Source organism: Mercenaria mercenaria, chromosome 8 (assembly GCF_021730395.1).
Source record: "Mercenaria mercenaria strain notata chromosome 8, MADL_Memer_1, whole genome shotgun sequence".
In the NCBI taxonomy this organism is placed as follows: Eukaryota; Metazoa; Mollusca; class Bivalvia; order Venerida; family Veneridae; genus Mercenaria; species Mercenaria mercenaria.
Window position 1 is genome coordinate 66,275,347 of NC_069368.1, and position 72,089 is coordinate 66,347,435.

The 72,089-nt window shown below is 33.3% G+C and overlaps 1 protein-coding gene and 1 long non-coding RNA gene across 2 annotated transcripts; both read right to left on the bottom strand.

The window, feature by feature from the left end:
• Positions 1-12,966: 12,966 nt before the first annotated feature.
• Positions 12,967-51,707, bottom strand: LOC128559080 (uncharacterized). Its single transcript, XR_008372131.1, has 3 exons — positions 51,468-51,707; positions 50,771-50,865; positions 12,967-17,716 (listed from the first exon to the last, which is right to left on the bottom strand). It is a non-coding gene; the product is annotated as an uncharacterized LOC128559080 (long non-coding RNA).
• Positions 20,592-39,049, bottom strand: LOC123566176 (uncharacterized). Its single transcript, XM_053550094.1, has 2 exons — positions 38,591-39,049; positions 20,592-33,838 (listed from the first exon to the last, which is right to left on the bottom strand). The coding sequence occupies exon 2, from the start codon at positions 24,277-24,279 to the stop codon at positions 22,741-22,743; it is 1,539 nt and encodes a 512-aa protein (XP_053406069.1). The 5' UTR covers positions 24,280-33,838; positions 38,591-39,049; the 3' UTR covers positions 20,592-22,740.
• Positions 51,708-72,089: the final 20,382 nt, after the last annotated feature.

Sequence of the window (72,089 nt, forward strand, 5' to 3'; positions counted from 1 at the left end):
CATTTTGGTTGATCAGCATATTATTGGGGGCCAATGTTGACACTTGTTGGCCCCTTAAAAATGGTTCTTTGGCTGCTGGCCTACTAACGGAAAGTAGTGGATCGTCCGTGTTTTCAACGTTTCCACAATAAACAGGAGTGACTTAACCGTAGGACTTACACACGACATGCTTAAAGTATGTTTTATGTGACACACGGCAGTATGTAATAGATACCGTATCAAGATAGGCGAAACAATACCAATTAATACGTATAAAAAAGGCAGTCAAATGGCATCAAATCTCTCATTGGATAAAAAATCTCTATACTAGTGGAGACTTTCTCTACTGAACCCGGACTAATTGTTTAAGTCATATCTACGTAATCCCGGTTTTAAATCCGAAACTATAACGGTGTAGCCTAAGCTTCCGTTGACTTTCAGTGCACCAATATGGTCGGGCTTGCGTAATTCGAAAAACATCATAATTGAACTTTCTGTTAAGTAATTATGATCCGTTATATATTATCACAAGGTATTTACACGGCACTCATAAACCTTCGTCAGGCTGTTCGGCAATATACGTACATATAGGTATTGATTTATTGAATACAGACCATTTCGCACGATTTCCGACTAACGGTCAATCTTTTACATCATTATTCGCTGTTTTTAAGGATTTTCCGTTAGTCAGAAAGCTTACGGTTACGAACGGAATATTGATGAGTGCTAGGTAAATATTGTATCACAACACTAATTTTTGGACAATGGTGAACTGATATAAAACAGTAATATATGTTAAAAATATTTAAATAGCCACTGAATATACGATTTATTATATTCAATACAATACTGCTTTAATTAATATAATCAAAACGAAAAAGAGTACGTAGCCGACGGATTTTTCTTCTCTAGATAAAGAAAAGTATCGACTACTACATGTAGCAGTTTAAAACAGAAACCTTATAAATATAATTTTAAGTAAATATGTAACAATTTGTCAATGTAATATTGTAAGATCTATTTGACCTGTCAAAACTTGTTCCCGGTTTTTATTATATTCTGTTCAAGCCCATATAAGATTGACACGAAAGCCAGAAACATGATTTGACAGGTCAATTAACTAGTACCATGCGTATGCATAATTCTATAATACTATCTACATACTGTCAGGCTCAAATCCCGAAGGAATAAACTTTAATTTGTAAAGATAGACCCTAAAATTTTCAATGATAGTAATACATTAAAGTCTATAAATTGATTTCCAAGTCCTTGAAAATACCAAAATAACCAAACTGATTTCACAAATGTAATGTTTATGATAGTCTAGTTAATATCAATAACAGAATTTTTAACTTTTAATTTAAAATTGTGATCCACAAAGAAGGACAACTCTTGCACTGGGCTAGTACTTATAATTAGAGATATCTTTTAGTTTATTTCCCTTGCAATTACACAACTGAATTGCAAATGACAACTGTTATAGACACAATATCATATTTTTTCCACAACAAATACGTTTAGGATTTATTCATTTGTGTTTGATGTACCCATCTAAACATGGTTTCTATGATTCTGTCAACTTACATATCGTAAAAGATTAACTTTTTACGAGCCGATAATAAAATGAAGTACCTGTATGTAAATGATAGTGGAGATGATACAGTTTTGCTTGTATCAAAATGTCATGCAGAACACCTGGTAGGATAAGTAATGGTGCAATTATATTGACCTCTATTTCCTATGCCTATAAAATAGTTCATCTTTCTAGAGAGTGATTAATATTAACAAGAAGCAGGTAGCTTGGGGTTGTGTAAGATGCCCGGCCATTCCCACGCCCCCTTGTTTTGTTTAAAATGTACCAGCTAAACTTTAGATTTTTACATTGTCGCATACATGTGTTTTGTCTATGTGTTCGTCGTACTGCATTTGTTTTGCGCGGGTTATCTATTTTGTTGATACAGATAAAACTTGAGGGACTTCTTTATTATTACTCGATTCTTGATGCGGAATATACATTTCGCTGCATGCCCACAATTAAAACGCCCGTAGTTAACGCCCGTAGTTCTGGAGGAGTGCGTATCATATTCATTCGAATTATTACACAATCAAATCAATATTCGTAAATAAATAGCGTCTTTTTTCTTTTTTTCTTTTTTTGCTGGATGCAAACTGCCAGATAAATACCAATCGACACGTTTGAATAACGGATTTCCTATAATATATCTAAATATTCTCGAATTTTAACATTTCGTTTTCAGCCAATGATAATATCTCAGTTAGTACATGTACGTGATGAAAATGTCCATTATATACGCAACTTTTTCAGGTAAAAACTGTCAAATTTTACATTCCGGATATAAAATATGTTCTGAAATATTTATGTTATTTGAATAAGATAAATAATAAAAATGTTTTGTATTTCATCAGTAAAATTCATAAAATATTGATGGGACTTTTGATGTGTAGTACATGTTATTATATCACGAGTGCGTAGCTTAGCAAACGACCGCCCATATCTTCTTCATCAGTAAAATATAGAAACATATTTTTAATTACATTCTTTCAAGGCAATTCTTTTAAAATATCCCTTTGAACGCGAAGCATCATTTTATTGTAACGTTGAACATAGATATAGCCATCAGAGTCTGTCGAAATACAAGTAATGTACCAGTCACCATATATTACGAAAGACCGGTGGTGACTTCAGACTTCAAACTTCAGACTTCATACTTCACACTTCAGACTTCAAACTTCAGACTTCAGACTTCACACTTCAGACTTCAAACTTCAAACTTCCGACTTCATACTTCAAACTTCAGACTTCAGAATTTAGACTTCGCACTTCATACTTCACATTTCAAACTTCAGACTTCACACTTCATACTTCTCACTTCAAACTTCAGACTTCACACTTCGCTGCACGCTTCGCACTTTGTAGATTAAATATCACGTGACTTGACGTCATCTGCTTATTGTGTATTGGCATAGATGTGTATGCCATTTCTTATTTTAGTTTTAAGTATTATTGATTATGTACATTTTGAATGTTCTAGGAAATAAACGACTTTTCGAGTTTAGAATATATCACTTGTTGATATTCGAAAAATAAACGGAAATTCACTGTCTGTCGTCTGTCCGTTCAAAATCTTCTTGAGAAAAACTATTGGAATAATTTTTTAAACAATCTCACGGGAATGATACATGGGTACGGTGTTCCGTTTGGACAATCGTGACTTTTTATTTAATACTAAACCGCGATGCACGATGGTACTATGACGAAAACGCGATGGTGCGATTGCACGATGAATAATGAAACAACGATGGTACGATGGTGAAAACGGTATGGCACGATGCTAAAATCGCGATAATGCGATGGTACGATGGTGAAATGTCGATGTAATGTTGCGTTTCATCATCGTTCTATCGCGTTTTCACCATCGCACCATCGTGCTATTGCGTTTTCATCATCGTACCATCGTGCCATCGCATTTTCACCATCGTACCATCGTATTTTCACCATCGTGCCATCGCGTTATCATCATCGTACCATCGTTGTTTCACCATCGTGCCAACGCGTTTTAACCATCGTACCAAATCTTTCCGGTTAGAAATGCGTAGTCCAGTACACTTGTAATTTTGTCAACAATTGATGAATGTATCTCAATGTATTTTGTGAGACGAAATTTACCATTTAGTGTAATAGTCACATGGTATTATTCAAACTAAGCTTATTCTTGTTAGGATGTATAAAGTACATCGTGCAATGTGAAAATGAGATTGTATCAAGCCTGTATTTTACTGACACATATACTGTACCACTGCGCATGACCACCGGAAGGCGATGGTACGATGGTGCAAATGCGATGGCACGATGGTGATAACACGATGGTACGATGGTGATAACGCGATGGCACGATGATGAAAATGCGATGACACGATGGTAAAAACGCGATGGTACGATGATGAAAACGCGAAAGTACGATGATACAATGGTGAAAACGCGATGGTACGATGATGAAAAGGCGATATTACATCGACATTTTACCATCGTTCCATCGCGATTTCACCATCGTGCCATCGCGTTTTCACCATCGTACCATCGTTGTTTCATCATCGTGCCATCGCGCCATCGCGTTTTCGTCATCGTACCATCGTGCATCGCGGTTAAGTATTAAATAAAAAGTCACGATTGTCCAAGCGGAACACCGTACATGGGTGACGCACATACAAATTGCTAAAACAATTTCATTCACTGTACAAATGTGGTTGCCATAGTAAACGAAAGGAAAAATATATTTAAAAATCTTCATGTGTAAAACAGAAAGGCATATAAATTTAATATATATGGTGTGTGGCATTACCTAGCGGTCTTCTAGTATTAAAGGTATTCAAATCATGCCACTGGATTCAAAATTATCCAATCGGAGGGACAGTACTTTTAAACGGACTTATAAAGGAAAACCTTTTTAATATCTTCTTCTCTTACAATATATTATACTCTACGATATTCATTCAAATTACGCCTCTGGAGTCAGAAGTAACTCAGCCATAATCATTATCCTACTTCATTATGCCCAATCTCGGTAATTCCAGGTTGTTCTAAAAATAGAAAAAACGTCCGAAAAAGACTTCAGACTTCAAATTTCAGACTACACACTTCAAACTTCACACTTCACACTTCAAACTTCAGACTTCACACTTCAAACGTCAGACTTCAAACTTCAGACTTCACACTTCAAACTTCATACTTCACACTTCACACTTCAAACTTCATACTTCAAACTTCACACTTCACACTTCAAACTTCACACTTCAAACTTCATAATTCAAACTTCAAACTTCAGACTTCAAACTTCAGACTTCAAATTTCACACTTCAGACTTTCCTATTGTTTGTATGTGTATTAAGCATTATATATATGAAGTGTGAAGTGTGAAGTGAGAAGTTTGAACTGTGAAGTATGAAATATGAAGTCACTACCGGTCTTTCGTAATATATATGTAAATTTCACATTACAAGAGGTCTTCAAACATAACCAGATACGGAGTTTTAAGTTTTTTTTCTCCTATTTAATAGCGAAAGAAAAATGTCTGGTGTCGAAGAATTGTCATTTCCTATGTCAATTCCATCGAGATTATTATTGAAAAGCTATATATTTTAAAAAATTATAATGTGCGCGAGTTACGTATAACTTTGTCTGATTCTGCATTAAAATGCAGTCTGGTGTTGTAGAACTGTCCTGTCGTAAATACTACCGGTATTATGATGCTTAAACATATCTTCACCTTTTCAAAAATATATACGCAAAGTCAACGATTCCTTTTGAATGTAGAAAAGTAAAGGATTGTTTTGATCTCTTATTAGTTCTTTTCGATGTCTTGTAATCATTCTGCAATTATAACAACGGTATATATGGCAGACAAATATTTTAAATCAGCCCATAGCCTGGTCTAAATTTAAGAGCAAGTAACTGTATTGTAAGCTCGATTTACGTTAGATTTTGACACTGGGTAAATGAAGGTGGATGTAAGCCCGCTCTCTGAAGGGATTAAAAGGTAATGACAGTATTTTTAAAATAGAGAATAGTGGAAACTTCACAGGTCGCCCAACACGACAAAAACGAAAATGTTGCAGGCTCGGTTTGATTGAGCCTGTTCATGGACGGTAGTGGAAGTGCATGCTACCGTCCACGCCCTCTAGCCCCGGGTTGAGCAGAACACAACATTTACACATGCTAAAAGTACATAAAGCAATTTAGAGACATCCGCAGATGTATTCAAACGGCGGTGAACATGGAACCTTCAATGATATACGTGTTGAGGCGTGTAATTCCATGAAGAGCGGCGTTTGGTCCCCAGATAAAATAACGGGTTTGCCCTAAACGAGAAAACAATGGGCAGAACTAAACAAACTGGAATTTAGGAAGGGCATCTGAGGTTATGGAGCCTGCGTATCACAGGAACTGTCAAAAGACAAAATTAAAAAGCAGGCACCATATCCAAGGGGTGATATTATACAATACCCAAAGCTATGAAAGCGGGAGTATTGGAACCACCCTGGCCGAAATGGTCATGTTGAGAAACTAAACAGTACCAATAACACGACATAAAAGTCGTGCTAAACGATCTGAGAAGATCGAAATATAACAGCCTATTGATTGAATGTACGGGGAGACATTTTACGGCCGCCACATGGCACAAACAACGCTGCTGTGATAATAAAATAGAGAAAAGTGGAAACTTCACAGGTCGCCCAAACTTGCCTTTAGGGAAGTCAAGTCCGATTTAAACTGGTGGTCTTATTTGTTTAATGCTAAGAATAATATCATTAATTAAGTTCAGATCTAACATTTATTCAAACAAAGTCGTCCACATTTTTCTGCTAGATGGTTAGAATTACATCAAACCCCTTGAAATACAGCAGAGAAGTTATATTAAGCTTAGAAACCCTGAATGCCATGTTTTGTTTTTCTTGGAACTAATTGGTAATATTCACTGAAACTTTGTCATCATGAACATATTAGAAATTAAAATGTTTTACCGCAGGGATTCATGATATTGCATAAATTGGGAGAGATAATCGGTTTCTTAGATAACATTAAAGTATATGGGAAATATTTAATTTCTAAGAAAGTGAGAAAAGTACAGACGTATTTGAGAAAAACTCATTTAGAATGCTGCATTTTGTGCTGTATATCGTATTCTATATAAAAACAACATTTTTTCTGCAGGAAAATTGCGTTTTAAACTCTAAGGGGAGATAATTAAAGAAAATAAATCAAGGGAAGATCATCTTCAAGTCTTTGTTCACTAAATATGTTATCAATTTGTTACCTTAGTTTCCACTTCATGGTATTTTTAGGTGTGAATAGTAAACGTTTGTGTATATATTTTGCTAGAATTTGTGGCCTTTAGGGTTTTTATACCCAACGTATAGTGAATCTTCGGTGAATAAAAAGTGAAAAGTGACTTGAATCACTTAAAAACCGGTAGAAATGTTAGACTGATTTCGCCAAAGAAGAAATATACAAAGGCATCAGTTCCTAGCGTTACCAGTCTGTATATTGTCTATATTCCTTTATGTTAAGTAGCGTATACTAAGATTTTTGGTCATAATAGATCAATATTTTTTGAATGCACCTATCCTTTGTAACTAGGGTACCTTTTACCCTTCATTATCCGACTCAGAAGTTTTGTAACTGTCTTTTTAATATTAGCCTTGAAACCGACCAATACTTTCTTTACTCAACCGTAGAAGTATATAGAATACCGTAGAAACCGATTTTGGGTATGATAAAACTAGTCATTTTTTACGAAATTTGGATTCGTTTCAGTAGTTATATGTGTGTATCAAAATAGCCAAAAAGTTATTTTGTAAAGACATTGGCCGCTGTGGCGAAACAAAGACGTCATATATCCTCAGCCACCCAATAACACACTTAGCCTCTCACAGGACCTATGCCATTTTTTTTTGTTGTTGGAAACAAACTGTCTTTTTTTTTTTCAAGTTGCCTCTGATCTGCATTCTACATTTTTTGGACAATGCAGTGTATTTGTTTTGTTTTTTTTTAAGTCTCATGGCCTTGCCCGGACCTACGCATTTTGTTTTTAACATCATAGTTTTGGACTTACGACATGGATTTTACCTTTCAATTTCAGTTTTTGGCTTTACCTGGGGTTTAAAAGATCCTCGCAATTCCCGAGGCCACAGTGTGCTGTTACACACGGCGTATAAGCCATCCCTGCACAGATCATTGATTCCGGTTTAATAAGTCGTGGAGTTTTCATTCAAGTGATAGTACATTTTATGTGGTACGTTATATCTGTTTTAGATATAGCCTTTAAACAACAATGTTTTGACAAAGATATGGCAATGTATTGAACTTAAAAATTTCGAAATATCTTTGTCAGTGAATGATGCGTTAAAAACTTCACTCAGAACTATATTTAGGTAAAGTTGAGCAATGTGCAACATGTTCTTAATTCTGGCTTGTTTTTAACATTTATAAGAAAGCCTTTAGCTTTGGAGGAAAAGTTAGTTAGCACACTTACAGAATGACATTTTCTCTGTCAGGATCCTTCATTTTACGCTCGTAACGTTACTTTTCACAGATCTGCACGGGATCTACAGGGACTAGTAAAATGAAAGAAAAATGTCCGGAACCAATCAATCCTTGACATACATTTCATCGGATACCAATCAGTCCAATTTCTTTCCCCGGATACCAAATTTTAATCAGTACAGTAATTCTTTTGAGCCAGTTTCAAATCTTTCTATCGGTATATTTTACTGAAATAAGCATACATTTGGTCCATATTGTAATACAATTTCCAAATAATATACGTCCAGTAAGCGTGTTTCCTGATATCAACTGGTAGAATATGCAGTCCTGAAAAGTAGATGATTTCCCTTTCCACTTTCCTTATCGGGAAATATTGATTGAAAAAAATCCCGATTGGAAAAGAAAACAACCACTTTTATGTACCTTGCCGAATGGGCTCCGGGATGAATAGAATATGTTGGATTTACATACTATTTCCTTGAATCCATTCTTAAAACATTTATCTCAAATTCTACCGAGGGCAAAATTTTAAAACATTATCATTCCTGACAGGTTCAAGCTCAAAGTTAACGCTTTCAGCACTTTCCCGTGCTGGATAAAAAAGTTTCCAAAAGCAGGAAAGAACTGACAAGGTCTATTTCCTGACCAGAAAAGTTTTGAAATGCAATCTTCATTTTAGCATCTACAAACTTATATTTAAAATTAGTATTCAAATCATACGCAAATAATGTATCGTACCAAAAAGTACAAGAACTTATTTGATAGCCATTCAACTTGATTACCAACCTTTAACATGGAAAGCTTATTTTCATTAGTAAATGTTATTTACTTTGTCTATTTGATCTGTTTTGGTATTTTAAAATGTTTTATCTCTTTAGCACAATGTTTGACTTTCAGAGACATAATAAATGTCATTTTTATGTTAAAAAATAATTAATGTTATTAAAGTAGTAATTCTAATTGGAGATGGAAAAAAAATTGATACATATTACATTTAACTGGCAAGAAATTTTGACAGTCGGTACATTTACAGAAACTTACCTAGACTTCTAAAACTGTGAATGTGTTGCAGAATATATAACTGACAGCTATTCAGATTGAAATCAAAACTTTCCTGTTTAGGATATCATTTTCCAAATCAGGAAAGTATTATCGTGTCAACCGGTACAGTAAAGAAATTGCCAATTCTTTCCTGTTTGGGAATTTTTTTATCCCAAACGAGAAAGTGGTGAAAGCTTCAACCGTGAGCTTGATTGTCTCAGATGAAATAATGTTTTAAAACTTTGCTTTCGTTATTCATCACGGAGCCCATTCGCCAATGTACCTCAAACTGGGTGTTTCTCTCCTGATCGGGAAATGTTTAAATCAGTATTTCCAGATCGGGTGGGTGAAAAGGGGAATCAAACTAGCTTTTTCATGTTCAAGAAGTAATGATTTTCCTGTTCGAAACTCAAGAAATAGTGATTTTCATGTGTGTGTCTTATTAAAGTCCAGGTAGTGATTTTCGTGTGCTTATAATATACTTATCACGTGACCATGTAGTGATATTCAGGTGAAAAATCAAAATCTATTGATCGTTTTCGAGACGAATCACCCACAATGATTACATTTAATGCTTATTCAATGCATTGTTGAATTTATACACGTCTACGTTGATCGGAAGGGACAGTAGTTATATTCCCGGTAGAAGTTGGTGTAGTGACTTTTCTCCATGAACACGTATGTGTGTGTGCGTGTGTGCGTGCGTGCGAGTGTGTGTGCGTGCGTGCGAGTGTGTGCACGTCTACGTGTTGTAGGTTTCGTGTTGTAGAGGTTGCGTTTTTTTTTTTGATACGTGGCGTTGCCTGTTTGATATTTGTCTTTCCCTTTTCAGCAAGGAGCGTGAGAAATGGCTTCCAGTGCGCGAAATTATTTCTGCGAAATAAAACCTTATTGTTATGTTTGCAGATAGAGGGAACAGGAAAATCTTAATGTGAAAATACATCTCAGAATGTCTGCCATTTAAACCTACCGAGAATGGAGTCGGATGGCAATTACATGAGCTAAAATCTGTATGCAAATGTAGGTCGATTTTGTCTTGACTCTGTAACAAAATTGAAAATGGCGGCCAGCCAAAGCTAGATAAATTGATGGCGTTTGAAATAGGTTTTGGCATGCCACAAGGTGGAATTTCCAAACCTTATGCTCAATGATTTGTTGTCTGAAAGAATAGATAAGCATTTTGGCGGATTGAATTAGTTTAGTGTTTTAAAGCAACTAAATGCATGTTTTCATCCATCAATGTTGATTGTCATTTGAACTGATGAACAAGCCAAGCTTTCTGAGATGTTAACTGATAGATAATGGAAATATTTCTAGACCAGATTTTGTCTCATTTTATGTGCGTGAAAATGAATAAGCACTTAGACAGAATGAATTATCAAAAAGCACTGATAATTTGATGTCTTGCTTCTTTATTCAGAGCACTGTTATGTGATTTGTACAGGCCAAGGTTTCCAAGTTTTACAAGAATACTGGTGTTGTGAGACAGACTTTCCACAGCATTGTTATGGAGATAAAATCAGGTATTCATTTCACATACTAGTATACTAAGCAGATATATTGAATTCCATCAAATGCAATTCCATTTCAACTTGACAAATTAAAAACATTAAAATACGCACACTGATTTGATTTTTTCAGAGAATTGTTGTGAAGTGGTGATCTGCCAAGATGTTCAAGTTCTACTAACATACAGCAGTGTGAAAGCATATTTCTTGAGGATAAAATCAGATATTTATTTCACAAATACTTTGCAGATATCTCGAATTTCAACAAATTTCTTCACATCGAAATACTATCATAAATACAAAGCCTATTTACTTTCATTTAGAAAATTTTCATTTTCTATAACAGGCTGCCAAAATAGAGACAAATTGCTAAAGACTGTGTTCACAGTGCTTTGTGCTTTTTGACAGATCTGAGATAATCTGTTCACCATTGAAAATAATAGAATCTGATGTATTCCATATTTGCATGGATTGTTTCTATAAATAATTTGCCCATACAAGAGGCAATGCCCGTAAAAGAGGCACAGTTTTGCTTGTTTAGTTTGTCTTCCTTTATCAATGATAATAAGAGTCACTACAGAAATGTACTCCGAGATAAAGATTAAGTGTTGTTTTGTCCGTACTATACGTCTTTATAATGACCCGTCTCTCCGTATTTAATACTATGCCGACTGGTTTGCCAGGTACGGTGTCTATACTTTATATTAGTATAATAATAAGATATTAGGGTATTCACCTGTGTGAATGAACAAGTTCATTCATGCTGGTTGTGCCTTTGCTTATCTAGTGTACTTCGCAGACAAGTTTGGTCTGTCATCTCGGAGAATCATGATAAGATCAAGGAAGAGTCTTTGGCAAATATAGCATGAGTGTAAATGGTTCGTTTTCGTCGCAAAGTTTTACTTGAACCTGAATTACGTGAAACTGATCATAAGTGCCAGTTTGGTTTTTAATTTCAATCATGAGCTCGAATCGACACGAATATGGACATATATCAAATACAGGAAGATGATTAAACAAATAAGGAGGATAGAGTTATGTCATGTTGTTTAGCTGTCCGTAAGGCAGCACGCCCGACTTTTTCAATACTTGACTCTGAATTAGATCTTTGCCAGTAAAAACGTTATAAAACATTAAACAATTTTAAGTTTCAATTGAAATCTATCACAGTAACAGAGATATTTCACTTTAAATAAAACATATAAACAAAACAATCGAAGATAAAAAGGGACATAACTAAATTCAATGTTCTTGATCAAAATCAAACTTGTTAGATGGAAATAAGGAATACGTTATTGTCTTTTTTATTCCTTAATACGGTACCTAGAAGCATAACATACAACGGCTGCAGACTGCTGTCATCAAAACACTTTACATGGCTGCTTTCCCAGGCGACAGTAGTTAACTGATCTTCAATATGAGGGATTCAAAATGTATGAAAAGTCTAGAAAAATGCATATAATATTTTGGTTGCTTTCACTAGTATCGGTGAGAATCACATTACATTTAGTATATTATATCACTTTTAAATGTTTCTAATTGCTAATTTTTATGTTGGATCGTAAAACTTATAGAAGACCTCTCGGTAGAACAATCAAACAACAAAAATGTCGTTTATACAACATTAAACAACAAATTTTTGCTTGTACAAAAATTTTTGCAATGGGAGGTTTTAGAAGTAGCAGATAAAATTCTTAAATCAGAATATAAATTTATCAATAAACATCCCGTAAAGAGTTTGTTTTGTAAAAGAAATTACATTTTCATGCACGTCTACGAATTTCTGTTCACTAAAAACTAGCACTGTACCTTCAATAACTTTTTAACAAACAACGATAAGCATGTAAGACCAACTGCCGAGTAAAGATAAATTATATGGCCACCAACTGGGCGTTATCGCTTGAAAATGTGTATATAATAAACACATTAACAACTGCAAAAGGTGTCCTTTGTTAGGTCAAAAAGTAAACAAATAACGCCATTTTGAACTGCAGACAGCATTTTTCTCGCCTAAAAGGCAGCAACAGGCAAAATACATCCACCCCTCCCTGTATAAGTTATTATTGTATTCAGAAAAACTTGCGAGAAACGTCTAGAAAATGTGCACTTAGATACTAAAGAGCAAGGTGTCCAAAGGTAAGGACGTTTTGCCAAAGTATAAAGGTAGCAAGGTGTCCAAAGTTAAGGACATTTTGCCAAAGTACAAAAGTAGTTCTTATGGAACTTGCGTTCACTAGCAACCGATTCTAAAGAATGATGTATAGAGGGCTATGTAGATGTTATTTCGCGCCAAAAAATGTTATTCGTGCAAAAGCTTAACTTACAAATGAAAACGTTTCACATCGTACAAAACAAGTTCATATGCACGAGTGGACACACGACTGGACATATGATCATATTAACACGGAGTACAATACAGTATAACTTAACACAGAGTACAGACATTATGCAAAGAGTACGGAGTACTAATACGACTGCTTTAAGAATATATAAGAATACACAAATAAAAATATAATAACTGAATTATTTCACCAATTTAGATAATAAAGTGAATCTAGACTCTGCTACAAAGACGTTATCCTTTATCCTGCTCAATTTTTAAAACGGACTGGTCCCTCATTCAGTTTCGAAGTAACACTTATTATTCAAACAGGCGTTCTTTAAAAATTTTGTAACTGAATAGCGAACAGTACAGACCAAGGCATTGCACTTGCCGCCAAGGTAGTATTGCTTAACGTTAATAACCTGACAACAACCTTCCATGAGTAAAAATAACTATATTTGTCTATAATGCAACATAAATATTGTCTATGATATTATACTTTTCATTTCTTGTAAACAAGGAGATTGCTGAATCTGCGTGTTAAGTTTAACGTAAATGTCTCATATTTTTTGCTCTTTAATACACATGTAAATCATTTACATTCATAATTATCAATAAATAGTATTAATGTGTTTGGAAGTAGTTATTATGTGTTTCATCCAATGTTTTTTTCTATTTTTCAGCACACGATTTTTATGACATATTATAATATTATGACAATTTGCCACTGCCTAAACTGTAGAATATACCAAAATTGGTTTTAGATTAAATGTGAATTGAAATGTAATTTTGTTTACAAATGTAGGCATGAACAGGGAACAGGCTCAATCAAACCGAACCTGCAACATTTTCGTTTTTGTCGTGTTGAACGACCTGTGAAGTTTCCACTTTTCCCTATTTTGTTGAAAAGACATTTTTGTGCGAGAAAAGAGGAAAAATGAACTGGAAAAAGATCCCACAATCGCCCTATAAAATAGGAGGGGTGTGCTATAATGGTTTCAAAGAATCCATTATACCAAATACTTCTTAGGCATTCTTTTCAGATATCTTTTCGGTCGATAATAAGTCATGTACTTTAAGAATATATTTCGCATTCCTTTTCACACTTAGCTTTACGGTCTAGAAATTAGTCATGTGCATTAAATGACAGGTTACATTATATCGCCCAGTTAATGCATTGTCCAGCAATGCATGTTTCAAAATTACTAATTGTTTTGAAAACTGACTAACTGGATAAATGACAGGGTAATTATAAACACCCGGTCTTTTGATCACGCCACATGACTCAAGTCACGAATCATTTCTTTCATAAGCAGAAGTTTTGAGACAAAACTTCAGTATCATTCTGGTACTCAGTTAGGTTAGATGCGTATGTTCTATACTCGCAAAATGAATTAGTTAGATTAGAACTGAGGCAATTAACGATGAAGTACTAATGTTAAAGTTCACATTTTATTTGAAATAACAGAGTTTTATGTTAGAGAATTATGAAGAAAGACATTGATGTAAATATTATCTTAGAACTTAGTACAATATTAAACAGTAGTTATTATAGTGAACAGTAGTTGTTGTTGTTGCTGATATTTAGTAGTGTGAACTTTAGTTACTGTTACACCACAGGGGTGGGGGTATTTCTATTGGTGTTCGTTCAATTTATTGCACACTTATGACACTTGAAGAGGATATGGACAGCGCTATGACTTCCATGACAATAATAAGAACATGGGAAAGGGAGACAGTCTAAAATAGAAATGCTACAACAAGATATGAAGCTGACAATATTTGATACAAGGATAGATGTCTATGGCAATTCAATGAGACTATTTTCAACTTCAATTCAATACATTGATTTGAAGTGGCCCTGTCATGAACCATATGTCGTCTTTTTCTGGAAACCCGATTGAAAATTTAGACTGCTTTCCCGAAAATCTTGGCGGTGACCTCAGTCAGGTGAGGTCAAGCTATGTTCAGCATAGAGCTGGAGACATGCCTTCTAGAGCCCGAAAATATTTTTGTAAAATAAAACGTATTATTGTGTTTGCAGATGGAGGGAACAGGAAAATAGAGAAAATACGTCTAAAAATGTCTGCCATTGAAAACTACCAAGGATAAAGTCGGATGGCAATTACATGAGCTGAATTCTGCATGCAAAGGTAGATCGATTTTGTCTTGACGCTGTAGCAAAATTAAAAATGGGGCCAGCCAAAGCTAGATGAACTGATGGCGTTTGAAATAGGTTTTAGCATGCCGCAAGGTGGAATTTCTATACCTTATTTTCAATGATGTGTTGGTTGAAAGAATAGATAAGCATTTTGACCGATTGAATATGATTTATTTCAGTTTTTTTGAGTCACCGAATGCATGCTTTCATCCATTGCTGTTGCTTGTTATTTGAACGGTTGAACAAGCCAAGCTTTCTGCGACGTTTACTTGTACACAATGGAAATATTTCCAGACCAGATTTTGTCTCATTTTATGTGTGTGAAAATGAATAAGCACTTTGGCATAATGAATTATCAAAACGCACTGATTGATGATTAATTTTGCTTCTTTTTCTTCAGAGCGCCCTGATGTGATGTGTACTGGCCAGAGTTTTCAATTTTTAGAAGCATACTGAGGTGGTGTGAGGCAGACGTTTTACATCAGTATTATGGAGATATAATCAAGTATTCTTTTTACCAATACTGAGCAGATTATATTGAATTTCAACAAATACAATGCCATTTCAGCTTGATACATTCTGTAAGGCTGTAGAAACATTGCTACATTTGATTTTGTGTGATGCAGAAAACATTAAAATATGAACACTTTTTTCAAAGAATTGTTGTGAAGTGGTGATCTGCAAAGATGTTCAATTTCTTCTAACCTACAGCAGTGTGACAGCGTATTTCTTGAGGAAAAACATCAGGTATTTATTCCATAAATACTTTGCCGATATGTTGAATTTCAACACACATTTTTACTTTGAATTACTGTCATAAATATTAAAATCCTATTCACTTTCTTTTGAAGAAATTGAAATGCATTTCAGTAGCATAGATATTCATTTTCTATTACAGGCTGCCAAAATAGAGACTGAATGCTAAAGACTGTTAGCAGCGCTGTGTGCTTTTTGACAGGAAAGAGATAAACCTTTTACCATAATAGATAATAATAGACTCCGATGTATTTCATATTTGCCTGTATTGTTTGAATGTTGATATTTGCCCATGCAAGAGTCAATGCCCGTAAAAGAGGCACAGTCTTGCTTGTTGAGTTTGTCTTCATTTATAAATGATAATAATAGTCAACACAGAAAAGTACTCCGAGATGAAGGTTTAGTGTCGGTTCGTTTGTATCATAAGTCTTTATCATGACCCATTTGTCCGTATTTAATGCTATACCGACTGGTTTGCCATACTAAGATACAAAGGTATTCAGCTGTATGAATGAACAAGTTCACTCATGCTGGTTGTGCCTTTTTCTTATCTAGTGTACTTGGCAGACAAGTTTGGTCTATCATATCGTAGATGCATTAGATCAAGCAAGCGTCTTTGTCAAATGTAGCATGGGATATTTAGAAAACTACTTTAGTCAAACTTAAAACAACATTTCACTCAAATTTTACACTGAACATTGCGTAAGGTAGAAAGACATTCAAAACTTCAACACTTCAACAGAATTCTGACTTCTGATTGATCATTTTTTCACATATGTACCATTTTGTCTTTGCCATCCAGCCCTTTGCGTAATCCAACCACATGATTTTGCATCAAAATTCAAGCAGTTCAGAAAATAATAGGTAAGGGTAGATCTCTCGGAAGCGCAAAGCACTAAAAACACAGCCACAGAAACCTCAAAACCTCTAATACCTTACATCTTCTGGATGTGAAAATAAAGATATAACTCTACAAGCACATGAATAAAGAGATAACTTCTCTCAAACTTTATAAGATAGAAGAAGTTATGTAACAGAAAGAGCATTGAAACTCGAGGGTAAACGATTTGTACGAGGGGGCGTAGCCTCCGATTATAAATCGTTTACCCGAGAGTTTTAATGTTCTTTCTGTTTTGTATCATAGCCCATATATGGTACTTCAGTAGGCGTTCCACTTGCCATATACAGCAGTTCAGTGAGTACTTGAAATCCTTACTTTACAAATGTGTAAAGCTCAGGTAAAATATACCAATGCGAGCGCAGAAAATCAATAAAATGCACGTCGCTGTCTGCTGTTAGCTGTCTGCTGGCATACTTTCCTATCCAACAGTGCGGTAACTAGCGTGCGGGTATTAAATACCTGCACACTTTTAGTTACCGCACCCTGCGCTCAGTGTATACGATTTACCTGCACCAAATTTGTTAAGAAAATACACCGAGCTATGATACAATCAGAGGTTTGAAACTGAATGCTTTTCGATGCAACACAACGATGTTGGAATTTGATGGTTAGAATTTTACCCTTGTTCTTACATAACGTTGATAATTTTTCTCCTCCTTTGTTTGGCTTTTTCTGATCGGCACGGGCAAAGCTTTAATGCTGGTTGTTGTGACCCGACACTACATTTGGCGAGGCAGTGAAACCGGTATGAGGAATTACTTTGTCCGACGCTGCAAGAATTCATCGACAGGGATTTGATGCTTTTTCTCCGCCAAAGGGAAGCACGAAGGTGTGTGTGCGAACACACTCTTTGGTTGCCTAGCTGTCCGGAGGCCGCAGTTAGTGTATGGGCAGAAGCATCGAATGTCTGCGTATGATTCCGATCTCGCATTGAAATCATGTTATACTACATCTGATGCGTTTTCTCCTTTTACTTATTACGCATCTGTAAAACAAAAGGTTATAATAAACAACATGATGTTAACATGATGTTGAAATTTTGTCCTTCTCCTACTATGGAGCTGTTTCTCTCTACCCATCTGTGAAATTGCTTTCAATGCAAAAGGTCGATTTTTAATCTGATAGCAATTTGTCATATGTGGGAGAAACTTCTGTTGAGCCATTAGTAGAACTATAAGGAACGTCAAAGCATTGTTATCCCTGTATGCCTGGACATATTTACAAAGTCCACATTCAAAGATTTTTATTATAACTGGAATTTGAAAACGTATTTTGCAATCTAATGCACGTTTGGTCATATAACATCAGTAACTGTATATTTTGTGCAATGCGGGAGAAAATTCTCCTATTATAACATGAAAAAAAAAAACACATTGTTTTCTTGTATGCCTATTGCATGTGCAGTACAGGACAAATTTGACAAAAAGAGTTCACATGCATAGTTTTTCATTAATAAACAGCCGCCAGGATATCTTTGCAAAACCAGGATTTTGGCAAACTTCACTACCATTACTACAGCATTTCCTTCATTAATAGTATGATACATATTAATCTTATTTTTATTCAAAAAACATTCAAACATTTTATCATGAAATTATTTTCCTTTAAGAGAATTCCTATATATTTTTTCCTTTCATAGATATTTGTTTTCAAATTCACATATATGATAGGAAAATTTGTGCTGAAAACAATGAACAAATAAGAATAATGGGTCACCAGGCTTGTTTTTGTGAAAAATTGTTTTGAACAGACCCAATATTGCTGAAACTGCCAGCGATTTTTCAACATTTTCATAATTTTCTGCTTTTTTTATAAATACCGACCAAAATATACATCAAGACAACACAATAAGTTTTGTTCTTATTACAGATTTTATTATATACTTATTTGATATCATAGTCATATTTGTAATACTATATCCTTACAATAATGGGTACAAATAAAAAAAAAATAATATTATTTCATATTCACTTTTGTGAACTTTTTTCAATGAAAAGAAGAAGAAGAATAAATTTTTAAATTTTGATAAAAACTCTTTCATATATTTTTTTCCTGTTTTTCTTGTGTATTAATAATTGTATTGTGAGCTTAAAAATGGCTTAAAATATTTGGGTCAGCAGGCTAAATTTTATGTTAAGACCGCTTGAATACAATACCTGTTCGGACGAAAAATGGCACCAACCTGACCAAATTGATTACATGTATATCTGCAAGAAATCAAAAAAAGTTTTAAAAATTCTTAATTCTTTCTATAACTGAATACTAAATAATCTGAAAGGCGATATTGTCTTTTCAGTACTAAGTCAATTAATTACCAACACTGTCTTTGTACTAAAATTCGTCGTGGAAGCAGAACCACAAAAATGACAAATGTTGACTTCACTTCAGTTTTCCACAGAAAGTGTCGGCTTCGCAGGAAGATGCGGATAAAAAACTATAGGAATTTCCTATAATCTACCCATAAATTTGTAGGTGTTCTACCTTCAGAAACTATTTCATTAAAAGCTACGGTAACAAATTCTCGAGTTGTATTCTTTAATGGAATAACCCAAGCATAGTTAATTAGTACTTCACTCATTTATTATATTTTGATAAAGCTTGCATATCGACTAAATAAGCAGACCAAGTATCATTAATATCATTTAATATCACTCTTCGTTTCGGAAATGTTCGTTTAATTGGTTTATGTTATTATTCTGCTAATTCGTCACTCCAGTTTATTTCGTGGGGAGGTGGGGGTTGTTTTTTCAGCAAATGCTCTACTCTCTTTTCCCATTTTTTTATTTCGATTTTCTTCCGAACCCTAATTTGTATTTCACATTAATTGCTTGCTTTACAACTATTTTCTTTTGCAATTTTGTCTCCAAATATTTTATTGGGTGTTATCTAAGTTGGAAAGCATATGATTGTCACAAATACCCTTTTTACACCACTGCCGTAGCAAAAGTCATAGTCCATACATACTGCGTCTAGTTCATTAAGAAGGAGGTCCATTATCCAAAGGATTTCCCGTACCGAAATAGTTATATCCTGGAAGTGTTAAACCTTTCTTATGTAATAAAGGTAACATTGCTTTATTAATGCCATTTTTTTTGCACCTCCAATAGGTTTCACGAACTTTGTTTTTATATTGCCGCAGGATGACACTGAGCTCTTAATATAAGTTTACCATTTTTTTTTTGCTGTAACATATTGAGGATATATACTATCAGTAAATTTCATTTCTTTTACATAATATTTTAGTTTTTGACTCATTTATATTATACGTATTTAAACTACTTTTTTCAACGGGTTGGCTAAACACACAGTGCTTTGTCAAAATTTGTGTTTTTTTTTTTTGTTTTTTTTTTTCAATTTGTCAGCAGGGGTCAGTTTAGGTCAAGGGCTAGGTGTCAAATGAGAAATCTTATTTTTCTAACTACTAATTCACCATAACTTAATTGCTGAAAGCTGCTATTGAAATGTAATGCTAACTTACTAAATTGATCAAGATGCTTTTCTTTCGTGTATTTTGAGGTTTCATTTTTTGTAGTCTTTAGTACGATAATCAGGAACAAAATATGTTTTTTAATTATACTTGTTTAGATCCTGTCAAGGCGTGTTTGCTCAATAACAAATAAGATGCAATTGGAACTTATTTACTGACAGCTCTTCAGGTTTTGTTAATAACACAGTATTTTTAATAAGTAATGTTTCCAAATGCTTTACATAATCCTAATATAGTTTTTAGATAAAAATACCGTTGATATTGAAATTACATAAAAGTAGTGTAATGTTGCAAAAGGAAAGTTAGAATTAAAAACACCTTTGATGAAAGGAAGAACTTCGAAACAAAAAGACAACATAGTTTAAACCTGAAATTCTTGGAACTGTTTTAATTTGAATAAACACCTATTTTTACGTAAAACATATTCAATGGCGTTTTACAAACACATAAAAAATACGTCTAACAAGTAAGACATATTCTAGATGTAAGAAAAATAAATTAGCATAAATATCATTGTAAATAAACTATATAGTAGGTATTTAACAACAAAAAGCTGTCGGAGGACAGCAACGTGCGACTATTCAACAGCCTTGCAAATTGAATGAATATAAAAGTCGAAAAAGAGGCATAAATTTGTAGAAATGCCAAACAGAGTCATGAAACCTGCACAGTGCTCAACTCATGACAGTGGACAAGTGTGTGAACGTTCAATCCATTCCCATTAGTGGATACTGAGATACCAGCTTACATACAAAAACTTAACAAAACACTGCTAAAAAACAAAGACAAATATCAAACAGGGAATGCCACGTACCAAAATCGCAGCCTCCCCAAAACGAAACCTACAGCATGCAGACGTGCACACCACAAGCACACACACACACATACACGTACACACACACAACGCCAACACACGAGGACAAAACGAACAAACAAAGGAACACACACACATACACGCGCACACACACAAAGCCTACACAAGAGGACAAAACGAACAAACAAAGGAACACACTTGGGCAAGGCCTTGGAACGGTCAGTGGCAAAAACACCATTGGGAATCTTAAACCGGTTTATGGTGCGCACCCTTCCTCACTCTTACCCCCATCATGTTCCAAAGACACAGGGCAGTGTAAATAAAAGTAATCCCCTCCTGGTGAATCTCTAACACACGTAATGCTAAGTCGAAAAAGGGGAATAATTTTGAACAAATGCGAAGTCGAGTTATCTGACCTGCACAGTGCATGTAAAATCATGACAGTGAACAAATGTGTGAAGTTTCATTTTAGTACCATTAGTGGATACTGAGTTACCAGCTTACATACAAAAACTTAACCAAAAAAAACTGCTAAATCGAAAAAGGGGCATATTTTTATTTTACAAAAATGCAAAGTAGAGTTATGGGACCTGCACAGTGCATGTAAGATCATGATAGTGAACAAGTGTGTGAAGTTTCAATCCATTCTCATTAGTGGACACTGAGATACCAGCTTACATATAAAAAGTTAGCCAAAACTGCAAACTCGAAAAGGGGCATTATTTAAAAAAACCTGCGTTATGGGACCTGCAAAATGCATGTTAGATCATTAAATTGAATAAGTAAAAAGGAGCATAATTTTGAAAAATAAAACAAAGCAGAGTTAGAGGACCTCTTTAGTGCATGTTATATCATATCAGTGAACAAGTGAAGTTTAAATATATTCCCATCAGTGAGTACTGAAACACCAGCTTACATACAAAACCTTAACCAAAACTTCCTAAGTCAAAAAAAAGGGAGTACATTTGAAAGAAATACAAAGTAGAGTTATGGGACATGAACAGTGCATGTTAGATCATGACAGTGAACAAGTGTGTGAAGTTTCAATACATTCCCATAAGTGGTTACTGAGATACCAGCTTACATACAAATAAGTAACCGAATCTGGACGCCGACGCGGACGCCGCCGCCGACGCACGGGCGTGTCCATTACCTCGTATTCTATGAATAGTCGAGCTAAAATTTAAACATCAGATAAGATTAATAAGATATAAGAATATCAAGATACAGTAAGATTTTGTATTAGTAAGTAAGTAAAAGTAAGCTATTGCGACATGTCCGTAAGTTATTACAAACAACTTTACGTTTGTATTAAACAATGACAAATTGTTGATATTCGAATGAACTTAGAGAGTAAAAACCATACAGTTCAGGTTACCACAGTATCTTCAAAATCACTGTTACAGGCTCTAAAAGAGAGCATAATAATTTCTTTATCAATGAGTTCTCAACTTCTTTTTTAAAACATTTTATGTGTCTGAGTTCCTTAATTCGAGAGGCAATTCGTTCCAGAGTTTAGGTCCAGCAGTACTAAAACTTTTGGCAGAATGTTTCTCGCTTGGTGAAATTTGAAGAACACAAGTTTAACATTATTAGTTCGCCGTGACAAAAGGTATTGCGATGCCTCGGTCATCGGTATAGACTATGTCATATGTTGACACAATTCTCAAAGATTCTCAAAAAAAGTAATTATTTGCTGTGAAACTCATCATAAATGTTCCCAAATGTTGATATCTGATTGGCATGCCTTCGGTGGTTTATATTTCTTCATCAATTCGATATCAATATCTCTAGACCTGTTTTTGATAAAAACACTTCCAACATGCTCCCATTCGTTACGTGGTGTTAGAAATGGTTTTCCTTTATATTTTTCACAATAATATGAGTCATGCTGAAGAACAGAAGTTTTAATTATCGGCCACGCAACTTTGTCTAAAAATGTCATGTCTGATTTGTATTTGCTTTGCGGGTTTTCTTGAATCAGTTTTACATATAAATCTCTGAGTGAACCTCCAGTTCCTCCCCACATACCACCATTGATTAAGTATTTATGAGCTGGATGGTCACGCATTACATGAAAACGTTTACCGGATTCAATCCATTCATTCACAGCCATTTTTTCTCGCATACTTAATCTTGAGTCGATATCTCTTACAATATATTTTGCTACGTTATGTGATCTCGTAACAAGAAACCTCCAAACCATTTTGTTACCTATTTTACTTCCGGTCATGTCAATACATCTTATATGGTTTTGCTCACAAAGCATTTGAATTAAAGGTGGAGGTACAGACGAATCATGGTACACCCACATAGTCCAACCAGGATATATTGTTTTCATTAATTCAGCGTTTTCAATTGCACCATCTGTATAACGTTTGTCTGATCCATACAATGAATATGACACGACACAAGCAGATCCTCTGCGTTCTTCTTCTCGTGGCTGACTAGGTTTTTGAAGCATTGCACTTTCTTTATTTTCCTTGTTTCCGAGACAGTCATGCTCTTGATTTGAACTGAATGACGATACATAATTTGGAAGGTAGATTGAAGTAATCCATTCAGCAAATTGATTATATGGCAACTGTGGTGGATAGACATACCCAAATCGTTGAATGTGTGTACGACTAACGATGGACATTATATTATTTTCACTACATTGCTGAAGAAAAACGCCAACATCTGACGGACAGTGTCCTTTCAATGACATGATTGCTCTGCTTGTCCAATATTTCCATTTTAATTGCGCGTCAAACGGAATGATAACGAAATAATCCAAACCTTGGTTGAAAGCATGAATGGCTAACATGTTAATGGAGTCAGCATAAAATGCTTTTGGCAGAAGAAGCAAACTGACGTTTAAAGCGTTTGTGTAATTCAGATTCATAGATTCAGAATCAATATCTGATTCAATTCCAATATATATATTGTATTCATATCTAGTTTCCACTGTTTTAAATATAGATGGTAAGCACAATACTGATAACTGTAAAAGTGTTAATGGTGCTGAGTTTATGTTTTCGTGATAGGAACAAGCAATCAAAATGCCTACTTTTTTCTTTTTAACAATTTCATTTCCAGCAGTTATTTCAAAATAGTTGTCAGAACCGTGAGATATTTTAATGTTTAGGAAAAGATATAAATAAAGAAATCCTAAACAAAGTGCAATAACCAAAGTGCATCTCAAATTATGTCCTGCACTTAAACACTTTTTCATCCATATTTTTCTCAAAAATATAGCACGCATAGTTGTTTTAGTTCAATGAAACAAATATTTTCAATACAACTTCAAAGGCAATTATACCCAAGTCAACCTTTCGGGAACTTGATCCACAAACAGACCTGAAACACAATCACAAAAAGGTACTTTATCTTTGTATGTTATACTCTAAAAACAGACATGTAACATTTTTTTCTTGCTATCAAGATAAAAAAGAAACTACGGTGACAAATATATGTATATATTTCCATGCTTGTGTTATTAGTTTATTGCTTCATAATATGATTTTTTCAATAAGACAGAACTGAAGTTGACTGTGGACTAAAGGTATCTTTTTAACAATGACTGTTAATTGATCTTTCTGTATGCGGAGAGAAAAATACCACGTTGGCGTAAAAAAGTTACAATAATTTTGTTTAATGAGAGCAGCAGACCAAAAACTATTTCTCATTACATTAACAAATATTGAGAAAAATTATTAATATTCTAGGAATCAGTAAGGGTAGGGCATTTCAACCATTTTTCAAACTTTTGGTACAGCGGAACATCAAATTGCATTTTTTGATGCATCATATACATGGCAGCTTCCGGCACAAACATGAAATTGAAAAAAAAAATAACTGGTTAAACAGAATAAGCTACTAATTTGCACACTAAAATATATTTGTGATGAATGTAAGTGACTTTACATACTTCCGAACATCTCAGTGCAGATATATAATTGGATCTTTCTATATGAAAACATGTATTACTGACAGAAATCGAAATTGATTCTTTTACTTTTACAATTTTAAAATTTGAAGAAGTTATCTTTAAAATTTTAACACTTAAAATGCTTTTTAAGTAAATAATCACGTGACGTTAAGGACGTCATGGAAGCAGTATGACGTTGTGCACTCTGAGTATTTTTCGTGTTATTTATGCAACAAATTATGAGCATTACTTACGAAACATGATACATCTGAATATTTATAAACAGTTTCTCTAATTCAAGTTTAATCATAGAATGACCAATATGATATTGACTACATTTCCTCCATGCAGAAAAAAAAACACAAGCAAAATAGTCTATGTACGAGGGATTATCAATATAATAACGGGGAAATGCTTTAACATTTGTTTGCACTTCTTATTTTCGCGGGATATTTTACAAAGGGGTAAATACATATATTAGAAAAAACTAGAATGTGTCTGTAGGACACATGGTGTGCCCCCAGCTGGTACGTTTGTCACTAATAAGGGGCAATATTCAAATGTTTGCAGTGTTAATGGGGTTTAGCCTATACAAACAATTTATGAAAAGGATTCATTATTCTAGGCCATATATTTTTGAGCTATGAGCATCACAAAAATATTCGGCTATTTCAAGGGCCATACCTCTGTAATAAGCGCAAAGATTCTCAAGAAGTATGTCAAATGCGAAAGGTCACATCATGATAAAAACTCAAGCATGGTTTCATAAATTTACATTCAACACCTTTTCAGCTAGGCATATAAGTAGGTAAAAATATGCATTTTTGACTATATCAGGGGCCATAACTTTAAAAATAGGGGTGGGGCCAGCAAGAAAAATAGAGGTGTGCAAGTTTATATCATGATCATGACTTATGAAAGTTTTCAACTATTGTTAAGACCTTTGGAGCTAGGTGCGTCAAATGTCTATCCAATGGGTACTGCGTGTGTCAGAACAACGCCTTCCTTGTTGTAAAAGACGATAAACATTTTTTTTTTGCAACCGACAGACCTTTACCTTATGTGGGGATGGAGAGGCTAGTATCTTCCAAATGCACGAATCCTATTTTCTTTCAAGGTCGTACAGCGGAATCGATGTTTCATCTACTGTCACTATTCAATTGATAAAAAATTTAACTAGTGTGTGACATGTGTGCAGAATGTTCCTAGAAGCTTCAATGCGCATTTTTTTCTGTTCACAATTCAACAGTTTTGGAATCCAATGTGCTGCAACTTTTCTCATATTTAACATTTTCTTCAAAATTGTATGGACAGTTCCATAGGACAATTTCAGTGTATTACACATTTCTCTGACAGTTATCTATCTACTTCAGTACAAATATTCTAAAACTATTCTTATACAATCATTCACAAACAACAAACACATAGGTAGATGGTAAAATTGACGCGACCTTATTTAATTGATATTATGGCATATAGCATGTTTAAATTTATAGAAAGGAATATAAACACAAGAAAATCACTAGCCAAATGGCATGGCAACTTGCAGGCAATGCAAAGAGGTCGAAGTCCATATACAGGCTGACAATGAAGAAACTGGCAACATGCAGAAATGTCTCCATTCACAGCTAATGAGAAATTGAGACGAATTATTCATCACTATCTCGTAAGGTTCTATAAGGTAAGACTGGACGCTAAGACATCATGCAACTATTACTTTTACATGTTAGTTTCCAATAAAATCAGCATAGCAATAATTTGCGTTTTAACGCAGAAGGGATGGATCGCGACAGTAATGTCGACGCAAAATTATAATATAATATTCAGGCAAAGACTGCACTATTGATATGTTAAAAAGGTGCAGAAAGTACTACCAGATATAGCAAGTGGCCTTATATTTCAGACCGATTTTGTAAGAGGTATGTAGCAAAGGATGTTGTTTTTCCGGTCTTGCCATCATATTAACATAAACCCTCCTAAACTAAGAAACAGCCATAACGAAGATATTTGTTAATGACCTACCATTTCTGGTCAAGGTCCGCTCGAACAAATGTTCGAAAAGGATTAATTCTTACTCGGTTACCAGGGAAGGATCGCGTCAGAACGCGAAAGATTAAGTACCATCTAAGCTAAAGTCTGTTCTGATAAACGGACTAATGGTAGCATACAACTAGGGAGCAACAGACAAAATAAGGAGCTGGTTTTACAGGCGCTTCATGTTAGCAGAGTGGATCAAGTTAAATATACAACACCCAAAATATTTGTTAGAGGTATATAACAAAGTTAATTCACACAAAAATATAAAGATATGTACCGCCCTACTCGAACATATTTATAAACACTAACTTGGCCGGGAGGAGGAAACCCTGCCTAACTAAGCCAAAGTCAGTGCAAGGATATATGTTTATGACCGACCATACTTTTCAAGTGGATACAAGGTCCCCTCCAATAAACTGTAGCCGGTTTAACCTTGCAACGACAATATACGACATGGTCATTCGATTGCAAATATTTTCGGCTGATAGTCATGACCAAGCTATAATTGTAAGGCGTTTTATTTTATATACACAGCCGTTGTATTGCATTGTCAAGGAAGGCTTAATCAATAGAGGAGTGGATCAATTATAAACAATATTTATGCTGAATTTAGAACGGAAAATTAAGATTTCATACTGATACAAGCAAAGTTCAAAAGTGCCATTCGCGTCAAGCCCTACACTAGAAATGTTCGTTGCTTTACGTAAGTCGCAACTGATATAATTATTTTCCGCGCACCAAGCCCCTAAAAACTCATAACGAGAAAAGTACGGGAAAGCGTTTATATTTAAAAGCAGCAATAGTGTTATTACATTAAAAAGCAGTAATAGTGTTATTATGTCTACAGAAACTTAAATACAATTTATCGAAAATAGAATAAAGAAAACATAAATTATCATAAACCTGTAAAGATGATTGAATATTATTATTTTCACTTTAAATCTCGAAACGTGAATTTTTCACCTCATCAGAAGTAACCACGAAATATTGAAACGTTCGTTTCACTATTTAAGTTAACTAAATAAATAATCACTGCGGCAGTTGGCAGTCACATGTTTCGGTGAATGCAGGAAGACGCATTCTTGACACGAAGAGCTTTTGCTAATATCGTGTTCGCATGCCTGGGACTCCCTAAATGTATCAGTATGGATCTGGAAAACAAACTTGACAGCAGAAATACGTCAAAATTGGTAATATATATATATGGGCCGTTCCATGAGAAAACCTGTTTTAGTGACATAATTGTGATATAATTATTGCAAGATAAGTAGTTTAAAATAACTGGAAAATCACTGTTTTTCTTATGTTGCTCCAGAAACTGGAAACTAATATATTGTTATTCTGTCATCTAAGACAAATCAAATTCTACCATATTTTTCAAATAAATGTTTTTTCTGTTGTCATGGCAACGGAAATTCAAAATCACCCATGCGTCATGAATATAAATAGGTGTATATATAAAAGGCCCGTGATGAAACCAAAATATACGGTTAAGTTATTTTTCAGTAAAATTGCTTTAAACTGTTCCTAAATATTCAAAATGTATGATGTTAAGTAAGTGTTACGCATAATTTTGTTCCATAAATGACTTGAAAAATACACGCCATGCACAACGACTGCTTTCATGACGTTCTTAACGTCACGTCTCAAATACCCTCGGTGTCTGACTTAAAAACTTTGTAGCTCTTAAGATAGTGAAGATAATCACTTCAAATTTTCAGATTTGAAAGAGATGCGCTTTTAACCTACAGTATACGAATCAGCCTCAAGTACAAAATCGCAACCTCTCAATAACAAAATATATAGCAAGACCTGTGTAAAGCAACCCACAAAGGAATGAACCCATACCGTTTCCATAGGCGGAACATACATAGGTAGAACATACATAGATTTTATAAAGTTCACTATATCTATGTCGTTGGACGACGTCAGCCGAATCTCATTTATAGACTGACAATGAAGAAACAATTAAGAAAGTTCGCCATTCAGAGCTGATGAAAAATTGAGGCGAATTGTTCATTGTTTACTTCAATTTATAAATTGTTTTATGTAATACCGAAATGCACATACGGTCACTAAGTATTGCATGAAATAAAATTCGTCTAATCAGTACACAGAATGCTGTTCAATTGTGCATTTTTTCTCAAGTTCAAATTATATATTAATTACATCATTTTAAAAGTATACAAAACGAATAACTCAACTTTACTAATTCAAAACTTAAACAAGACTCTTTTCAACGTTTTTTAGTTTGCATCTGTATTCTGTCTCACAGTAACGATCACCTTTATATTTGTACCTGAAAGTAGATGTAATGTTTTCTTGTACTGAAATTTAGAAACGAAGGTTTTTTTATTTTATTTTTTTGAAAGCCTGTTTGATTGTTTCTTACATGCTGCATTTAAACTTGAACATGGTTCGAACACCAAACAGAGAGGGACAATAGATGCGTAGCTTATGACATAAATTTGTCGACAACAACGGATTGCTTTGAATGCATTAGATCTCATATTTTCATAAATAGATTACTATCATTCCCTTTTTAAATTAAGTTCCTGAAACATTTAACAATAAAAAAACAGCTTCAATCAGCCTCAAAACCAAGCCAAACGTGATTTTAACTTTCATCTGTCGTTAACCTTTTACCTTTCATTCATTTTACCTGAGGTATCTCCTTAATTTTTTAGAATCCGTAGCAAACTGAAATACTTAATGATTACAATATATTTAAATGAATTAGTAATATGGAGCATTTTCACTCTTATTTAGATTAGTAAGTGTCATTATCATCATCATCGTCGCCTTTCCCGTCATATCGGCATCAGAATAATACCACCATCGTCATCATTACCATAATCAAAGTCACCATCGTTATTAACGTACCATAATATACCAAGATGATATCATATCATTATCATTTTGTAGCATCGCAGTCATCATTTCCATCATTATCGTACCATCATCATCATTATATCAGATTCATTATACCATATCATCATCACAATCAAAATCCTATCATCATATAATACATGTCCTCATATTCTAATAACGACCATCATCGTTATAATCATAGCATTGTATATAATAATATCACCATCACCATCATCATCACTATAATTATTATCATCTTATGATCGTATCGTCATATCGTATTATAAACGTTAAAATATCATCAAATCAACATCAAACCATTAATATCATACAGACACAAAAAACGTATTTCATATTATCATAAAAGCATCAACATCATCATCAACAACATCATCGTCATACCATCATAATATCATAGTCAACATCATAACACAACCATCTTCATCATCACCATCATAATTACATTATCATACTAGATTCCAATCTGCCCTAACGGTCCCCTCCGATCAACGGTCACCTCCGGTAAGTGGTCACTTCGTGACGCCCCTGACGATTTTTTTCTCTATTTCATCACTCTATTCAGCGGTCACCTCCCTTTCGCGGTCAGTGGTCGGCAAAATGGCCTCCTGGCCGTCATATTTGACCCCCTTTAGCGGTTATATTTTTTCCGTTTATGTTCGGAAGTTGTCGAACATACCCGAATCGAGAATTGTGACCGCCCCGATGCATTCAAAGTCATACCTACTTGTTTACTTCGCGACTTTTTGCCAAGTTATAATAATTAAACTTTTGTTATCGAGTTTGTTTTGGATTTAACGCCGTTTTTCAACAGTATGTCAGTAATGTAACGGCGGGCAGTTAACCTAATCAGTGTTCCTAGACTCTGTTCAAGTACTAACCTGTTCTCTGCAAGCTACTACCAAGTTCTCCACATCAATCAGAGGTGAAGGATGAAGGATTTCGGACACAATGGCGTTAAAAAGTGCATTCACACGTTCCATTGTTAACTTGCAAACTGAGATTTGTTTTCTGAATTCATTGATAAAAATGATGATAAAACAAGAAATATTAGTATCTTATTCTCCTTGTTCAAACCTAACCTGTATTTTATATTCTTATTTTGTGATTATCTTGCGAGTGATTTTTTTCTGTGATCAAGGATTATGTCGACGTAAAGGAAGGTTATGACAAAAGAGGAACGTGTGAAGTGTCTGAAACTATTGGAATTGGGAAAAGTTTACGTGTTGTGGCTGGTGAATTAGGTGTTGGTCATACCCAGATTCAGAATGTGCAGGAACAGAAACGTGAGATTCTTGACGAACATGAGGCAAGCAGTAACTTAAACGAAAAACGCCCATAGAGGGATATGGAATTCGGCGAGGTTAACGATCTTCTGTATCGCTGCTTTTTGGGCGCTTATTCAAGGCTAGTTAATATGTCAGGTCCTATGATAAAAGAGCGAGCTAGGACATTCGCAAAGGACTCAGGATACAGTGATTTCAAGGGCAATAACGGGTGGTTGGACAGTTTTCTGACATGAATAACATTGTGTTTAAAGCACGAAGTGGTGAGCACGGGGAAGTGAACAATGACACTGTAAAACAATGGAAAGATACGAAAGAAACTTGTCTTTTTTTTGTTGAGACATGACCAAGTCTAGCTGTTATTCGAAGGGCAAACGATCGAAGCAGCGAATCACAGTGGCCCTGCCTGAATTTTATTTCCGAGTTCATGCACGTACTTCGCTTATTATAACAAAGTAAAAATATTAGTGTCTGTGCATGCGTACATGCGTTTTTATGAATGTCTCATAACATTGGTTGAAAGATACTAAGAACGAACGCACATTGTAGTGTTAATACCTCGGACTTTATGCAAAATGCGAACATGTGCAAAGTATCCCGAATGACACAGCAACTTCCGCTTGTAACAAACTGGTTTTCGCGATCCTTGAAAATCATAATTTTTGTTACATGTAGTAATTAATCGCTCAGGATGTCATTTGCACTACAAAGGTTAATGTCAATCAATATGTCTCGATGACACGATTAGATTTAAAACAAAAAATCATCACAAATAATTTACAGAACATTTTTCAGCTGTTGTTTTACAATTTTATGTTGCAAAGTAATAATACTTCATTTTTTTTTTAACATTAGGGACCTGCGGTAATAGGACATTACATGTGAGTAAAAGTTTTCTATTTTCCATTTTCCGGAGGGAAACTGAGACCGCTTGTCATAGTACAGACCAAGTCAAGAAAACCCCGATGCTTTGGCCAAATATCCACAGATTCCTTACCGTACGATATGAAGCCAATAGCAACGCATGGATGTTGACTTCGCTAAAGGAAGACTGGTTGAAAGAACTGAACAGGAAAATGCGTGCCCAGAATCGCAAGATTTTACTACTGTTGGACAATGCTCCTGTCAATCCTAAGGTCACAGTGGATATAAAATGCCACTCAGTTTCTTTTGAAATTGATCTAAAAAAACACCCACTGTAACTATGCTGTCTTTAGATGTTTTGATAAAGATCCACTGAGGTCTAGGACTAATGCTTAACAATTTCTCACAGGCTACATAAGAAAGAGAAGATTAACAAAACATGTGGTGCTTAAAATCAAACAAACAGTGAAAACTGCACATTGTGTTTGATGAAGTCTGTTCATGAGCAGCAATTAAAAACATAACATTGTTATTTCTGCTAAATGCGAGAAATTTTCACAAGATGTTTATTCTTTCAGAATGTGAAGCTGCAATTTTTCCCTGCCAACACCACCTCTGCACTACAGCCAATAGATGATGGCATCATCCAAGCCTTCAAGCTTAAGTACCGGCAGCGCCAACTCTAACATGTTCATCTAAAATTGGAAAAGCAACCAACCAATTCTGGGCCAGAGATTCTTATATCACGATACTGCAGGCCATCTATTGCATCATCGCTGGCAGTAGGTGAAGACAGATCTTACAGAAATGCTTCGCCAATTGTGGCTTTACTGAGGCAACTGTGAATGATATTGATGATGTTAGCGACAATGAATGTGACACTGAGTTCGATATTGAAGACAACTATCCGCTTGGAGTACTGAAACTCTCATCGGAGCTCTTTGGTTGTGACTTTAAAGAGCTTCTTGACATTGACAATCAGTTCTCGACGTGTTATAATAACGTACAAGATTGGGACAGGCCTGCTGTTGAGATTCTCAGGAATTTGAGTGATTGTAGAGCTGAGGAATGTGAAAGTGACAATGAACAAAGGATGTTCAAGTCAAGTCGAGTGTCAGTTCAATTGATGTTGCTCTATACCTTGAAAAGATCAGACAATATGCATTGTGTAAAAATCAGCCTGATATGGTAGATAACGTTATGGACTTAGAGTATATATTTATGCGGCTGAAAGTAGAGATGATGGACAAACAAACAAGATAAGTGACTTCTTCAAGATGCGAAATGTGAGCTGAGCATAAAACAGAAATCAGTTGTGTTCATTTTTCAGTGTTGCAAGGCATAATATAGTTTAAAACTGAATAATGTAAATGTACATCAACTGTTTTTATTTATACATTTTTATTTCTGATCTCCACATTATCTGCTGCTGATGATGCTGATAATAATAATGATGATGATGATGATGTTTGTGTTCCCCACGTCACATGTACGAGTTGTAACATAAACTTGACTGTCCAATGTCTACTTCTTTACAAGTATTGAACACCACACTATTTATTCAAAATCTCCAAAATCCCGCCTCTGTCACTGACCATCCGATCAGAGGTCACCTGCCTTAAGTAGCCAAATTGGCTTCTTCCCTTGGGAGGCTGCTTACGACAAGTTGGACTGTATATACATATCATCACCATCACATATAAAACGTGTCACCTGTCCACTTTATATCATGCTGACGAAACTAAACAAGGAGTGTAGCCCCCTTTGATATCGATATTTTAATCATCGTTATCGTCGTTGCCAACACATTTGATTACCTAAAATTACAGTAAATTAGGTTTTTGTTACATGATAATTGTCTAGCTGTTAACAAACATACATGTGCGCAGAGCTTGAGATTTTAAATGACTAGTTATGCAACGCTGAACAGTGTTCTAAAATAATTTTTGTTATACATGATAACACCAAAATTATAAAAATCTTACATGCACTTTCGTGTCCCAACAACCATTCCTTCTCCAGAACAATATCCCACAAACGTAACAGCTTAAATTCATACTACGAGGTATTATACAGCAATTTACTATCGGTTTTGTTCTGACTATTTCAGCCAACAAATTACTTCGAGGGCGTGACAAATATATTCCCGGACTTTTCGTATTCTTGCCGCCAAGCGTGTTGATTATAAATTGACGAAACAAACCGTGAAACGGAATGCAACCGATATTGAATAATAACAGACAAGTAATCTCTTACAAAATGAAAATTAAAGCATATTTATCACCAAAAAATAACATGATTTATTTCTACAATAGAACATTATTTCATTTATGTACACACTTTGTGTACGTAGTAATTACATAGCTCCGATAAATCCTACCTAATGATTATCATTTATGAAATGTCGAATGTCGGTCATGAAACAGAAACTTGATCCTCAAGAAATAGGAATAGTTTTATGAGCTGTACTGTATAAGGAATAATTATCACACTCATAAAATAACGTCTTTTAATAAAGGCAGATTATCCGTTTTATTTACGTTTACGGTATACAGTCAAACTCGCTTTATACGAACTCTTTGGGACCTGGGAAATGTGCTCGTATCAAACGAAATTCGTATTAACAAATGTATGGCTCCCGGATAATTTGCCCGAGCAAGTTGTGCAGTATCACCGGTATCGCCGGTGATGGCTTCTGATAAATAAAAATACAGTAGTGAATAGAGTAGCTCATTAGTAGTTTTAACGGATTGAGTATGTTCAGTTTACAATAAAATAACTCAGCAAAATTCATACTTAAACACTTAAAAATGTATGAAAAATAAATTTTAATTTACAATTGTATTGAATCATCAAGTGTTCAAAGCACATATAGATCTAGCACATTCAGATACACAGGAATACAGTAGCGTGTATATGTCAATGCATTTTTGCAACAGGTACTTTACACATGGTATTTCAAACATTTACTTGAAAAAAAGAAGGTAATTTTTGGTTGTGTTTTTGATACTAGAAGTACACTACATAGCCCTAAAACGGACAATGAAATTATATTTTCATGGAGAGGTGTACAAATGAAAGTGATTATCGCTGAATTGCTAAAGACATTGTTATTTGGACTCGATTATAGTGAATAAAATAATTGCATACATAGTGTTAATCTCTTTATTATGTATTTATCGAATACAGGTGATAATCACTTCGACTAAATATCAGAACTGTAGAGATTCAAACTGTTAAAACATCAAGCGTAGCAAACAAAGAAATGGCCGCCGACTTCTAAAATTACTTACAGGTGATAATCACTTCGACTAAATATCAGAACTGTAGAGATTCAAACTGTTAAAACATCAAGCGTAGCAAACAAAGAAATGGCCGCCGACTTCTAAAATTACTTCGTATCAAAAAATGGAAATTTATAACATTTTAGCTCATTGGAACTTCCAAAATGTGTTCGTATCTCCCGAAAATTCTCAGGTGAATAAAATAATACTTCAAATATCATACGATTTTGAAGATTAGAAATGTTTATAAACACAGAACCCATGCAAAAGTGAAATTCATATCTTGTGTTTAGTTATTGAGTAGTTAGTAAAGAATTTGAGATTTCAAACTTCGCCTTCCCCTTCAACGTCTCTCATATATATTTTGGGTAAAACGTCACCGATATGCGTGTATTTTATTTATATCACACGTTGCTACTTAAGTTTTCCGTGTAATATCACGTAAGCCTAAGACTTCTTTTTATTACTATGCGAAATAAAAAAAGCTTAGTTTCAGAATTTCTGCTTATTAAGTTATTTGATAATCCATATATATAATTAGACTAAATTTGATGCGAAACATTATCAATAGCTATAAAAATAATGAAGTGTTGTATGGCTAATAATTTTAACTAAATACATTGAATTGAACCTGGAAGTATGAAGTTATCAACTGATTTTGAGAAACTTTGAGATTTTGTTCAAACTTAAACTTCTACGGCATATTTGGGTCCCCAGGCGGTATCGATTATACCAGATGGGCGTTTTTGTCGTATGAAGTGAAGTTTTGAACATCCGAAGATGTGATATCACGAAAGTCGAAACTTCATTCTTTTTATATCTACTCTGTCCACATAGTCGGCATCAAAGACTGAAATCTGGACGGTGGCACATGGCATGACAGTCATTTTACTTGAAAAATAAATAATTACGTGCGATTATCATTTTCACATCCAAAAAAAATCAATCTGTTTCTGTCGGACACTTAATACGACAATTGTGTTTTAATTATAAACATAAAATGGTACTAGTAAGACGGAAAATTCTTCCGAAGTATCAGACAATTTCAGATGATATCATGATGAGAGACGTTTCCTGATAGCCGTATTGGATAACTTCATTCTTTAAATGCACGGAACCAGAGCGTGGAAAAAGTGACATATTGGATTAATTCCCCCTTTGATTCTTACATTTTAGAAAGAAAGTCGGTCTTGAAACTCGGTGTGACCCTACCCTACCCCTACCCCCTCCTCTCCCCCCCCCCACCCCCATTAAATGGGTGTCCCCCTCTTTAATGTTGGTGTCCCTCTAACCAAAATTCCTGGATCCGCAGATGCTTTACTTATAAAATAGTGTATTAAAATCATATTGTGCTGTCTGAGAGTTTGGCATTATACATTCAAAAAGGGTGTCATTATCACGTTGATATGATCATTATAGGTTATTAACTTTGTATGTGGATATATGCACGAGTTCTGCAGCGGTAATATTGTGCGACTTTACGAGCTCAATATTGTCCGCGTAAGAACGAGTGCATATATCCACATACAAAGTTGATAACCTTTTTATTACATATCCACTATCAAATGATTAATTTATATCTAAATTATCGTTCTGTCACGAAAGACAGGAAAAAATACGGAAAAAAATCTCCGAAAATGCAATAAACAAATCAAACTGACGCGCATTAATATTTTCCGCGAAAATGACGTCAACTTAGTGTCGCAACGGGCGCGTGGACGCCATGGACGTCACGCGATTCTTTCCGTTACAACGTTAAGAAAACATTCCACGTCCTATATTAGTCCAACTGATGGCGTAGTTAAAACTTTTATTTCATTTCAGTCTGACAAATTACTACGTGTCAGTATCTAATAGGTCAGATTAATCAAAGTGTAAAAGTAAACAAAATGTTGCGTAAATTACAGATTAAACAAACACACAACAGCAACAAAAATCTAAAGAAACGAGATCCGCAATGGACGGACCGTCAGGGGAGGTAACTAGTCACGGATTGGGACTAGTCCGATATGAAAGCGTTCAACGTCATGATATGGAAAATTATTGCACGATCACGGTCCATTGAAACCCAATGGAAAATAATTTTAGGTATGTAATAATCATTTTTATTTCCTCTCATGTATGATTTACAATCGGGCATTGTATACTGACTATACTGACATAATTTAATATAAAACCTAAATGTTAGGAGCAACACTAACGAGTTTTTATATAGTTCACATTGTTTAATCGTTTTATTTCTGTTTGTTGTTGTTGTTTTTTTTTTTGTTGTTGTTGGTTCATGCACAGATAATATATTGTTTATGTAAAATACGAATAAAGCAGGTACCTTGATAGTTTCTTTCCAATCCTTATAGTATATTTCTCGATCAAAATACGTTAGTTTACCGTAATAACATAACGTTACGCTACAAACGATAAAACTAAAGCGGAACTTTGTTATTTTGCGTAACGCAACACATCATGACATCACTTCTGTTTACGGACTTTAATTTCCAGCGCTTTGTGCTTATTCTCTACTATAAGAAAGAGTGCTACGTAAGTATTTCTACCTGTTATTTGTAAAAAGCGGTATGCAAAAAACTAATCTGCCAGAATAAAATGCTAACATGTATACGATATGCAAGAAAAAAATCAGTCATGTGTTTACGAATCTGATAGAAATATCCGTCCCTCGGCCACCTGCGCTCGGGCGGTAATTCGCCTAATGCGCAGGTGCCCTAGGCATGGATATTTCTATCCGATTCGTAAACAGATATTATTCGTCTTCAGCAGGTCTGTCGTAATTAAAAATAGCGTATGAACAATACAGTTACTTAAGTAATAAAATTATCTCAAGTAATGAGAAAAATATCATTAAACTATCAAAATCTTAAAAACGTTCTAAAATGGTAACTGCTATGGTCTGTGGTTTTCCATCAATGCAGATAGTTTAACTTGATTTGGAGGTGAAGGAAAACAAGCATCTGTCCGCTATCATTGAAAGGAAATTGTTGAATAAAAGCATTAAAATTTGAACTATTCTACAAAAATGCGCATTAGACTCACGCACACGAACATCATTGCAAATTACATTCGTAATTTTTTTTTTCTTTTAGTTTTTTTTTTCTCGGTAGAATTATAAGATGACTGCAAAGGAAAGAAAACACGTCTGCTATGTTGTGCCAAAGAATTAAAGTCACTAGGTTTATGGAAAATCCTATTATCCAGTCAATATATCCAATTAAGTTATCATTAAATTGATAATTTTAGGAGATGATTCAAAACAAAAAAGATATGCCATACCCTTTATTCCAAATAAAATGGAGTAAATTTCCAAAATTGTTTTTGGACAAACCTATAATCGATTATAACACAACTACAAACTGAACTTCATATACCTCGCACAAGGCCCAATCGCCTACATATTATCTTAGAGGTAAGATTTGTATCTCCGATCAAGTAATACCGTTTTAAATGTATTAACACTATAACAGTTCTTACATTTACCGAAACCCGGGCATCTGGTCCGTAAACTTTTCAGTCGATGTTCTTAAGAAGAGTTTTCCTAATAATATATTAACCATTAAATTTTGTTTTTTCTTGGTTTGTAGTAATCCGAAATGTTTGACAAAATAAATCAGCGAGTATATTTATACAACCCAAGACCCGAAAATTTATTTTTATTTTTCATATTTCGAGTAATTTTGAATTCAGTCTGGTTGATATTCTTCTAAAAAAGATGTACTCTCATAATTGTGTTGACATTTCCTAAATGTAACATTTTTCTAACAAATAATTGAGGATCTGGAAAGGAATTGGACCGCTTTGTTGCACTAGAGAGATGGTCACCTTTAATTTTATCTACCTGCTATTCTATCTGCCTTGAAAAAACTATACCCTGTCAGGTATTCAATACAGTTGAAAATAAAGGGGACATACAACCACATACATATATAGAAAATAACGAATAAAAGGTATGTGTAGTACACTAAAAAACTAAAGAAAAAAAGACATGAAGAACAAAAAAACAAAACAATCATTCAGAGTACTTACCCTTCCTTTGTAATTTTGAAAATGATTAAATTTCGAACATGCGAAAAAGCAATAAAATTACACGCAGTGTTAATGACGTATGTATGACCAAAATCCAGGGTCCCCTAGTTATTAGTAAAGAAAACGCGTTCTTCTTACCGATATCGATGTTAATTAGAAAGTATTTATACATGTTATGTACCTTTTATTTCTTTAAATGAAATTCCAATATATAATAACTTATTCTACGTAAATACTTGTTTTTGACATCAAAATTTTTGATATCCTTTGATTTATCTTTACACAGTATTGTAGCAAAAATGTAAAAATGCGAAATGAAACATTATGTTCAAAAACAGTTCATGAACAGTGCATAAAAAATTTCATGAACTGAGTTCATGAACACTTCATGAATTGTTCGTGAAGATAAAATGGCAAAAATTCTTGAAACATTCTTAAATAATGTGTTCATGAACAGTGCATGAAAAGTGAAAGATGACTTCAAGAACTAATGTACATGAACAGTTCATGAACTATTCATTGACCATCATATCAATTTTGATGAAATTTCCCAGACATGTTCCTTGGATAATCGTCTTTGAAAATTGTTCAAAAATTTGAATTCCATGTAGAACTCTGGTTGCCAAGGAAATAATTTATCTTTTTTATGCCACTGAAGGTTGACATATTAAAATCTCACTGTCCGTCCGTCCGTCCTTGCGTGCGGCGTGCGGACGTCCGGAAATTTTTGTCCGGATTATAACTCTTCCAACAATACAGATATTTTGAAATAACTTGGCATAAATGTTCACCATAATGAGACAAAGGGTCATGCGCAAGATTCAGACCCCTAGCTCCAAGGTCAAGGTCAAACTTTGAGGTCAAAGGTTAACATGGTCTGTTTCGTTTTCGGCCCATAAATCTTCCAAACATGAAGAGATTTTAAAAGAATGTCACATATATGTTTACCATAATGAGACGACGTGTCATGTGCAAGACCCAGACCCCTAGCTCCAAGATCAAGGTCACACTAAACAGTCAAAGGTTAACAGGGTATGTTTCGTTTCCAGTCCATATCTCTTCCATTCATTAAGGGATTTTGAAATTACTTGGCATAAATGTTCACAATAATGAGACTTTATATTGCAATGCAATACTTCATTCACTTGTTCATAATGATGATCTTGAACACCAAGTTATGTTACTAAAGACTGCATTTTGTAAAAGTTACTGCACTTGAGAATTAAGAAAAGAAAAGATATATGAACAACTTCAGTCAGAAGGCCTAGTTTCGGAATTGTGGGCTCTGTGTGTATAGGAAAGGTTGAATCTATACCTGTCGGCTGTAGTTTTAATATGTGAGGGATCGAACTTGTACTTTTCGACTATGTTACAATGCGAAGGATCGAATCTGACACACAGACACAAATAATTAAACCCTATCAGTTAGCAAACTGATTCAAGTGGAAATGAATACTCTTGAAAATAAAACAATGAGAAAGCTATATATCGGCATAGATTTTGTCAACGATGAAACCTGCTTTACATGCTTACGTATATATACATAGTTTTGCCCAATGAAATCAGCTTTATACATGGTCTGCCTATAATGCTTACGTTTATTTATATAGTCTGCCTATTTTGATATAAAAATCTGCAAGTAACGTCATCAGATACATCTGACTATAAAAACTGCCAGGATACAATTTACTATGTGGCCTCCTTTGCCGAGTTGTTAAGTTCGCTGACTTCAAATCACTTGCCCCTGATCGACGTGGGTTCCCGCCTCACTCGGGGTGTTGAATTTTACATGTGAGGAAGCCATTCAGCTGGCTGACGGCTTAGGTGTCCGCTCGTAATGAAATAATGCACTGACGGACACCTGAGGTCTTCCTCTACCATCGAAACTGGAACGTCGCAATATGATGTGAGATGTCAAACCCAACAAAAATGAAAAACGAATATACTATATACCAAATGAAACGATAAGAAAGCTTTATATTGACATAGATTCTGACACGGTGAAATGTTATGAAACGATTGTATTCAGGATTCAAGATCTAAAAGAAAAATCAATAATTGTTGACGATATTGTATTTTATCGTAGGTACAGGATTTAACAATATGACCAACACCCCCTGAAGATGTTAGTTATTTTAGTTTTTGGGGGGATAGTGCAATAGACAGAAAGCCTTCCAGTTCCAGAGACACTCATGGTTCTTTTAAGTGCCAGATGTAGAGCACTCGTATACGGGACCACGGTTTTAAGACAAATTATTTATATCCCGAACAAGTAATTTCCTGTGCTAAAAGGTGCATCAATGTGTCTTTTTCTTTTATAAAGTTGTGTTTCACAAAATGATCAGAACTCGTAGTAAGGTACCTTTAACAACAACGTTAGAACTGGTCCAGATCTTGACTACAATTAACAAGTTCAGGACTTTACTTTGATATTTAAGCATTTGATGCACAGAATGAAGATACTAGTAGCTGAAGCACATTCCGACACTCGAGTGGTAAGCATTGTACACTCTAAGCAGACCCGTAGGAACGGGCTGGAGTACTTAAGGCTCGCCGCACTGACATACACACACCAGGCCAAAGTTGACGATTTTTCATCAAACATTTACGAATATTTTATTGATGTTGTGCACTTAATTGTTATGAACACATAAGTTGTGCCCCAGATTTCCACGGGTTCGTTTAGAGGATGTTAAGTCTAGTACTTGTCCTTGAAATAAATTACTGATTGGAAAAAAATATAAATTTGTAAAGCAAGGTCCCGCTAAACCTCAAGTGATTCTTGGCACGTCATTGGGTATGTGACTTCGGGATCGGTATTTGAGGGGTATCCGTTCCCAGTTTTTGAGAATATGTTTAAAAATTAAACCGCAAATGGTGCGATTTCCTTGCATTTATAGCCCTTAAAAATTGAGAACGGTTATATCAAGGAAATTGCGTAAGTTGACATCCAAAAAGCATATTCTTCACAAATTCTAAAGGGCAATACGTAACATCTCTCTAGATCCGCCAGTGAGACCCTCTATTCTACAGTAAGAAACTTCCAATTTTCTAGGTAAAGAGATTCAAAGGCAGTAATTATTATTATACCTCAAGACCATTACCAATGTTAAAAGCCCATATACTAACAGTTTACATTTATACTGTTTCTGTTGAAACACAACGTGACCAATTGAAATGTACTGTTAACTATGTAACAGTTTGTACTACAACACGATCACACATTAGAGTTTGATATATCAAAAGAAATGGGATAGAAATGTAGCAGAAAATGTATTATCGTTTATGGTTTGTTTCATCTCAGTCGACCTCAAGTTTCAGACATTAACTTGACGCATATAATTGCCTAACTTATTATTTTTTATCTGTTTGGCAGATCTACAGTGTATTATTTTAAGCTTCATTTTGTTCAAGGTGATCGATGCTTTCCTTCACTGTAATTAGTGATATTTGTTACTGAAACACTACCTTCCTTCGAGAGATTTAAAACGGTACTCATGGTTTTTTCGCAGTCATTTTAGTTCTATTTTTACCGTGCATAACTCACAAAAGATAAGTAATAGCAAAAATGTTTCAGATAGGAATTAAAGTGCATACTTAGTTTAAGTTAGGAAGCCATCAGTTACATAGTGTATTCTGAGGCGTTCAGGCAAATAATCAAGCTAATTGCTTACAAAGGAGATCAAAGCGCTGAAAGCACCGAAGCTGGCCGATACTGAACGCTGGCTAGATTTTCAAGAAGACAAGTTATATTACCATAAAATAATGCAAACTTAAGCTGTTGAGAAACAGCCATATTTATATTTATTCTGCCCACGATGAAATCTGTTTTATATGTTTTCCCTATAATGTTTACGTATATAGATATGATTCTGCCCACGATGTAATCTGCTTTATATGATCTGCGTATAATGCTTACATATATATACATTATATATATTCTGCCTATTGTGATTTCGAAACTGCCAGAAACGTAATCGGATACATCTGCCAATGAAAACTGCCATGAAACAATATACTAGATTAACTGCCCATGTGATCTGCCTAAACGAAAACATTAGGGTTGCAATTTTGATGGCGTATAAAAGTTTATATCAGTAAAGGAATGAAATGTACATTTAACTGTAACAGTGGTTGCATGTTTTGACACCCAGAAACACGTCTTCCCATAACCATCCCAGCAAACACACGACGTCACAAAGACGTCTTTTTATAGTTGATTTGGGGTCGCGACGTCGGTGACCAGAATTCGACGTTGTTCCAACGGCTTTACAACGACAAAAGTCCGACGTCGCTTTCCCAACGTTGTTCCAACGGCTTTACAGCGACCAAAATCCAATGTCGCTATTCCGACGTTGTAAAAACGTTTGGAACAACGTCATTAGATCTACTATAACTTTAAATATTTCAAGCTGCAAAAATAATTTCATTGCGTGAATACTTTATTGCATTTTTGTCGTTTAGCGTTATTCGTGAGGTGAGTTTAGTAACATTAACTCGAAAGAGTTCTGTCCCATGATTTCCGACATGTACAAAATTGACCAATCAAAACAGGTCTAGCTCACGTGCCTTTTTCCACTCGTTCATGTTGTTGATCGGAGTTTTGAAAACTTTGGAAGTATTTAAAAAGCGCCCTGTGCAGATTATATGTCAAATCATGGCTTCTCCACCTACAGGTATGTTGTTAGTTTTTACAGCAGTTATTTTTGTCACTACGTTTTAAAAACTGTTGAAGTTATAGCTTTAACTTATATTGTCATATATTTTCGCGGTAATTTATATGTTGTTATTTAGCTGCATGAGGACAAGTTAATAATTATGCATTTCAGGCTAGAAATGGACTTACTTAAAATATCTTGCTTTGCGATGAAGATCAGACTGTCAACATTTTGTAGTCTTTTACTGTTTACAGTGCTAAAAATAGTTCGAACTTTCCATAAATTAAAGGTTAAATGACAAAGGATTTTTAGTCTATAAATTCACATGCTTAGTGTCTAACAGTTACATGCCATTTGTATGTTGATATCTGTCACCAAACAGCTTTAATTGTTGGAAGCGCCTAGGGGTCTGGTAGTCAAACTAATTTTATGCGGGTCATGATATAGGAGAGATCGAGTTTGTATACAAATCGGTGTAGTTTCTATTTTTAGAACTGATAAGACAGTGATCGGCCAGTCGTCCATGTTGTGTTTTTTTTTTTTTGTAAACAGTGATGTTTTTCTAATTGCATAAATGTTCTTAAAACACAGATTCTATCAATATCTTTTATTAATGCTGATCAAAACTCTATCAAGCCACCAAAAGTCTGTATATGAAAAAAGTCCCCGCCCATCCCCCATTCTATATAATAACATGCAATGCATTCACACCCCATCCACCATGCAACAAGAAAATTGAAAAAAACAAAACAGAAGTGCCAGTGTGAAGCTGAACGGGTGGTTCGATTATCTAAAGGCAACAAAAATATACCCGGAACTATGCTTACGTGTCGCTGTCACCGTATTGACTAACATAAAATCAACAGTTTTAACATTTTGTTAGTAGTCGAAGCCATTGCGTGACATCACATGTTTGAGAGATTTCCTGAAAGAAATCGTGCCAAATTAATTTAGACATGTTGAGACAGCGACAGTCATGTTATCACACTGTCCCGAAACATCCTGTTACGTTGTATTTGGACATCTCAATATAATGTAATTTATTATACTGCTTCATATTCGTTTGACGCCTGATGATTCTCTTCAGAAGTAACATAATAGTCCAACTAATTTGACGCGATCCAGGGAAATGTTGGGATAATTTTTCATATGGGCAGTATCCCCACTTGCGTCAAACACTCGAAAGACCAAAATAGTTGAAGCAATTTCCGATGAAATTTTCATCGCTGCCAACGCTTTACATGTTATAGGTTTAAATGCCGATTATTTTCACAAATTAGTCATAAATACAAATAAACTTACATGTATTGAACGGGGATTCAATTCCTCAATGATTTATGCCAAAATTATCAAATAATATCCAAAATTACTAATTTTCTGGCGATTTAGATGTATGTTTGTACTGTAAACGATTAACGTTTACCGTGTCTCTACATGCAAATATGCGAAAACGAAACCAATAACTTTACATGACTGTGTACTCTGATTTATCTCCCATTATTTTGGTCCTTCAAAGTTTTGACGTTTAGATTGCCCGTCACAAATATAAAACAATCTGAATTGCGAATTATTTTGACTGGTAACATATATGCCTCGTGCAGAAAACCTAGGATCTGCTTTACAAAAACTTTGGTATGTCAGAATTTAGTCAGGCATAAGTTTCCATTAACCTTTACCTTGCTGAATTTCTAAAATGAACTGGTCCATCGTTCAGTTTGGACAGTACATTTTTTTTTCAAAGGGGTGTTCACTAAAAATTTACTGACTGAATAGTGCAGGCTGATCTTGGTCAGCACTGGTCGCAAAGGCAGAATCACTTGTTGCTAGCAGGCTAAACGCTAACGGTAAACTAGTTGTGATACTGATTCAAATTTGTTTACATCTAAAATGCAATATTGACAGTAAAAAATTCCAAAATTTATTTTATGCATGTGTGTACTACTGTTGCGTGTGCTTAAAATGTAGATTATTACAACGTAGCTCTAATTTCAAATTTTTTGCTGTTGACAGGTTTCCATGTTGTCTGCTGTTGGAAGAACATCTCTGAGGAACTGTGAATGGAATCTTTATCTTCTGCTTATATACAACACTTACTCATGGGCCTGTGGCACAATTTCTAGCTGTACAATGATATCATGGTTTTTATAAATAAATAATATTGGAATAAAGTTTCCATACAGAAATTACCTTCTTTGTACTTCCTCTTGAATAAAATATGCGTGAATTGAACAGAAACTCATCTGAATCGCGTTTCACAAGCATTTTTGTGCATGTTTTAAATTAAGAAGAATACTTTAAGAGAATGAAAAATAATGATTATGCAAGAGTTGTGTATTTGTCTTGTGTCAAGTTTTTGTTGAGCCCACTTGCGGTGAGCTCGATATAGTCGCCTCTTTCGATGTATGTGCGTGCGTCCGTCTGATTTTGTCCTAACCATAACTTATACATGCATGAACCAATCTTGTTTATATTTGACATGAATGTTTACCTAAGTGAGAAGGTGTGTCATGTAAACCCCGTGTTCCTATCTCAAAGGTCAAGGTCACAGTTGGAGGTCAAAGGTCATATTGAAGTTTGTTTGGAGCAGTTCTTCTTCAAGCATGATGGGATTTTGATGTAGCTTGGCATGAATGTTCACCATTATGAGATGGAGTGTCATGCGCAAGAACCAGGTCCCTAGGTCTAAGGTCAAGGTCACACCACAACTGGTGTGCTTGACATTCTGCTCCTTGGCATACTTGTCTTATTGATTTAAGTTTTAGTGATGGATTCAAATTGTACCTTTTTTAAACTTTTCATCACCAAATTCATTCTGTTTCACAGGTTGATGACAATGAAACGAATGACCATGTTAACATCAGTGGAAAAGCAAACTGGGAGAAGAAACGACAACATTGTTTTCCATCTTGAAGGGTAAATATTTAAGAAATAATATTTGATCATATTTACGTGCGAATGGTGTTAGTAATAATAGAAATTCTACCGTTCGAATGAACCCGTCCAGTGTATTCAGGGCTCCAGAAATTTTGAAAACTCAGTAGGTCCGAAATGAACTCACGATATCGGCGCTACCCCACCCACCGTATTACCGTATAAACTTTGTGATAAAGTAAAGATATTAGTATGTCATGCATTAAAAATGATACACTGTCACAGAAAATTCAATAGGTCCGAAATGAACTCACGACATCGGCGCTACCCCGCCCACTGTATTACCGTATAAACTTTATGATAAAGTAAAGAAGTTAGTATGTCATGCATTAAAAATGATATACTGTCACAGAAAATTCAATAGGTCCGAAATGAATTCACGACATCGGCACTACCCCACCAACCGTATTACCGTATAAACTTTGTGATAAAGTAAAGAATTTAGTATGTCAAACATTAAAAATGATATACAGTCACCTTTTATTACCATCCAATAAAAACAGTCAGTCAGTGTTATATGTGATCATTACTTTGCCTTTTTTTTCTGAGACAATACTTGCACTGCCAATGCATTGTTTTCTTGGTACTGTGTACCTAACTAGTCTTAAAGCCAACGCACGTAACTTCGGTACCATATACGCGGAAGGTACTTTGTAATGTTTCCTCATTATTCGACGGATTTTATAAAGTTTTAGGTTGCCTATCTCCAATTTATGTGACTTTTATAACGACTGTCTGTTGCTTAATAAATTTTTTTCTAACTGTATACATAATTCTAATATGTGTGATCAGCTTTTAGTTTTTTAACAAAACGTTTAAGTTTACATGTGTGTTAAAATGTATATTTTCAGCCTGCATAGAGAATTGCTAAGGGAACAACAAGTTTGAAAGTTCTTGCCAGTCTCTTCAAATATTCATAGGACCAGGAAGGGGAACCTAGGAGTGGGAGAAGTGCCTGTGACTGATATGCACTGTTAGATAGAAATCCAGTTCAAAAGGGAATCTGAAATAGTGAAATAGCAGAAATCATGAATTACATACTGTATAATCTGCTCTAAAACACAAACATTTGAATTTAAAATGTGTTAAATGCAAAACAGTTTAACTTACAAAAAGAATATTTCAGTAAATTCTAAACATGCTAAATGCAGCTGAAAGTGATATACATGAAATGTGTCAAAATAGTGCAAGTTAAGTTTGATTTTTTGCTGTAGACAAAACTGAAGAACTTGTATCCAATTCATTTTCGGGATGCGCAGTGTTATTGGAATTATTTCCAGATAAGTGATAGGCAGACTTTATCCATTTGTAGTGATTTTGAGAATAATTAAAATAATTTGTCACATAAATCAATATCAAATGACCTGACTGAAGGTTATATATGAAAAAAAAGTATTTTGTTCAGATTGTTCTACATAGAACATTTTTGCAAGATTTTTTATTAAAATCAGTTTCAGAAACAGCATAAAAGATGCCGCAGTTGGACCTTTATAGCTTGACTATTTGAACAAGAATAGCTATCTTACTCGATACGGCATCAGCTTTGCGTCACACCTCGGTTAAGTTTTTGGTACCAGTTCATATTTTGGCAAAACCTTTGGGAATAAAGATGTGAAACACTTTATATCATCACCATACCCAATTTTAGGCAAGGGCACATAACTCCATCAAGGATTTTGGCTGAATTAGGGTACCTTTTAACTTGCAAGTCTTTATTAAGTATTTCCTAATAGTTCATATTTTGTGTCAACTGTGACTTATGACTTCGAAACTTTTATCACTCGATTATTATTATATCATAGTCTGTATCTGTAGGTAAGAGTACATAACTCTGACAAGAATTGTGGCTGAACTATGATTCTTTTTGAACTTGGAAATTGGTACAATTCATACCAGTCCATGTTTTGTAAAAACTGTTTGATGTGTGGCTTTGAAACTTTGAACACATGTTTATTATATGATCGCCATCTGTAAGTAAGTGTTCGTAACTCTGTCAACTATTTTGGCTGAATTATGGTCTTGTTTATACTTAGAAATTGATTCAGTTTGCGTACAATTACGTGTTTGTCAAAACTATTTGACATATGGCTTTAAAACTTTAAACACTTACTTACTATCATGATTTCCATCTATAGGCAAGTGTAGATAACTCTGTCAACAAGTTTGGATAAATTATGGTCTTTTTTGAAGTTGGAAATTGGTTCAGTCAAACTTCTTGGAATGATTAAGCAAGATATTCCATTAAATAACGATAAATCTTGTGCAGAATGTTGTATACTAAATTTGAAATATTGCAGAACATTTACATCCCTGTTGCATTTTTACCAATATCTAAATTTTATTCTCAGCTGTTTTAAATTACATTTCTGTGTCAAATATACATTCTCTGCTAAACTTTTTGAAATGAAGACGTTGAAAAATTTCACTCAAACTGGGTGAGTAGCTTTAAGTTTTTAACTAGGCTGTACAAACTATATGCAGAGCTATCCAACTTGTTTTCTGTCAGCATCTAAGATCAGATTTCACAGACTGAAGTGTGGTATCGAACCAATATTTCTTGAATTATTTAAAGATATTTCAGGCAGTTTCACTCATTAATGGCTATTATTCAATGCATTTTGTTCAAACATCAAGTAATTATGTAGGAATAAGGCAGGTTTTTCGTGTTACAACATCTCCAGAATCCCGAGAGATCAATCCCGGTACCAACGATTTCTGAGGGATTCTGTAGATGTTATTAGACGAAAATAACATGCGCTAACGCTATTCTAGCAAAAAACGCGTTAAAACCAAGTAAATGAATATATTGTCCCTCAACGTCATTAAATTCTCATGAAATGCACAGTAAAGTTTGTTGTTTTTTCACGTTGACGTCATTTCCTTTTGAATTATCTGTTTTGGGACCGTAATACGTTTACGCTTTGCCACGGAACGCACATAAAAGAAAGGTGTTACAACAGCATGTGAGCGCGAGTATCTCTCTGTTATCACACGTTTTCTTTCCTGTTAAAACACCCCGAAAAGTGACAATAACAGCAGTTTTATGCTAGAATTCAAGATAATGTTTCTTCACTATCAAGCCTTGAAATAGTTAAACATGCTGCCTCTATGACATCTCTTGTTTTTATATGTTATGACACTTTATTACATTCAAGCAAAATGGTTGCCCATTTACACTAGTGTTTGTTGTTGTATTCATTGATGACATATCTTGTTAAAAAAGCTATTGTTAAGATAAGTCTTGTGACTATTCTATTATTCAGTACACTTCTGTTTAAAACCATAGACTGTTGTTTTTCCCCCTTTTAGACGACGAAACAACATTGAGAAAAGATGTCTTTCTAACGTAAAAAGGACATCTTTCCAAAATTGTGAAAAATATGGGTCTTTCCAACACTGCAAAAAACGTCAAAAAACACCTTTCGCATTGAAAGAAAAAACTACGTCTTTCAAAAACGTTGTGAAAAAGACGTCAACGCACCTTTCATTATCAAACAAAAAACAACGTCTGTCCAACGTTGTGAAAAAGACGTCTTTCCAACGTTGTGAAATAGACGTCAACACACCTTTCATTATCAACCAAAAAACAACGTCTTAACAACGTCAGAAAAAGACGTCATAACAATGTTGTAACAACGTGGTGTGTTTGTTGGGATAGTCCCAGGACAACCGCCCGAATTTACGGTCAAACCGGTATACTTTATATACTTTTCTTTTTCATAACTGATAATATTTCTTTGCAATGAATCTATACGTTCCTTCTCAAATCAATTGTTAAGATCACTGAATGGATATACACCAAATACATATCATAATTAATTCCATGTTGAAATCTACTTACATTTTATTTTTAACATCTCGACCCTTCACCTGCACAATGTAATTGAAACATACAACTCAGTAATGACTCAGGGCACTTCTCTGAATCTGTCTAACCTGAAACAATTAAATGATTAATATATATTCGAAGGACAGGGAAACTGAAGTTAAGATAGTCTATCTGAAACAATATAAAAATTTCTATTCCTATATTAGCTGCAGGTCCATATGTAGACAGGTATGAACAAAAATGTTGGAGGATTAGATACTCAAGATAAGGTAAAGATAATTAAAGCAATCATTGACCCCTTGTTACTTATGGTTGTTGAGACAACATCTACGTTTACTACAAATCTAGATATAATATTTACCTATTCCTGCATTTCAATCTGTGTTTTCATTATTGTTTTTAAATACCTACCGGAATTTATCTCAGTCAACTTGCTTTTTTTAAAAATATGAAATAAGAAAATATTTGTTTGAAATCTTTGATATGTGAATATAATCTCAACTTAATATATATGTAAAGCTTAATGATACAAGCCTAATATAATAAGTTAAAAATTCCATTATCGACATGCTCTGTGACTGTGATCATTTTAATTGTCGTTACTCCTTTTCATGTTCAATCTAATTTCAAGATCACTTAATGGTTATTTATGTGTTTATAATTACATGATATACAAACTGTAACAAAATAAATGCTGCAATTTACTTACATTATACTTTGTAACATCATATTGTCTTACATGATGAAGTTTAAGCTGCACTTCGAAACTGAAACGCTGTGCTCGCAACTGACCCTTAGCAATCCCTTGAATTTGTTCTTCCTGCAAAAAGAAATAATGATCAACGTATCTTTCAAAGAGATGCAAACTTTAATCTTGAAGATCCAAAATATTCTAACTTGTGGATATCATTTTAGCTATAGATTCAGGTGTAAACAGGTAAACAGAATAGTACAGTGTCATATGATTGATGTCAGATTAACGTCGTAAGGTCACCATGACCCTCTGGAAACTTATGTTTGTTTGGATAATATCTCCTAAGTCTTACTTTCTAATCCAGTACAGAGTTTGCTTCTGTTTTCTTTTCAAATTCTTCTGTTACCTGTGCACTTTTGTTTCAACAAGGATATAACATAAACCTACTTGTTTTCAAATATAAAGGTAAAAAACATGTATTTACCCTGTTTTTTATTTGATTGTTACCTAGATTATAATGATGATGATACAAAAATGATTTACCAACGTTTTTTTTCTAGCAATGAATAGCAAAATTAATTGTAGGTATGAATTGATGTATTGTTTTAAATTGAAAATTCCGTTCTGGACATGTTCAATGACTCTCACTTTTTTTTGATTGTCGTTATTCCTTTGCGAACTCAGATCAATTATTAAGGTTATTGTTTAGTATATTAATAATATTAAATGACATAAGAATGATAAATTAAAGTTTTATATTAATGTTTTTTTTTTATTTTTCAATGTCATAACTCCTTCTAATGTTCAAATTATTTCTTAATATCACAATATGGTTATTTTTGAGACAGGTTGTTAGGATTTCAACCTATTTATGAGTATTTGAACCCATTATGTAAAATTGTCAGCTATTAAAGTCATTTTATGTCTTTGAAACGGGAAAGATCTCTAGAACGATGTCCGATGTTACTTGCTACAGCCATGCACTCATTACAGGCACTACAGTAAACATCCATTAATAATGAATATAAAATGACATTAGAAAATAACTACTTGATGGAATCAGACTTTGACCCTGACATTATCCGTTTTAGATAAGAACTACAGTGGCTATGGTGTTGCACACACTATTCTCACGTACTGTATATGACAATGATGTGGACATGACTATGGCATATTTTCATGAGATTCTGATTTTTTTTTTTTTTTTATTAAAATGTTACTTAAATCCTAATAATTGTCATAGACGCCCGGATGGCTCTATAACTATTGAATATATCTAATTGTTTATGTATTGAAATATATAGTAGAATGTTACAAACTACTGTTAAATGTAATCTTCATTACATTTTTAATATAATTTTAATGCTAGTGACTGTATCTATGTAATATATAAGTGGGTGGTGTAATTCATAGGATCAGCTTTTTTATATTGCCCTGAAAAGGTAAATATTGCAAATAACACTAGGAGTTGTAATGAAATAGACATATCTATATTATTTTTCCATTTAAATTGGTGAGTCTGACTTGTATTTTTTAAACAAATGACGTTATAATACCATAACAATTTGAGTCAACTTTATGACGTTATGCATGTTCCTAACCATAAAACTGTATTGATATCTGAAATGCAATGATTTGGAGGATATCCAAAGTTTTATCGATATTTTAGGGTTGAGCCGTTTTTGACCCTTAGTGAACCGAGCCCTTTATGCGTGCATGTATATATATATATACATGCACAGGTGCATATAAACTTGCATTTACATTTTTACGCGTGCATGTATAAAATATACGTGTTGACGTTTATATTAACACGTACACGCATATTTTAATATTCCAGTAGGCAAAGCATACTTTCGACCCAAATGATATAGAATATAAGGATCTTACACGCTTGCCTGTGTAAGTCAGAGTTTTCCCTACCCGAGGGAAAGTGTAAAATGGAAAACCGAGCTTTAGGAAAACACCTGTCTTACATAGGCAGACATGTTAGGTCATTTTGCTTACTTACCACGTTCAAAATAAACCTTGTTCTTAAATAGATTTGGGTATCTCCTTTCATTATCTATATAGTTTATGACGTCATAATAGTGCAAGTAATATGTGGACGTCACCTAAGTGCACGCTATTTTAGACAAGGTTTTTCCTAAGGAAAGATAAGATATCTATCCCAGGCACGTGCTCGGACAGATATATACTTTCCCTGCCAGGTAGGCAAGAATCTACCATACATAACCAAGCACGGGAATAAATTTATTTCTTATTTTATAATATTTGTTTGTGGCCACACTTGGACGTTAATTGAAAAAATACCACTCATTTAGTCGTTGAATAAAGTCATTTTTGGAGATAAGGTGCAAAGGAATTATATCTCGAGGACGTAAACAATAATTTTATTCAAGAGCAAATCCCAAAATAAGATATATTCTTTCGAGTTTAATACGTTCTTAAAGATTTCTGTCTACATCTTTGAAGATATTCACTAAATATTTGCCCATTCCATGTGATTTTTAACAGGGCACCGCTATGATATTTAACGCCTCGCGTAAGAAGTCTAACGTGCCAACTGTATTAGCGCGCATTTCTTCTTCCGTTATGAAGTGCACATGGCCCAAGTAAACATCGGAGATGGGAGAAATGCACTTGATTTATGACGTGAATAAACAAAAAGGATAAAACCACTTATTTGATTCTGGTCAATGCTTTGTATAAAGGCTCTTTATCTATAATCTTTATTCTGCAATGTTGTTTCCTTGCGGACCTCACGTATTAGAAAGCTATCTGCTATGAATATTAATGTTTCTATGAACGCAGCTGAAATGAGTTTTTTACTTAAAAAGCTCTTAATTTTAAACTGTAAAACCTGAATTTGTTTAAAAACACAAAATCATTTACAAAGTACAAAATCAGTTTGCCATTTTAATTATAAGATGAAAACTATATATTTGCAATTCGAATTGAAAATTGCAAATTGCAGTTTGAGGTTTACAATTCGAAACGTGATCTGCAAACTGTTGCCCTTATGTCCAAACACTAGATATTTAGTTTCCCTAAACCTCCGCTCAAATTTCCAAGATGACGACGAAAGTATTTGTATGGTATAAAACATCTTCCTACGAATGCCTTACGAAGATTATATGCAAATAAAATGGATGAAAAGATGCTTTGTGGGCATAGAACGCACCCAAGCAACATGATAGCAGACTGGGCTTGATTTAGACTGTTCATCATAGGCAATGATTTCCCTCACGCCAATAAGCACCGGCTTAAAGGCCTATATCTTGGCAGTGGGCCTATCGATTTCTGTTTTTCTTTGCACAGTTGGAGCCTAAAGACTTTTAGAGTATTATTCCAATAAACAGAAGTCATTGTTCATTTGCAAGTCAGGCTACATTGCAAAAGTATCAACAACAAGAAGATGAGGCACACTTTATCTTTCTCATCAAAAGGTTGAAATTTAATTTTCAAAACAACGAATGTATTCAATTTTCACTAACCCTGTTTAATCTTAACTATTTCATTATTGTAACTATAATGTTTTACTTGTTTTAGTGCATGTTAATCGACCTAGCGGGGCGGGGTTTCGCGACGGTCCACTGAATGATTGTGCAGAATATGTAGTATATTTGGCATTTTGATTTCTTATTTACTGGTCATCTAACTTAAACTTTAATCAATATAGCTCTACCTATCTTGCAATTATTTGGGTTAGTCAGAGATAAACTCCGCCCCGCCAGGTCGAATAAAATGCACTATATCATCGTAATAATCATTATTAATATCGTCGTTGTTGTAAATTAATAAATTGCTATAAGTGTTTTCTATAAATGACAATGTTACATTATGTTGTTTTAATATATAATTGTTTCTGAAACATACATGAGCATTCCTCTTTTTATAATATACGAACGATGAAGGAACATAAGTATATTTTAGCCAGAAGTGATAGCATAAAATTCAGTAAGTATGTTTTATTTGGCATGGCAATTAGTGCACATCTTAATCATAGTAAAAACAAAATATAAAATATAAAATGAAAATATAACAAAGAAACAGTATAACACAAAGATATTTTTAACCATAATATGCACACATATACAAAAATGATAACCCAATGTGACCCTTATTTCCATTGTGGTCCCTGTCATTGGTGGCATAATAAAGCCTTAAGACATGTTTTCAAAATAATACTGTCAATTATTGCACTAACCTATGTTTGCCTTTTGAAAAATACAATCCTATTTACAATTTAAACTAAATTAAAATACTGAAGCATAAAAGAAAAAGAAAATACTAATGAAGACAGAGGAACTGCACAGAGAAACATTCCTTAATCTACAACATTCACTGTGTCTATTAAATATATATTCCGTGCATTCTTCTGTTTTAAGCTAGTTGTGTTCGTTAAAAGAAGGACTATCTTTTGTTTGAAGCATGCGATTTGTTCATGAAAACTATTCAATCCAGTTGTCTGAAGCCAGCTTATTACATAGACATCTTTCAAAAACGGCTCACAATTTTTTATTTAAAGAAATATGTTTGTTGTTCAAACCTAAGAATTAAATGTGAAGCTTATGTGGCAATATTTTACATTCACCCTATTTGTACAAGGAAAAGGAAGCCATCACCGGTGATACCGGTGATATTGCACAACTTGCTCGGGCAAATTATCCGGTTGAGCCATACATTCGTTAATACGAAATTCGTTTGATACGAGCACATTTCCCAGGCCCCAAAGAGTTCGTATAAAGCGAGTTTGACTGTATATGATAAAGTAATTTTCATATTTTTCTGCATATTGCATATAGAGATATAATTGTAAAATTATTATATAAAAAATTATTATTATACAATTATTTGATAGTATTATTTTACCGATCCTTACATATGGATCAGAGATATGGGGTTTTCATAAAGCACCAGACATTGAAACAGTTCATTTAAAATTTTGGAAACAAGTTCTTGGTGTACGCCAACAGACTACAACATCAGCAGTTCTCGGCGAATTTGGAAGATTCCCATTATCAGTATTAAGAAAAGTCAGAATCATTAGATACTGGAACTGAATTTTGAAATCCCCTAATTCCCTACTATACAGACTGATGTTTTTAAAAGATGCAAATGGAAATCTGTTGAATGATTAGTCAAAAAATGTAAAAAAGAAATATTGTCAGACTTAGGATTTTTATATTTGTGGATGCTGAAACTGTTACAAATACACATATCTTAAATATTGAACGAAGAATATATGATCAACAGTTACAACAATGGTGTGCAGAACTTAGTACTTTCTCAAAATTTGAAAGTTACAATTTATTTAAACAGGAGTTTTCTCATGCAAAATATCTAGATTGTGTTAATAATGTGAAACATCGTATAGCATTATCAAGGTTTATGTGTTCTTCACATAAATTAGCGATTGAAGAGGGTAGATTTAGAAATATTGAATGAAACCAACGTCTTTGTACTAAATGTAATATGAGACAGGTTGGAACAGAGTATCATTATTTATTAGTGTGTCCATTTTATAATAATTTGAGAAAAACATGTTTACCTAGCTATTATTGTTCTTGGCCTAATATAAATAAATTTAAAACAATAATGGAATCTACACAGAGAAATGTGATTGTTAATTTAGCAAAGATTATATACATGGCGGCTCAAAAAAGAAATAAGATTAGTTAACTTTATATTTGATTTTCTGTTTATGTGTGTTAAATTTTGTCATAGAGATATGTTATCATGAAAATTGTTTATACTACACTTTTCTGTTCTTATGATATTGTACACAAATGTATAAACCGCCACACTGTAATTTGACGATGAACATATGCATGTTTATGCCAATAAAGTATTTGACTTGACTTGACTTAAATATTACTCTGGCCTGCATAACCTTTACCGATAGTATACTATTGGCATATATCGTTTGCCAATAGAAAGAAAGTATTCAATTTTATATAAACATGTGTTTTATAATTATTTCATTGTCATTACTATGATGTTGTTTCATTTATCCGATGATTATTATTATTATCATATTAATTATTATTCTATTGTTTTTATTACTAATATAATTATTATTATTACCATTATAATTAATATGAATTAAGGCACCACCTAGCATTGGGGATTTATCTATTTATATCCGCTTAGAAAGAAATATTCAACGCTCAAGAAAGTGAAACTTTGCTCTAAACTGTAGTTTACATTTAGTGTAATCATACCTCTTACAGCGAATATCATACTTTGCAAAATTTACGGAAGCCGTGACGGTGACGTCATTCAGCGTTCTCGCACTAGCTTTTAGGATTTTTTTGTTTGTTTGCACTCCACGCAGAAACTTGACGGCCTTTACACTTCCTTACTGTTTTAAAAGTGTTTTTCAGTTGAATGTACAGTTTTCATTACGAAAAAGAAGTAAAATAATCATGTTAGCGCGGTTTACGAGTTTCTATGACTGATTCGGGGTGCTCGGATGTTCATGCAGACAACTAGTCTTCGGTGTGTATATAAACCGGAACCGGAAAACATCGAATAAATTGTCTCAGTATATGCAGACAACAAAGACGAATAACTATATACGGGCGTTACCGTCTCGGGGATTTTCATCCCCTATTATAATTATTATTATTATTATTATTATTACTTTCTGCATGTCTTTTCACTCCACTGTTTTAGTTATATAACAACATTATACCGATAATGTCGATATTTTCTAGATTTATCAGGAATGAGAGGGAAGAAATGGAGAGTTTCTAGTCATGATTTAGAAGATTTAATAGATATGTATTACCGTCTTACTTACTGTAGTTATTAATTTGTAATAATGACTCAGGATACAACAGTCTTAATGTTTGAAGATGCAAAACATACATTTTTCTTTTGGGATGATACTTTTTATTATGTCTTTTGATATTATGCAAAATGAAAAGGAATAGATCATGCCTCGCTTTAAGCATTTGTTTATAGCAAAAACGAGACATTTGATTGGGTTAAATCACGGATTATTGCTTTCAGTCAATGGGCATTTTACGCGTTTAACATAATGGCGGAACTTTGGAAGCTTCTGATATAAAATGAAAATGAAAAATAGGATTAGCCTGAGAACAGAATTATGGTGTTAATGCATCTGTGATACACATTTATAAAATAGTATCGAGGCATGTTATTAATTACTGTTTGCAATGTAAACATTAATACTATCTACTCTGCTGACATATAAAATCCATTAACTGCACAATGAAAAGCGTTTGTCAATAAAGAGATTGTCAGACCGTCTGGAATAAGACAAAATAATTACATTTGTTCCTGTTCAGTGGATACATTGAAAATCGACAGAATGATATCAATGTCAAAGCAATATGGAACATTTCTCTACATAATAATACACTATAATTTCCAAAAATGATAATGTAGCTTAACTCCGTTTTAAGGTATAATTATATTTGAAACATAGTGGAACGTTTTGCACATTCCTGGCTAGAAGTGTTTTGGCAACAAAGAGGAACATTCCTTTATCCACAGCAACATTCACTGTTTCTGTGAAAGATATAGAAACATTAATCGGTCTGAAACTAGTTTTGTTTATTAACACAGAAGAATATGTTGTGTATATAAACATCATTTTATTTTAAATAGTGTTCATTTATTTTAAAATACATCTTATTTGATTAAAAGAAGAAATATGAGTTGTTCAAACGGAATAATAAAAAGTATGAAACTTATCATAGTAATATATTTCAAACTTCACCATGGTTTTAAGAAAAAAAGCAAGATTTTTATCGTAAGATTTGTCCAAATTCAAATTTGAATTTTAGAAGAAATATGACATTCACACATCTGAATTTTATGCTCAGGTGAGTTTTTCTGATCGCTCGATGTTCGGCTTCTGTCGTCTGTCGTCTGTCTGTCGTCTGTCAACATTTAGCTTGTGTATGCGATAGAGGCTGTATTTTTCAACTGATCTTCATGAAATTTGGTCAGAATGGTAAACTTGATGAAATCTAGGTCGAGTTCGAACATGGGTTATCTGGGGTCAAAAACTAGGTCACTTGGTCAAATCAAAGAAAAACATTGTGTATGCGATAGAGGCTGTATTTTCCAATTAGTCTTCATGAATTTTGGTTAAAATGATTACCTTGATCAAATCTAGGCCGACTTTGAAAATGGGTCATCTTTGGTCAAAAAATAGGTCACTAGGTCAAATAAAATAAATCCTTGTGTATGCAATAGAGGCTTTATTTTTCAATTAATCTTCATGAATTTTGGTCAGAATGATTGCCTTGATGTAGTCTAGATCAAGTTTGAATATGGGTCATCTTGAATCAAAAAGTAGGTCACTAGGTGAAATCAAAAATAAACCTTTTGTATGCCATAGAGGCTGAATTTTTCAATTAATCTTCATGGAATTTTGTCAGAATAATTGCCTTGATAAAATCTAGGTCAAGACCGAATATGGGTTATCTGGGTTTAAAATCTAGGTCACTAGGTCGAATCAAGGAAAAAACATTGTGTATGCAATAGGGGCTGAATTTTACACTGGATTGTTATAAAATTTGGTCAGAATGGTTTCCTTGATAAAATCTAGGTCAAGCTCGAACATGGATTATCTTGGGTAAAAAACTAGGTTACTAGGTCAAATCAAAGAAAAACCTTGTGTATGCAATAGAAGCTGTATTTTTTCAATTGATCTTCATGAAATTTGGTCAGAATGATAGCTTTGATGAAATCTAGGTAAAGTTCGAATATGGGTCATCAGGGGTCAAAAACTAGGTCACTAGGTCAAATCAAAGAAAATACTTGTTTATACCCCAGATTTTTGCTCCAATTTTAATGATAATTGGTCAGAATATTTTTTCCATGAAATCACTAGGTCAAATATGTTTACACTGTTATGGTGTGTTTCTCAGGTGAGCGACCTAGGGCCATCTTGGCCCTCTTGTTTATTCTTATGTTTTCTGAATAATAATATAAAGTTATTAATCAAGGAATTTCACATTGGCCTTGTTTTTGTCCAAGGGTTGTCGTATTGGCCCGAGGCCGTATGCCTCCGGCAATACAGCTGTCCGAGGACATATAAGTAAGCCAATATAAAATCGCTTGATTGATGATAATATTATTATTCAACTTTTGACTGTTGGCGGAGACGCCGCAAGAACTCTGTGAGTTACTTCATGGCAGCTGCGCACGTTCATTATTTTAGAAATCATGATCATTTTGGCCAGTAAAACAGAATGAGTTGTATGTAGGTACAATTTTGAGAGATATTTTTGATGCGGCATAATCAAGAGTAACTAGAACTCACAATTTTTTTTGGCATTCCTATTTATTTTCTTTAGCAAGTATCTTATCATTTGAACTGTGATATAACACTGCTTTATAGGCAATTTCCTTTAAGACTGCAAACAACGAGACACAAAATTGTACACGTATGTGTTGATCAAGATAATACAACCAACCAAGCTCCCATTATACACCTCATACCTCGTTTGATTCTTATCCAAAAGTGTGTTTGCAGTTTGAAATTAACACTCGTGTTCGCAAGTCTCATCCACTTTGAATCGCTATTCATCATTGCATAAATAGTCCGCACTAACAAAATGTCTGTTAAAGATAAGTTTCATGTTTTAAGTTAATCTGAGTTTCGCATATTTTCTCATTATTTTCCTTGAAATTTGTCAGAATTTCTAACAGAAAACACTAACTCTTGTTTGTACACAATACCGAATAAGCGAAAGTATCGTTGTAATCTAGAAAGACGTACATCGACATCGTACATCCGTTACGTCATGCTAAATTACTACATGAACATGTTAGATGACTGTTTTGTCAAAAATGTGAAAAAAATGTAATTTATAACTCTGATGTAAAACAAAATGGCGTCAATTAAAAATCTGACGGAAGTGACTTCTCCGTTTTGGCCCTCTCTTTTGAACCAGTAAAAATGCTAAAATTCCATATTGGCCCTCTTTTCTCGTATTGACCCTGCTTTTCTCATAGTGGCTCAGTTATATTTTGTATTAGCTCTATCTGTTTCATATAATGTTCGAAATTGGTCTAATATGATGTGCAATATTGTCGAGTTGAATAATAAAAAGAACTATTGTATAAGATGAAAAAATTTAAAGCGTAAAAATGTATAATGGATGCAACTTTTTTATTGGAAATTAATAAACAAAACAATTTGATTTTATCCTGTCATATTATATTGCAATAGCGGTATTATCGCGTTATGGTATACTCATTTTCCTAATTTTTTTTTGGCAAGTTTTGAATATAGATGTAATTGTAAGATCACTGTCACCGGTATGACATTTTCATTACTATGATAATGGTCGATATTGTTTATCAATACAACGAAAGTGTTAAGTTCCCTTTACTCGCAGTTTGTAAAAGCTTCAATTATTGTAACTACATGTATAGTCCTTTTATAGTTACTCTTCCTCTCATTCTTATTCTTTGTCTTCTTTCTTCTTCTTCTTATCATTATTATTGTTATGATTATTCTACATTCACTGAAGGAAAAAAGAAACTTTCAACCCCACAGCACAACTTTTATGATCTAATGAAGACCTCTGCTGAATTAATGACGTTTCTGTTGACGTATTTTCGTTATACAACAACTCTGTACCAAATTAAATACGATAATGTCAATATTATGTTTAAAAAATCCAGCTGGAAAAATTAAAGAACTGTTTCAAGTATGAAAAAGCAGAAATGGAGAGTTGCTAGGTTTCAAATATTTCCCTTTTACTGAATGTAATAGTTATTTTGTAATACTGACTCAGAATATGATAATGTCAATGGATAAAGTTGCAAAACATACAGTTTTCCTTTGGATTGATATTTATTATATTATTGGAGATTTAGCAAAACAAATTCTAATAAAACATGTCTCCTTCGAAGCATTCCACTACTACGAAAAAAGTCACGGAAACAGTATTTCAGATTCATAGAATGTTACAACTACCAAGTATAATGAAGAAGTTTTGAAATTTCTGATGAAAAATGAAATGTAATTGAAAATGTAAAATGCATATCATATGTCAGTAAAGAGGTTAAAAATGTTAAACAGTATAGCACGTATATTAAATTTTTACTGTAGTGATATATGGCTAAACACCAAAATTGAAAAAAAACACAGAGATATCTTTAGTATATATCAAAGACGTAACTGGGAAATAATCAACCTGTAATGAAAAGAGCACTCAGAAGGCCATGTATTATTCGATTGACCTACTTTTTACCAAAAAAAAAAAAAGAAAAAAATCATAGCAGCAAATATTTGAACCACGTTCTATGTAAGTCAGTTAGATAATAAACACAGTTTATCAATTAACTGACCAAGTATACGTACCATTATCTTTAATCTCGGGTACTCCACTTTGAAATTGACCTAGATTTGGTACAGACAATCATTCTGAAAAATAAGTTAAGAAATTGCCTCTGAAGTGTTAATACAGATATTAGGCAAATCACCTAGTTGCTCTTTGTCCCGAGTGACCCAGTTACGATGTTTCTATAGATTTTAAACAGAAAAATCATTCCGATCAATTGTTTAGAAGATCAGGTAAAAATGTGTCCTTTTGAGTGTTAACAAGGTCTTTCTATGAGATGATAGAAACATTGTTTCTGACCAAGATAATCAAGATTTAAACTCAACAAGTTTTGTGAATATCAAGAACAATTCCTAACAGCACCCTGTTATTATAAATTAAGTCCAACCTAGAAATAATTGTACAGGTTTCTGTATATGGAGAAAGAACAAAGTCACTCAAATGTGATACCTATGTTTTGTCCATGACTTAAATTAGTGACCTTCTTTCTAATCTCCGGACAACCGTTTTTATACTTAACAGATTAAAAGAGAGCAGAAAATTTAACAGAAGATTAAAAAGAAATCGTGATACAAATTGTTAGTAGTATATATTATGATTTTACCAGCGCACTTTGACCCCAACTTAACACTTACCCTTGACCTAAACTGACCAATGCTGACCAATTAAAAAATATAAACAAAACAACACAGGTTTTGACTACTTTAACACTTCTGCCAAACTTCTGCCAGATTTCTACCACGAAGGCACCAATGTGTCGGTGTCTGCCACAAAGGTACAATTTTGGCAAAACTTTTCCAAAGTTATTTAATGTATTTAAATTTGTTAAAACACTTATATTTAAATTTCTGCCAAATTTCTGCCACGAAGCAACAATGTGGCAGTGTCTGCCACTCTAGCACACTTTTTTAATTAGTAACTATATTATTAGTTTTTAAATAATTTTAAAAACCAATAATATAAAATAGTTTACAGAATAAAATATATTGTTTGAAAGAAAGAAAATTTACTGATAATAAAAATCCTCATTATGTTACAGCAAAAAACGGGAGAAAAATGATAATGGCTACCTGTTCATCTTGTGGAAGAATGAAATCAAAGTTTGTTAAAAGTACAGGAGGTAATTTAGATATTCATAAAGAAATGTTACCTTTATTACCTAAGAAAGGTTTAACACTTCCAGGATATAGCTATTGTGGACCAGGAAATTCTTTAGATAATGGACCTCCTGTTAATGAACTAGACGCAAAATGTATGGACCATGACTTTTGCAACGACAGTGGTGTAAAAAAGGTATATATGACAAGCAAATGCTTTCTAACTTAAATAACAATCAAAAACATTTGGAGAAAAGATTCAAAACATTTAGTTGTAAAACCAGCAACTAAATCGAAATACAAACTTGGACTAGGAAAAAAGTCTTCAAAAACGGAAAAAAGGGGGTAGAGTAATTGCTTGGATATAAGTCCTTGGGAGCCGAAAGCTCACTCAAAAAGACCCCCGAAATAACATGGAGAGATGAATTAGCACAATAATTACATAAACCAATTAAACGAAAATTTATGAAACGAAGATTGATAGTTAGTGATACTGATGATACTTGGTCTGCTGATTTAGATGATATCCAAGCTTTTTCAAAATATAATAAAGGTGTGAAGTTCTTGTTAACCGTTATTGACGTGTTTAATAAATATGCTTGGGTTATTCCATTAAAGAATAAAACTGGAGAATCTGTTACTGAAGAATTTGAAAAAATAATTCTTGGAGCTTCACCTCCTGATGAGCTTCACGCTCGACATAAATGAAGAACACCTACACATTTATGGGTACATGAAGGAAAAGAATTTTATAATAAAAGGTTTAAATCATTTTTGAATAAAAATAAGATTAACATGTATCATACATTAAACAAAGGAAAAGCTGTAGTAATCAAAAAAATTAATAGAAGTTTAAAAAGAATAATGTGGAAATATTTTACAGCAAATAATACTTACACTTATTTTGACGATTTTCAGGAAATGGTTGATAAATATAACAAAACAAACATTCTAGTATAAAAATAACACCGACTGAAGCCAGTAAAAATTTAAATAAAGGTACTGTTTACTTTAGTTTATATGGTAATTTAAAGATACCAAAGAGTAAACCAAAATTTAAAATTGGTGATCGAGTTCGCTTAAGCAAACTTAAACGACATTTTGAAAAAGGATATACACTAAACTTGACAGAGGAAATATTTATAATTTATGGAATTAATAATACAAATCCAAGAACATATACTATTAAAGATTTGAATAATGAAATAATTCAGGGTTCATTTTATGAGCAAGAACTTTTACATACTAAACAAGAGGTTTGTAGAATAGAAAAAGTTATTAGACGAGACTATCAGAAAAAAAAAAAACAAGCTTGAGTAAACTGGAAAGGCTATAGTGAAAAATTTAATAGTTGGATTCAATTTAGTGAACTGGAAGAAATTTAAATTTAAAAAATATATTATATAAATGAGTAATACAAATCTAATTTCTAAAGGAATAGAAACAATAGAACAATTAATTATTCAATTGACTATACTGCTGCTTACAGAAAAAGTTATAAATTTTGTGGAAGAGTAAATACAGGATTACAAATTACAGCAAGTATTTTTGGTTGCTCGGCTGCATCAGCACTTGTTCCAGCTATTCCTATATTTGTGGCATTTGCTGGCGCTGTTCCATCAGTAATTACTATACTTATTAATAGACTAAAAGTTGAAGACAAGAAAGCTATTTTAAAATTACATCACCACAAACCAAAACAACTTATAACAAAAGCACGGATTGGAAAATAAAATAAAGAAGATTCAAATAAAGTTATTAAAGATATTTTTACAATACTGTTAGAAATGCAGAAAGAAAAAACTATTCAATGCCTCTTGAAATGTATATGAAGGAATTTAAACTTAACGGATAAAGAAATAAAAACGAAGAAGAGTTGTTTTAAATTTAGATTGCTGAATTTATTCTTTACCAGCGTTTTTTAAAGACTTTTTTTTTCTATAAGTATATAGAAAGGTAGATAGCATGATTATGCCAAAATTATCTAGCACTTTAGGAGAAATAATGAATGAAGATAGAAATTCATATAAAAAACACTAAAAAGAAGAAACGTTATTAAATCAAAACTTGATCAGATAGTTAACGGTGAATATAAAAGAACATGTAATTGATAAATTACAAAATATTATAGAACCTTAACTTTTTGAAAAGAATATAGATTTATTCGAATGGGATTGTGGTTGTGTATTACCTGAAGAGGAAAATAATGTAAGATTATGTGATTGCCCCAGACCAAATAATCATCGAAACAATCCTAAAAAAGTTATTGACACCGATTGTGATACTAATGAAGAAAATAAATATATGAAAGTATTTACATAGCATCTCAAGACCTTAATATTAGTTCCGGGTTGATAAAAATGTGTTGTGAAGGGAAAAACCGAGTAAAAAGTGGAAAATCGAAAACTAATGGGAGAAAGTATCAATTTAAAATTTTATTTCTTCCTAAACTTTATTTATTTTTTTATCTATTTATTTTCTTTTATTTTTTTTATTTGCTTAACGATTTTTTTCTAAATATAATATAAAGATGGCTGTTAGAGAAATTGAAAGGTCTTCAAAACAATATATTAAGGAATTTGAAATTAAAATTACACATTGACAAGATCCAAAAATTCAATTACATTTAAACATAGAAGACTCATTTGATATTCTTAAATCTGAACTTAAAACTTTAAGAGGTATAAAAATAAATGTTGTTTTAAAAATAACATTTGCAAAAATTAGTAAAACAGATACAATATATCAATCAGCTTATTTTCGATCAAAGCTTTAATTATTCTTAACACAAACGAAATAAAAACACTTTACGTCAAACTTTAGATGAAATAATAAATAGGATTGGTAACTGGATTTCAGAAGGATGTAGCTGGAGAATAGAGTCAATTGATGCTCATTATATAAATAGATATAAATATAAACCATTAGCTGATTCTAGTTATTTAGAATTACCAAAGCAATTGCAGAATTCAAGGAAAGGATTTATAAATATAAAGAATGATGATAATGAATGTTTCAGATGGTGCCATGTAGCTTACAAATTTCCTGCTGAAAAAGATCCTCAGAGTTTCAAAATATAAAAATCATATAGAAAAACTCAATTATAAAGGAATAAAATTTCCCTTTTACATTATCCATGGTACGTATCAAAATATCAGTATGAAGAACACTGTGACATGTTGTTAATTAATAATGACAAAATAACACATTATGTTTTGATAAAGATGTTATTAGATTAATGTTTAACAAAACAAAACATGCAAATAAAAAACATTTTTGCAAATCATGTTTACAAAATTTTTCTCAAGAAAGAATATTAAATGAACATATTCCAAATTGTTTAGCTATTAATGGTATTCAAGCTGTAAAAAATGGAAGTAAAATACATTTTAAAAATTATCATAAAGGCTAAGCCGTACCTTTTGTAATTTAAGCTGATTTTGAATCAATAACTAGAAAAATATCTACTGCTTTACCGTCACCTGAATTTTCTTTTATTGAACCATATCAAAAACATATAGATAGTGGTTACGGTTATAAACTTGTTTGTTGTTATGACAATAAATATACTAAACCAACACAAGTTTACAGTGGTCCTGATGCAGTTTATAATTTTATTGAGAAAATGCTTGAGGAAGAAGAGTACTGTAAAGAAATATTTAATGAAAACTTTAACAAATATTTGAGAATGTCTAAAAAAGATGAACCTTTATTTAAATAAAAACAAATCTCTTGTCATATTTGTGGAAAAGATTATAAGGAAAATGAAAATCCTGTACGAGATCATTGTAATATAACAGGAAAATTCAGAGGAAGTGCTCATTCAGAATGTAATTTTAGACTAACACACAAAATTCCTGTTATTTTTCATAATTTAAGAGGTAATGATGGTCATTTTATTATGCAACAAATAGGAAAATTTAAAAAAGAAATAGCTGTTGTTCCTAATAATATGGAAAGATATATGGCATTTATGGTAAGTGATATGAATTTTATAGATAGTTTTCAATTTATGTCTCAGCCATTAGATAACTAAAAAAAATATTCCAGAATTTAAGTACACATCTCAAGAATTTAGTAAAGGTAAACTTGAATTATTAAAAACAAAAGGTATTTATCCATATGATTATATGGATTCATTTGAAATATTTAAAGAAAGAAAATTACCTCCTAAAAAGAGTTTTATTCAATTTTAAACGAAATTCATATATCTGATAACGAATATGAGCATGCTAAAAATGTTTGGAATAAATTTAAAATGAAAACAATGGGAGAATATCATGATCTATTACTTTTAGTTGATGTTTTTGAAAATTTTAGGAAACTGTGTTTGGAATATTATAAACTTGACCCTTGTCATTATTTTAGTAGTCCTGGTTTAGCTTGGGATGCAATGTTAAAAATGACTGGAATAAATCTTGATTTAATAACTGATATTAATATGTATATTTTTTATTGAAAAGAGACTGAGAGGAGGAATAAGTTACATAGCTAATCGTTACAGCAAAACAAACAATAAATATATGAAAAACTATAATCAAAAATTTAAATCTAAATACATTATGTACCTCGGCACCAATAACCTCTACGGTTGGGCCATGTGCCGACCATTACCCTCTGGAAATTTTAAATGGGTCACTTTAAAACAATATGAAAAATTAATTGCGAAATGTAAAACTAACTTTATAATTGAATGTGATCTTGAATATCCAAAAGAATTACATGATCTTCACAATGATTATCCCTTAGCTCCTGGAAAGATACTCATTCAACAGCAATGGCTTTCTAATTATAGTAAAAATATTAAAAAAGAATTTGAAATAGGAAAAAGTAATATAAACAAATTAGTTCTAACTTTAATGAAAAAACAAAACTATGTTGTTAATTTTAAAAATATTGAACTATATTCACAATTAGGATTTAAAGTAATAAAGATATATAGAATACTAACTTTTGATGAAAGTTCTTGATTAAAAGGATATATTGATTTTAATACTAAAAAAAAATCTAAAGCAAAAAAAAAAAAAAAAAAAATTGAAAAAGACTTTTTTAAACTCATGAACAACTCTGTATTCGATAAGACGATTCATTATAATTTCATTAAGGAAAAGTATAAAGGGTCAGCAAAGATTTTATTTACTGGCACTGATTCATTATGTTATGGAATAAATACTGAAGATGCATATGAGGATTTTTATAAGGACAAAGGTTTATTTGATAATAGTGATTATGATAGTAATTCAAAATTTTATTTCGATAATATTAAAAAGTAATTGCAAAATTCAAAGATGAAGCTGCTGGTATTCCCATTGTTGAAGTAAAATGTATTCATATTTATTAGAAAATAAATTTAACATTAAAAAATGTAAAGGAATTAAAAAAACACGTTGTAAAGAAAACAATAGTTCACGAAAAGTACAAAGATACCTTATTTAATTCAACCCAAATTAACCATACCTTTAAAGTTATTCGTTCTGATAAGCACAATCTTTATAGTTATGTTAGTAATAAAACATCTTTATCATGTTATGACGATACAAGATATATTCTTGATAATGGTATTAATACATTAGCCTATCGTTAAAGCAAATTCCATCATAAATTGTTAATTGAATATTTTTAACGTTTGGCAGCTGATAAGATACTCTCTGTAATGTCTTGAGTAATCTTTTCGAGGTCATTACTGTCTATCAGAGTCTCCCAATTAGTTGCTTAGGGTTTTGCTCTGTAGTCATGATAGTTACCTCTGTCGTACAGCCAAATCTTGCGCTTAAATGAAGTATGTTAAGGTTTGTCTAATTTTAGAACAGCAACGACTGGACAGTGAAAACGAGTGAGATTTGGAATGAAAGGGTCAGCAACAAAGCTAGAAATGACTTGGTTCGTGTTCTTCACAAACAAGGTCAATTAAAGAATTAGAGTGTTCAGTGAAGTGGGTAGGGAGTGTTATGAGTTGTTCTGCATTGTACGATGTCATTAGGTTTTTTTTTTTATTTGAAGTGTTGTTAAGAACATTGATGTTAAAGTCTCCTGTAACAAGAATGTTATCACACGACTGGTTGAAAGCTTGATCTATGCTTTGTTCTAAGATAAGCCAATGGTTATTGTTTGAGTCAGGTGGTCGATAGATACCTCCCAAGATAATTCTACGTTTGTTAACAATAAGTTCTAGCCAAAGCGCCTCAAGACCAGTAATAGCAAGATCTACTCTTTCTGAAGCAATGATACCCTCTCGGACATAAATGGCGACACCACCACCAATACGGTTCATGCTATCACATCGAAAAGGTGGTTGAAAGTTTGGCAAGAGTAGGTCATCAGATACAACAGACATATTCAGCAAAGTCTGCGTGAAAACTAAAATGTCATATGATTGAGACTCGACTTCAAGGATCTAGATCTTGGGTTTCAAGCTCTGTATATTTAGATGCAAAACACTAGGACCACTGTTCAACACCTCACTGTATCCAGAAATAGATGATGTATCTGACACTGTAGTGTCAGGGCCAGGATTGGGTTGAAAATCTCCAGAGATTAGAAGAAGTACAGAGTATATATATACCGAAGTTAATATTAGTAAGAAATCGCTGATTATTACAAGATACGGTAACAGGTAATAAGACTTCAAAATCAATGGACAGCGCGCACAATGGTTAAAGGACATACACATAATCAAGGCGGATCGAATATCATACATACTGTTATGTGCTGCGCCGCCAGACTGTAATAGACAACAGGACTACCTAGAAGGGAAATCATGTTTGTCGGTTCTAACACACCGCCAAGACCGTGAATAATACAAAGAAAACAAACGAAAAAAGAAATAAAACAAAACATGATTTGAATGATAATACTAATCAGTGTTTGAAATCGGACTAATGTTTTGAGAATAAGATATGTAGCGATTAATGATAATTGGAATAATTAGAATGAACTGTTTTTAATTTCATCGTGCATTAAAAAAAATAAGAAATAGAGACTTAATGAACTTACATATGAATTTGAAAGATTAGTAACTAAGCGTAGCGAAATAATGTTTGAAACCGTATGTTTTACGAAGTTATACATTTCTTATTATCATGGTTTGTTAGAAACCTAGAGTACGGTATGATAAATTCAAATTGCGTGCATGCTAACATATAACGTATCATGCAGATATAAAAAATAAACATAAACGTATAACCAGTAGGTAATAATGATAACATTACAAAAATGCATGATTTACAGAAAGTTCACTTGTAATGGATATTGATGAAACAGAAGATGAGTAAGAGCTGAATCTGCTTTTGTTAGTACTAAACAGCGGCTTACCCTACAATACAAATAGTGTTGAAAGTTTGGATTGAATATTGCATCAAAATAACCTTCAACAACAAAGCGCAGTACGCAACACATTAATACCGAAACAAGCTCAAGCTCGACCAGGATATAATATCACAATGAGTTTCGCAGAACAGTAACGGGTATTGACAAACAGTATTTTATTTAAAATAGTTCTTCAAATATCTACATTGTGAAGAGTCTATCTTGTACTCCAGTTAAAAATTTGAAACTAATTGCGTAAATACCGACATAAAAGTTCAAATAGATTGTCTCAGATTAGAGTCGACATAAAAGTTCAAACAAATGATCTCATTTTAGAGCCGACATAAAAGTTCAAGCAAATGGACTCATTTTAGAACCGACATAAAAGTTCAAGCAATGGTCTCATTTTATAGCCGACATAAAAGTTCAAGCAAATGGTCTAGTTTTAGAGCAAACATAAAAGTTCAAACAAAAGGTCTCATTTTTTGCGCCTATTTTATACCTTTTAAATGGTCTAGCTCGAACTCTCGATCTGTATATATACATGAATTGTGAAGTAAATCATTTATTTTATTCTATTACGATTTCGAAGCTAATTGAGTATCATGCCTAAATAAAAATTCAAACAAGTAGTTTCATTTTTAAAACCCCTCAACATCTAGGTAGAACTCTCGATCTATATATATATATAATCACTGCAGTATGCAAACACTGCATATATCGGCAACACTTTATAAATGTTATATGAAATAAAAATCACAAATATCAACCCAGTAGGTTGTAATGATACAGTTACAAAAAAAAAATAGATGCACTTTTTGAATATTGTTTCTGTGTATTCATGATTAACAGAAATTTCACTAGTGATGGATAGTCATGGAAAAATAGAAATGAAA

Bases quoted from the DNA above. Each gene is read 5' to 3' on its own strand.
- LOC123566176 (XM_053550094.1), bottom strand. From the start codon at position 24,279: ATGCGTGCTATATTTTTGAGAAAAATATGGATGAAAAAGTGTTTAAGT.